Genomic DNA, 72,089 nt, shown 5'->3' on the forward strand with positions numbered 1-72,089 from the left:
CTTTATAAAGCAAACTAAACTTTGAGCATATTCTTAATAGGATTTTGCATCTCTGATGCACCACTGGGCTCTATTTCGATAAATAAGTATAAGGAATAAAATCAAACTAAGGAAGGATGATTAAATAATTACCCAAACTCTATATATCTGTGTACTAGGAACTGATTTAAATAAATTAATTATAAGAATGGTACATAGCTTATTGGGTCAGAACCCCAAAAAATAAGATTAAAAAAAACAATACTTGGGAGGGGTGTCTTCATTTTTTTTTTATGGACAAAATGTACAATCTCTTTCTATAATCTAAGTGAAAATAAAGCAGGAAGGCATAGCCTCTAAAGCTTTCAGATGTTAAACACCATCTCAGTGTGACAAGCATGAGCCGGTCACCCTTCCCACTCACTAGTGTCCCCTCTTCAAAACCATACCACCCTCGTCTCAACCCTGGAAAGCAGAGTCCACTCTCTCCCACTCATGTGAGCTTTACTTTGCTATTTTTTTCTTTTTGGTCCCTTTTCAGGTCTTTGGATTTAGCTTTAGTTATGAGAGATCTGGAATAAAGCTATTCAACCGAAGTCATCAAGCATTAGGTGTTATTCTAACGCAGATGATTAAATAATATTCAAGGTTCCTTTAGCAAGTTGAGTTCATCTTGGATGTGCCCAAATGAAAGTAATTCCAGGTGTACACAATGAAGATGCTGTGATGATATATATATATATACATACATATATACATATATATATATGCATATATTCCTGCACTTTGGTTTTCAATGTTACAATAAATAATAATGAAAACAATGTACCTTGTAAAAGTACCACATACGTCATGTGACAAGATGATTTAAAGTTTATTCATTGTAACAGATTACAGTATATATGTATGAAGCATGTCTGTACACACTTGCATGTACACAGTCTAGACACCTGTGGGCAAGGTGTGCTGACACAAAGACAACTGTGAGAACCCATGGTGAAATCTGTATCTAAATCTGTATACATCCAAGCCGACAGGCTGTAGCGCCTTAGGCCAACTTACCTACTAAGGTCGATGCTACGTGAAATGCCTGCTGCTAACAATGGACCCAAGTGGAAGACTTTCATGGGATGAGCAAATCGGTAGTAATGTGTTTTTTCTTATATACATTTCTCCACTCAAAATGTATTAGCTTGTTAATTCCAATCAACTTAACTCCAAACCTGTGAGGGAAAGCTTGGGCCCCGCTCTCCCTTGCCCCAGGCTGCCATCACTTAAGGTCCTGGTATTCACATTCCACCCCATCTGCCTTAATGATAAGTTTTGCATTTATCTATTTGAGGTCTTATGTCATTTTAATAATTGTTTTTATATTTCATAAGTATCTGGGGACTTTCTAACCCCCCCCCCCGTCCCACATTGGAAAGAGGCAAATCACTGATAGAAAACATTGGGACATCCATAAAATAAAGCCAATGTCATTATCTTATGAAAATTGTGCAACCAATGGGGATGCTATTTTTTTCTTCAATAGGATTTCTGTGATGTTATTTTAGATCTGGAATCTCCTGTTGTTTCAGAGGTGACTTGGTCTTAGCTAAGGGAACATTATTAAGCAACTGAGTTTTGCAGATAAATACCAGAAAGCCATAGATACGTCAGCTCTATCCCTTCATCCTCCACCACTTTCCACTGTGGCTAAAAAGTCCAAATCAGGACATCAGCTAAATCAGCAGCGAAAAGTCAATTGTGATTGGTTATACATCAAAATCTTTTTGTTTGGGTTTTGGGTCAACCTTAAAGGTATCATCTCCTTTTCTCCAGCTTTCTAGAATCTATGATTCTTTGAAATCAGTTTGTTCTTGGGTTTTGAAAAATTCCAATTCCATACAAAACCTCCTGAAGATCCAGGCTGTCTGCAAAGGCACACTGTCACAACACTTTGATAATGATGTGACAGTCAAACAGATATGTTGATAATCCTATCGACATTTTCAAAAGTGAGGAAGTGTCTCCCTGTATCTAAGTAAGTAGCAGTGATTATTTTTTTTTCAAAAATCTGCTCAACTTTAATGTATTGGCTCTAATCAGTGGATGCCCACCACAAACAAGGTAAAATGGTTGATTTTTTTTAAAAAAAGAAATTTATATTTGGCTTTGAAATTCATTGATTGGCTTAGAAAATGTGTGTATGCGTGTGTATGTGCTTATTAAACTTACTTTTCTAATTTTGATTTTATTGTAGCTTGAAGTGAAAATGAACTTGAATTCCATAAAACCACAATAGCCAAAAGCCTGGGGGAAAAAAAAAGTTGCTATGTTTTTCTAGAGAAAGCATCACACTAAATCCTTCCTGGTTCATGCTAGCCTGTGCCTACATGTGGCACAACCTAAACCACTCTTTTATTTTTTGGGAGAAAGTATGTATTTATTTTTGCAGTACTTAGGATTGAACCCAGGGGTATTCCACCTCTGAGCTATACCTCAGCCCTACTTTTTAAAAATTCTTTATTTTGAAACAGGGTCTCACTGAGTTGCAGAGGGCCTCACTAAGTACCTGAGGCTGTCCACAAACCTGTGATCCTCCCGTCTCAGCCTCCCAAGTACTGGGATTATAAGTGTGTGTCACCAGACCCAGTTGGAAAAAAAAAAGCTTTTAAATACTGGTGTTGAGTTTTTATTGTTGTGTGTGTATACACACACATATATGTATGTATACGCACACATATATGTTTTGCTTCTTTTTCAATTTTCTTAAGTGAAAGAATTACATCCCCAATGCCAAAATCACACTGAAAAAATGATAAAATCTAACTATGCAAAAGCATAAACAAAAAGATCTCTCCAATCAATCGCTGTGAGCATTTGATTTCCTGTCCTTGGGGACGTGGACTCTGGTTGGAGCCATCTCTTCACACTGTCCCTTTTGCTGCTGATGGCTGAGGCATCCTGGCATTGTTTGGTGGGGAGGGGGGAGTTGAGAAAATGTATTCTAAATGATAGCCAAGTCCAAATAGTTCTTTTTTTCTCTTTCTAAAGTTATTAAAGATTTAAAAATCCTTGAAGAAATTCAGTTAAATTCCACAACCTTTCAACCTAACAATTTTTTTTTTGTTTCTGATTTTGAATTAAAATTCTACAGGACCTAAAGTCTGAATACATAAATGTACAAGATGCCCATATGTTTTCACATATGTATGTAATTTTTATTTAAAAAAAAGCAAGCATTTCTCTCTGACATTATCTGGTATGAGACATTTATCCAGAGTCTTTGAAGGGAAATTTGTGTCTTTTTAAAAAAATCTATCTGACATCTTCCTCTGATGGCCAGAGCACTGGTTTGACCAGTGTGGAGATGTCAGACCACCCAGGCAGCCTCCTTTGGCCTATACACCTTCAGAGAATGCCAGAAACCCTGATGTCTATGTCAAAGAATCACTAATCAAAATAAGAGACCTCAACCGGTTCTCAAGAACAACCATTTCTGTTGACCGCAAGTCACGGGTCTCATTTAGAATCACCTAAGGCAAAGCTCCTTTATCAGTCTATGCGGGAACAATCTCCTGATGAAAGACACTCTTTTCTTGGTCCTCCAACCAAGGACACAAGGACTATGATCAAGGGACCAAGGGACTCAGGGAAAAAGTCAAGGAACAATCCCCTCTAGAGGGTGAATAGCAAAAAGCACAATATATACTGGGGCTTTGTGGGGAAGGGCTCTGGGACGTTCCCCGACAACTGCTGTCTGTTCCCTCTCCAGGACTGAGACCCCACCCCCCAACACCACCACTGTCCCACCCCAGTGCCAGCTGTGGGTGCACACAGGCTTGTCAATGCAAATTGGTAATTACCACCCTGAGGAAACCTGATCAAGCCATTGCAACGGGGGCTGTACTTTCCCAAGAGAAGTCTCCGGTGGATCTACTCACTAAGGGGGATCCGGAACACCCTGACGGGCGGGGACTCTCCTAGAGAACGGATTTCTGGGAAGGCTTCATATTCCGTTGCTGGTGGGAAGGGACCACAGGGCCTTCCCAGCAGTGACAGAAGATGAACACGCCACTGTCAGCAGCTGGATCTGGTGGTCGGACCTCACTCACCACCTTGATCACGGTTGAAGCTTAGAGCAGAGATGACTCTACATCCGAGTACAACTCATGTGCACCTCACTTCCATCCACTCATCAACAGGTTAAATGTTAAAATGCTTCCACTTTTTCCCCCCAGGAATTTTCATAAAAATCGGAATACTCCAAATCACCCGTGGTGGCAAATAAACTCTGGAATGGCATGAAAAAAAATGAGCGAGAATGCTGAGCTGCATAATTAGCAAACTAAGCACGTGACAAAATCAAGACATGAATCTGGACAGCAAAAATTTGGGGTTATCACCAATGTCAAGTTGATCTATATATGTATTCATATATTATATATATCTTTCTTTAGAAATGCAACTTTACAGCTGATTTTTTTTAAAAAGCTAATAGAAAAGTAGAAACTGGCAATTATTTTTACATGTTCCCCCCCACCCCCAAAATGAAGCCCCGTTAAGATGTAGCAATCATATGAGGATGAGGCTCTAAATTCCACTATAAACTCTTTGGTTCTGTGGCTAGGGAGAGGATGTGTCACGGAGACCCCTACCCCCGGCCCTCACTCCACTTCCCTCCCCTGACGATGAGACTCTGAACATAGAAGGAACCAAGTCTAAGGGTTAAGCAAAAAACATTCAAGTGACAGTATGATTCCCTACTCTCTGCTGAGCAGAGAGAAGAGCATCGCTCAGTATCCCGACATCTTAAACTTGGAGTCCATGGAACCTTTTGAGAGATTCCATGTTGCGGTAAAAAGCCATACAACGAACTTAAAGAAAGACAATAAAATCAAATGAATGACCCTTTCCTTTCATTGCTCAGAGAAACAAAATTGATTACCTTTGTACACATCAATGGCGCGATTAGTTTTTTTTTTTTTTTTTTGGTTTTTGTTTTGTTTTTTGTTTTTTTTTTAGCCAGGCAAAAGGAGATCATGAACTGAAACAAAAGGTGTGAGAAATCCTCATCTTTGGTATTGTAGCTGTTGAGGTTTCTGTTGCTCTGTTCCGTGTTCTTTTTGAAAAAACTGCATAGGCACAAATTAAAGACAATCTTCAACTTTAAGATTACCGCGTGAGTTGTCAAATGAAGCAGCAGCCACGGAGGCTCTTCACTATTTTGGTTCTTGTTTCAACCCTTTCTTTTCAAATCTGCTTCCAAAAAATGTCCCAAGAGGTCTGTTTGAACACAGTGTGTCTCGCTGTTTGTTGTGGGTTTCTTTCTTTCTTTTTTTTGTGGGCTTTTTTTCCTTCTTTCTTTCTTTTTCTTTTCTGGCATACTTCCTTCTTCTTGGTGGTGATTTCCATTGATTTATGGATTTATTTCTTCACTTAATGGAACAGTTTTGTTGGTTGCAGAAGTAGGTGCAGAAAAAGTTTCTTTGGTTTCGATTAAGTAATTCATAAAAAAAAAGTCAGTCTCAAGTGTCTGTAAGGAATCACTGCAGCGTTTGGCTTGCTTTTGAACACCCCACGGTGCCCCCCTGGGGCCGTTCACTGGTAAAATATGCACATCATGACCTTCGCACTCTCCCAGGGTTCTGTGGGCGACTATCGCAATCTCCCAGAGTTCTGTGGGCGACCATCGCAATCTCCCAGAGTTCTGTGGGCGACCTTCGCAATCTCCCAGCGTTCTGTGGGCGCTCTTCTGCTTGCTGTTGGAAGGTGGCAGCCAGGAACCAGAGCTGGCGTGGTAAAGCCACTGCTGGGGTGGCTTGGCTAACGTCCTTGGGCGTAGCTGGTCCGCTCAGCTCGATGGTGAGCTAAATGCAAGGGCTGAATGCCGTTTGGAGTTGCAGAGGTTTTCTGATTTCTAAAAGTAATCACAGTCTTTTTAGGCTAGAAAATGGCAAGTAATAGTTGTCTTTGGTTTGCAGTATTCTGCTTCTTTGGTGTGCTGCGTTTTCTCCAGATTTATTCAGCTGTTTTGCAAGGATGAGTCAACAATGAAGGAGTTAGGACTAGGTGACAGTTGTGAGCAACATGTATGGTGGTTTATTAATATTATTATTTTCTTTCTAGAAAACACTGGAAACTTCCCTACTAACCGGGATGGACAAGGGAGCAACACAAATCCAAAAGAAGAAGAATGAATTACGGGGTGGTCATAATGCTCGGTAGGAGAAAGCAGATAATTAATAAACGAAGAAAGATATATTAATGATCTAAAAAAATCTAGATCTTTTAAAATGCTGCATTTGCTCCGTGTACCGTAACAGTTAAGTTGGCCTCCTGAGTGTGCGTCTGCGTTATGTACAAACGAAATTTGTAGCAAACTGCAAAATGTGCTTGAAGCCATATTCCCAACAATTTCCTAATGACTTCACAACAGGTGTCTTGAAAATCCAGATGCAGTGGATCCAGAACTTTCCTTCCTTCTGTTTATCTTCGTTGTGCTTGATACTTTGAGCTCAAGTGAACTGATTGTTTTTATTTTTTGACGGATCCAAGACCATGTGGAGATTTCCAGGAGGTAAGACAAAGAAAACTATAAACTGGATCAACTTAAAGCTTTCTAAACCATTCAACGAAAAGATGCCTGAGTTGGAAAAGCAGGTCCTTGGATTTTTATTTCCTTAAACTTCCATATTTAAAACTTGTGCTCAGTAATTACCATTTTGATGGTTTTTTGTTTGTTTGTTTGTTTTTAATGTTATGGCTGCGAACTTTGGTGTACTGGGATACGATGAGGCTAAGCACTTGGAAAGCAAATGAGGTCATTCTTGTCGCTAGATTCTTCTTTTGCTGTAGTGTCTTGGAAGCCTAAACTCAGAGTCCTTTACACCCAAGGCAAATTCCCACAGTTACCCATGGGAAATCTGACCACGAGAGGTTGGTAGGACCCAAGGTGGGACTGTAGACTAGTGAAAGCAGTCAATCCTGAGCTTGGTGGACACCCTAACTGGAATGATCTTGCTCCAGGAAGGCCCCATTTGGGTTTCTGGGATGCTTAGCTTGCTCAGAGGACAGAGTCTGGTTCAAAGAGATTAATTTTCAGCTTGCACTTGGATTCCATAGCCACGAAAAAGAAACAAAAAGAAAGGACACCTGGCCTATGATTCCAGCTAGAATAGAAGTTTCTTTTCAAGAGAATTTGTGCTTTCGAGTCACCAGTGAAAGGCCCCAGCTAAGATCTGGTGTCTTTTTCTCCTTTGCATTTTCTTTGGGTGTCTGTTGTCCTCGTGTGGAGGCGACTTGTGCCCAGGTGAGAGTCCTTCCATCATGCTTTGGTACAAGTGCTGGAGGTGGACGAGGAGCCCCCAGTGCTCAGGTCGTCCTGCCACTTCTCCAGGCTGCGGCGCCGGGCGTTCATGAAGAAGTTGCTGACGGTGGTGAGCTCCAGGCCCAGCTGCTGGGAAATGGTGATCTGCATCTCCTTCGACGGGCGCTTGTTCTCTTTGAAGATGGCGAAGAGCGTTCTGCGCTGGAGGTCGGTGAACACCAGGCGGGATTTCTTCTGCGAATTGTTCCTATCTTTGTTTGGTTCTTGCTCCTTGCGTTTGCATGCTTGAAGGGAAAGAAAAGAAGGAGAGGAGTCAGTGGCAGCGTGAGGACCCAGGCAAGGTGAGCCATTGAAAACATCTACAGTCATACCAGGGGATGCAAATTGACAAGGTTTATTGTGCAGACGGCCTGGCTGTCAATCACTAGCCTTTCTCCCTGCTGCTCCTTGCTCCCTGCGTTGATGGAATGCTAACAGGTGGGGGATGGGAGGAAGGGCTGCTTTATGCTTTACACCCTTGGCTTTGGAACCCACTGAGGTTGTCTTCCTCTTTTAGTCTCTCCCCCTCCCTCCCCCAGCACACTCTTTAACATTCTTACTCTGAAATAAGTGGAGAAAGGTTCCAGAGGAACCCTGGTGAGGCCGTCCCTCCTTTGTGGTCACCTCTATAGCTGTTTTCAGCTGAGCTGAAATCATCTTCTGGAATTGACACTTAAGAGTGCAGTTTTTTTTCTCTTTTCAATATTGAGGTTTCTAGCCGGGCGTGGTGGCGCACGCTTGTAATCCCCGCGCTTGGGAGGCTGAGACAGGAGGATCGTACAGGATCGAAGCCAGCCTCAGCTGCTTAGTGAGGCCCTCTGCAACTCAGTGAGACCCTGTTTCAAATAAAGAATAAAAAATCGAGCTGGAGGTGTAGCTTGGAGGCAGAATGCCCCTGGGTTCCATCCCCGGTACCACGGAACGGGGCGGGGAGAAAAAAAAGAAAAGTGTAAGGGTTAAATAACAGTACACACAAATGATAAACTTAACAATGAGAACATGGTTAAATATACTTTAAAGGAGTCCCAGCAAGCCGGGCGTGGTGGCGCATGCTTGTAATCCCAGCATTCGGGAGCCTGAGACCAGAGGATCGCAGTTCGCGGACAGCCTCAGCGACTTAGTGAGGCCCTCTGCAACTCAGTGAGACCCGGTTTCAAAATAAAGAATAAAAAATAGGGCAGGAGGAGTAGCTCAGAGGTTGAATGCCCTGGGTTCCATCCCCAGACCCACACACAATAAAATAAAATAAAATAAAAATAAATAAATAAATAAATAAAGGAGTCCCAGCTTCCCCTGGGGTTTTGTGCAGCCTCAACAGAGCTAAATGGGGGAGGTCTGGAAGGAAACTGAGGGTCAAATCAGCCAGCTTCTGCGGTATCACATCCCACTGGGCTGGGAGTCTCTGCAACTGGACAGACAGGCATTCCCCATGGCCGGCCTTCCAGGTGATGAGCTGATGCATCTCCGTCCACCTCAGAGCCCCAGCGTGCAGGTGTGGCTTCCCAGCCCAGGCATTTCCTACCCCTCGGATTCTGCAAGGAGCATCGTGTGCAGAAGGCCCCTTCAGTGTATCAAATGAATACCCTCCAGACTTAGGGCTTAGATTTGCTATGTTTTGAATGTCTGTATCCTCCCGAGTCTTGTATGTTGAAATCCTTGCCCCAGGGTGATAATATTAGGATGTAGGTCTTTGGGAAGTGATGGGGTTACAGAGGCAGAGACCTCATGCATGGGATTAGTGTCCTTATAAAAGGGTCCTGAGAAGGACCTCTTGCCCTGCCTACCCTGTGAGGACAGATCAAGCAGGTGATGTCTATGAACCAGAAAGCAGGCTCTGGCCACACACTGAATTTGCCAGCATCTTGATTTTCAACGGGAGTTCAGACAGCAGGGTCTGAAACCTCTTCCTGCCCCCCCCACCCCGGCCTTTGAAGTTTCCCGCCAAGCGCTTCTTTGCTCATCCTGAGAGGTTACTGCACTTTGTTGGGTTATGATGATTTACACATGATTGCTCTAACCTCCGATTGGGACTCTCTTGCCTCATCCCCGGTCTTCTGAACTTGAGGAGAGGGGGGCATCCTCTGGTGAGCTCATTAATAGCAGATATGGATGCAGTCAGTCTGGCCTGAGATTCTGTATTTCTCATGAGCTCCCAGGGGATGCTGCTGTCACTGGTCCATGTGCCTCATTCTGAACAGCAAGGGATGCCCGTTTTCTCAGATCTCAGAGGAGCACCTGCTACAGTGGGAAGCCCTGGAGCCAGACATACTTGGGTTCAAATCTGGGCTTCTCCACCTACAACTACAGAGACTCTGCACAGTACTTGACCTCTCAGGACCCGTCTTCCCCAGCTGAATAAAGAAATTGTAATGCTCGCCTCCAGAGGAGGCTGATGGAGGTAACACACGTAAATGTTCACGTCCAGCTCTCCCTCTTATTGGATGATCCTAGCAACCCAGCTAGGTAAATCAGAAAGGATGATCTTCATTTCGAAAGGAAATAAAAGAGCTGAGCGTGATCGTGCATACTTGTAAACCCAGTACTTAGGAGACTGAGACAGGAGGACTGCAGGTTTGAGACCAACCTCCGCAACTTGGCAAGATTCTCAGTTACCTAGCAGACCCTGTTTCTTTTTTTTTAATTTGTAAAGTTTTTTTCATATTTTTATTTATTTTTAATACAAAATTTTTATTGAACATAAATGGTACATTTAAACTGTACTTGGTGCCCTCTCCCCCCTTGCCCCTGTTTTCCCTTCCCCCCTCCCACCAATGATTGTCCAGGGTAACCATGCCATATTCATACTTTTACACATATTCGGATGTAGACCCTCAATGATCAAGTTCAGCCTTCCTCCTCTCCTATCTTTCCATTCAAACTTTGCCGATATTTCCCCTCCATTATCTGGAGTCCCACTGGTATCCGCTATGTTTCCTAGTTTGGGCATATTAGAGGACCCTGTTTCAAATAAATAAGCCGAGTGTGGTGGTGCACACTTCTAATTCCAGCATTTGGAAGGCTGAGATGGGAGGTTCGTGGTTCACGGACAGCTTCAGCTACTTAATGAGGCCCTTTGCAACTCAGTGAGACCCTGTTTTAAATAAAGAATAAAATAGCTGTGTGTGGTGGTGCACACTTGTAATCCCAGTACTTGGGAGGCGGAGACAGGAGAATTGCACAATTTCAAAGCCAGACTCAGCTACTTAGTGAGGCTCTCAGCAACTTAGATCCTGTTTCTTTTTCTTTTGTGGTACTAGGGATGGAACCAAGGGACTTCCTACCTCCGGGCTATACTCCCAGACCCATTTTATATTTAATTTGGAAACAGGGTCTCACTAAGTTGCTGAGAGCCTCACTAAGTAGCTGAGGCTGGCTTCGAACCTGCATGATCCTCCTGTCTCAGCCTCCCAAGTACTGGGATTACAAGCATGCGCCATCACGCTGGGCTAACCCTGTTTCTAAATAAAACATAAAATAGGTCTGGGAGTATATCCTGGAGATAGAAAGCCCCTGGGTTCCACATCCACTACCACACAAAAAAGAATAAAAAAATAGGGCTGGGGGGGTGTAGCTCAGTTAGAATGCCCCTGGGTTCAATCCCCAGTACCACACACAGACACAAAAAAAATTATAAATAAATAAAATAGAGCTAGGGGTATAGCTTGGAGGTTAAATGCCCCTAGGTTCAGTTCTCAGTAACACACACACACACACACACACACACACACACACACTAAATAGAGTGAAAGTGATAGCCCAGGAACGTTCTGTAGGCTCGTGGCTGACCAGGGAGATGCCCCATCCTTTATCCCAACAGAGCAGCGCTGTGCCATCCACATAGCTGAGGGCTCACCATGCAGGCCAGCGCCTGGGTTCACTCCAGGGATTCTGTGGGCTGCTGTGTGGGGCCAGATTCTGGGGTCTGTGCATTTACAACACCTCCTCATGTCCTTCAGATATGTGGGAACCAGCGCGCTAGACAGCACTGCCGATTCAGGTCCCTAGACCACCATCCCTGTCCCAGACAACTGTGATGCTGCCTGGAGCCAAGCCTTCATCGGCAGGATTCTGAGTAAACAGTGGTGCATGATCATCTCCTGATAACAAGATCCAAGCAAATACCTTCAGCAAACATTGGCCGAGGTCCCCGGTCAATTCACACTTCTTTGGATTAACCATGTAGCCCTCAATTTTCTGACCAATATTGATTATTCTTCAGATAATGCTGTATTTATGCTTTTAATAGGGTGATTAAACAGTGTTGGCACAGGTCCACGTTGGTTTGTCGGATTATATTTGGCAAGGTATAGATAGATAAGGAGATGTTAGCTGTGTCTATTTAATTTAAAAGGAAATTTTTAAAGACTTAAGATGTCTAACAAACTAAAGAGAAAAGACAGATCAATAATTCTGCCTGTCTCCCCAACAGTTTCCTGACGCCACCAGATTGCCCGCCAACAAATGCAGAGGTGTGGCCTGGAGTCTGCAAATGCACAGCAAGTTGAGAAGTCCCAAATAATGAGAAAGTAGGTCCATACCTTGATCCGAGGCCTGAGAGCTGGCAGTTGCCAGCCCTTGATTCTTACTTACAAAAGCAGCTGGTCAGGAGCAGAAACAAAATCCCCCCCCCTTTATTTTTGTGGTACTAGAGGTGGAAACCAGGGGCTTTCTACCTCCAGGCTACACTCCCAGACCTCTTTTTATATTTTATTTGGAAACAGGGTCTCACTAAGTTGCTGAGAGCCTCACTAAGTAGCGGAGGCTGGCTTCGAACCTGCGCGATCCTCCTGTCTCGGCCTCCCAAGCGCGGGGATTACAAGCGTGCGCCACCACGCCTGGCAAAATTCCTCTTGCATTGAAAGTCCAACAGGTCATGGATGGACCAAATGATGAATTCTCAGAACCAAGCTGTAAAGCCAGCTGTATCCATAGGCGTAAGCAGAGTGTCAGTCGTTTGGGTATTGTTGAGATATTGAATTCTGTAGTCAATATATACCCTTTTCTGAATGCCCCAGAACATGCCAGGAGGCTCCCTACAACCTAGGAATGAGTTTGAAACCCAGCAAAACAGCAGGTGTCTGCCGGCAGCGTTGTACTGAGGATGCCCACAGCCTTATGCCCTCGAGTCTGTCTCAGGTCCCAGCCACTCTAAGGCAATTCTGCCCTGGAAGGTGTAAGTTGAGTCCAACATCCTCTAAACCCTTGGGCCTGCTGCTCCTCTCTCTTTTCTCTCTTCTAGGAGAAAAACAGGGAGGGCATGCCAAGGTGGATGTGTGTACTGTGTGTGGGTGAGGGGGGATGTGGGTGCTGAGATGGCTCGTCCATTCCTAAACCCTCTCCTCTCGCTGGGAGGTAGGGAGTTCCCACGTGGGACCATCAGGAAGACTCAGAACTCCTTTCTCTTTCAAAGAGTTGACTTCCCTACAATGAGGCAACTTACCCAGGCTTTGGGAAGGAGTAAGATTGCCTCAGCTGCATACAGATTTGCATATAATCTGTGATTAATAGCAAACGTGACAGTCAGCTGCTATTTGCAAATGCAGCTTCTTTGGCACACTACTTTTTCAAACCACTTGCTTCCTGGGGCAAAATAAAAAGAAGGGAGCCAAGCATGGTGGTGTATGCCTGAAATCCTTGTATTTGGGAGGCTAAGAAAGGAGGAGCACAGGTTTGAAGCCAACCTTACCAACTTAGAAAGCCCCTCAGCAACCTTGTAAGACCCTGTTTCATAAAAAGATAAAAAGGTCTGGAGGTATATATCAGAGATAGAATGCCCTTGGGTTCAATGCCCAGTAGCGATAGATGGATGGATGGGTGGATGGAAAGCTCTAGTTTCAGGCACAAGCATCCTCTGAGATCTTCAAATGTCAGCTTGCCTTGTACCTGACAGCCTCTGTATTTTTCTCCCTCAGAGGGCCTGTTTCCAAATAAAAATATAAAATAGGTCTCGGAGTGTAGTAGCCTAGAGGTAGAAGGGTTTCCAGGACTACCAAAAAAAAAATAAATAAATAAATAAAGAAGAAAAGAAACAGGATGAAGAAAATACATCTGGAAGGACGTGTACTTCCCCGTGATTGATCTTTCTTAATGAGGAGAAAGGGATTCTCTCTCCACTGATCCTTTGCCACACACACCTCCCTAACCCAAGCTCCCCTTACATCTAGGTTCCCTTTGTCTCGAAGGGGGTATTCCTGGCATTCTGAGGACTCAGCTCTTGTCTGATGCCCAGGCTAGCTGGCCTTTAGCTCTGTCCACCAGCCATTATGGATAGCACATAGGTATGTTAGAGATCTGAGGCAAGGTTTATCTAGCCTGAGATGATTCACAGCCCCAGGAGCACCTCAGGGATGTGTGCTTGTGTGTGTGCTTGTGCGTGTGTGTGGTGTGGAGGGTAAGGGGGCAGGATCTGGTTGATTCTGGAGGCTGTTACAGGTGAAGGCTGGTCCTCTTGGCACCCACTTTACCTGACATCTGTCTCTTCCCAGCTTCAGTGGCTTTAGCTCTTCCAGGCACCTGGACATCTTTCACCTCCACAACTTGGTCCTCATCACAGTCATATAGACCTCTAGGGTTCTTGGCTGGGCTGTCAGCTTTGCCTGGGAGGTGAGACCTAGCTCAGTCAGGGTCTGGATGCTCCATTGGGACTTCCTTTCCGTATTTTTGAGAGGAAGACAAGGCAGAGGTGCAGATCCCCGTTTTATAGGTGGTGAAAGTTTATGGACACAGCTTTGTTTACGTTGATACTATTAGTGTCTGACTCTGGATTTGGAAAACCTCTTTCTAGCTTCCTTCGTCCCTGGGGGGCCTCGAAGTAAGAGTGTCCGACAGCAGGTCAGAATTGCCTGGTCCTTTCTCTCATACCACTGGATTGTACACCATGAATTCAGATGCCCACTGAGCACCCTTTCCTGTATTGGGCTAGGAACCTCCTGTTTGTTTTTGGATTAGTAACCCTGATGACTTGGAACGGAATTATTAGTATGGAACTATTAGGGCTCCTGCCAGATGGCCTTGTCAAACCGGAGGAGACAGATTTTCTTCCCTCTTAAACTGGAGGCTTCAGGGTATGGGGAATAGCATCTCTAACCACTGTGACTATAAAGGTTTGGTTTTACTGTGATCAGGTTGGCTAAAGGCTTAACCCCTGCCAGGCCGAAATAAACCCCTTCCCCTTGGGAAAAGAGCCATTTTAACCCCGGTGCATTTGTTCTTCCCTGAATGTGAGTTAGAAGGAGGCTCCTGGAGCAGGCTTTGGGAAGAGGGAGCTGGAGAAATTCAAGCATCTGGGAAGCAGGTGCCATTCGCGGAGCAGAGCAGCTCTGCAGAGGAGCCGGGGCAGACTGACCTCACAAACAGCCCAATATCTACACCTTGTGCAATATGACTGCGGCTCCTCCAGCCAGAGGCGAGTGAGTTCCTCTTCCTTCTGGATCTGGGCTGGCCTAATGACTTGTAGTGAGTGTGGTAAGTGGAAGGCCAGGCCTCAAGGAGCCATGGGCTCTGTCTGTGCTCTTGGGACCCTGTGTGGCTGTGGCATGCACAAGCCCAGGCCAGCCTGCTGGAGGACACAGGCTGCCCCAGCCCCAGCCTTCCAGGGTCACTGGCTCCAGCTGACCCAGCAGGTGACAGCAGATGCTCCAGTGAGTCTAGCTGAGATCAGCCAAGCATGGCAGGATCAGCAGAACTGCCCTGTCGGTCTACAGGCTCCTCAGCAAAAATAAATGCTGCCTTATGCCTTCCATGTTGTTGCTCTTTGTTCTGTAGCACAGTTGTTTTTGTTTTTTTTGTGGGTTTTGTTTGTTTGTTTTGGGTACTGGGGATTGAATCTGGAGCATTCTACCTCTGAGCAATAACTCCATCTCTAATTTTTTTTTTATTCTTTATTTCGAAACAGGTTCCACTAAATTGGCGGAGGGCCTCACTAAGTAGCTGAGGCTGGCCGGGAACCTGTGATCCTCCTGTCTCAGCCTCCCAAGTCCTGGGATTATAAGCATGCACCACCACGACTGTGGTGATAGATAACCGACAAAAACCAAAAACGACCTTTGCCTCCCTGTCCAGGGGGTGAGCCACCCATAAGGAAGAAGCTTCAGCTCAGGGTCAAGATCTGGATTCCAGGTCTACAATGGCCACTTATCAGCTACATGACCTAAAGCCCCGTGCATAAGTCAGGGATTCTAGGACATTAAGAGCTTGCACATAGTAGGTGTTCAGTAAATGTGTCTATTCCTTCTTCCTTCACAGAAAAAAAATAAGATATTAGAAGGTGAGGTTAAGATTCATAAAATGAGCCAGGTGTGGTGACACACACTTGTAATCTCAGTATTTGTGAGGCAGAGATGGGAAGGTCGCAGGGTTGAGGCCAGCTTCAGCAATCTAATGAGGCTGTCAGCATCTTGGTAAGACAGTTTCCAAATAAAAAATGAAATAGGGCTAGGGGTGTAGCTCAGAGGTAGGATGCCTCTGGGCATGCTAATCCCCAGCACCATACACACACAAAAAAAATCATAAAATGATTTTCTAAGCCTTACTTAATGGTAGATGAACTGCTCAGATGACTGATGGAAAATACAGGGTTAAAGATTTTTGTTTTCCTTGTGACATTTTCTCATAGCCAATTCTTAGCCTTGTCCAAGAGGCACGAGCATGATGTGTTTTTACATACATGTCAGCAATCCTAATAAGGTCTGGACCACTGGTGTTCCATAACAGCACTAATTGATGTCCAGATACATTCTACATATGATGGGTATTGTTGGCCTGTGATAAATAATGCAGAGGCGCTCCTTTCTCCTTGCAGTCAGTAAATACGTTCCCTGAATAGTTCACTCTGCTCTTGCCAGGGTATAAAGTGGGAGTGGGGAAGGAAATCATCCAGGGTGAGCATTTGTCAGCAGACACTCACTTCTAAGTATGAGAGTTGAAAACCACGCCTACAGGAGAATCCTTTTCATCTTGCGGCTGGAGGGCCTGAAGCTGCCCCTCTTACAGGGGCTCATGCCAAGAGCATGAACAGTGACCTTCTCCAGCAAGGAGGGCGTGTTCAGAGAAAACAGAGGGGCTGCAGTCGTGTTGGGAAGACCATCAACTGAGACTGTGTTGAAAATAATCAATGACAAAAGTAAGATCACATTACCACCATTGTACTCTGCAAAATCTATGGGTTTTTGAGGAAAGAAGAAAGGAAATAAACTCCACTACTTCTTAACTCTGAAGAGGTGATCCTTTGGTGCGGAAGGAACAGCAAGCCCATGGGCCCGGTGGTGGTGCATAGACAGTGCTCAACCTCTGAACAAAGTGGCATGTTCAAGGTCCTCTATAAAAGCTGGCCATGGTGACACAGGCCTGTAATCTCAGTACTTGGGAGGCTGAGACTGGAGGATCTCTGTCCTTGAACCTGTCCTCAGGTTGGAAGACAGCCTCAGCAAGTAGTGAGACTCTCACCAACCTAGGGAGACCCTGTTTCAAAATAAAAATAAAAGAGTGGGGGATGTAGCTTAGATTTACAGTGCCCCTGGGTCAAATCCCCAGTACTATGAAACCTTTTGCATTCAATCAAGGAAGCCAGCAAGTAGAAGAATTGTACTCTGACAATACATATTTGACATTTGGTAAGCCTGATGCTCCTGAATCTTAGTCGTGCAGGCTTCTTGGGCCGGCAGAGGGACAGGCGCCAGCACACTGGTACAGGGACTTGGGGAGGAGAAGCCAACGCACAGGACCCGGCCGCTCAGGGCCAGCTGGAATTGAGCACTGGCCACCACTCAGGGGAAGGGGGCTTGCTGGAGGGGAAGGGGGATATTAAAGCCGTCACTGGATGATTTTGTGCTCTCTAAATTTAGAAAACTATAAATAGTTTGCAGTTCAATGCCCTGTGGTTTTCCCTGCCTCTCTGATTGATGGTTTATCACCAAAGTCCATCTTGGGCCAGGTTACCACGGAGCTTGGCTCCTGTGAGCTAAACTCTGACTTCACCCTCGTTTCTCCAAATGTCTCTGGCCCAAGTCAGATGGGAAACTTAATGGTGTTGAGCCAGCTTTCCTCAGAAACCGCTCCACAGACAGGATTCCAACCCACTCAGGCGGCAGAGCCAGCCACATCCAGACTGACACCCATTTGCGAAGCAAAGAACAGAGACGTGTGTGTGTGTGTGTGTGTGTGTGTGTGTGTGTGTGTTCATGCACGCGTGCCCACCTTTGAGCTAAACTCCTAGCCTCTTTTATTTTTTTAATTTGAAACAGGGTCTTGCTGAGTTGTTGGGAGTCTTGTTAAGTTGCTGAGGCTGGCCTCGAACCTGTGACCTTCCTGTCTTAGCCTCCCAAGTACTAGGATTACAGGTATGCACCACCATGCCTGGCTGCTCTCTGCTATTTCCTCACCCCCACTCCTGAGCCCAGAGCTCTTCTTTTCCCTTGAGTGCTCCATGGGTTATAAGTAAGTAGGTCTTGACAAGTGTCATAGCAGCTACACAGTGTCTCTTGCCCAGTGGAGGGCTGATGGCCCAGTGACTGACCTCAGTTCCACGCCTCAGAGACTTCCTGTCCTTATTTGTACTTTCTGTACAAAGTCCTTGGCAGTCCAGGACTCAGGAAACGAGGATTCTTGGAGTCTGGCAGCTTATTTTTTTTTGTAGAAGCAGACCTACAAAGTCCTAGGATGGCCATGGGCAAATCTCCCAGTGGAAGGGGAAGACCTCTGTGCTCAGTAATGGAGCACTCCTCCAGCTGGCCCCACCACAGGCAGGAAGCACCTGGGGCTTGCATGCCTAGTTGGGGGACATACCCCCTGCCCGTGCTTCTCTCTTAGCAGAACTCTGAGGGTAAAATCAAGGAGCCCCTTGCAGGGCGTGGTAGCGCATGTCTGTAATCCCAGTACTTGGGAGACTGAGACAGGATTGCAGATTCAAGGACAGCCCCAGCAAGTAGTGAGACCTCATCTATTTAGTGAGACCCTGTTTTAAAAGCAAAAAATAAAAAGGGTTTGGGTGTAGCTCAGAGCTAGAAGGCCCCTGGGTTCAATTTGTAGTCCAAAAACAAAAAAGGAAAGAAAGAAAAGAGCTAGGAGCCCTAAGAGTAGTTTCTTAAAAGCAGATGTTCCAGGTCAGCTGGTAAAATTCCAGAATCCCAGAATGGCAGAACTTAGAGGCCATGTGGTCCAATTCCATTTTACTGATAAGGAGACTAGAGCTCCTAGAGGTGATAACCCTGGCCCTACACTGACCACAGGTAGGTAGTGCGGAGCCTTGATAACCCAGGCGCCCTCCATTGGCATCTTACTTCCCACCTGCCTGTTAGAATACAGCTTTATGCACAAATCCTGGTCTTCTCTTAGGCAGCGCTGCATTCCTGCAAGCTGTCTAGCTGTCAGTGAGCTGATAAAACAAACATTTAATTCCAGATAGGAATATCTGACTTCAAATGCCTGGAAGAGCCTGGGGAAGTAATTTCCTACTAAAATCATCTCAAAGACCTAGAACAAAAGAAAACACACTGAGCCGGGTGTGGTGGCGCATGCTTGTAATCCCAGCATTTGGGAGGCTGAGACAGGAGGACTGCAGATGGAGGATAATAGCCTTGGCTACTTAGTGAGGCCCTTTGCAATGCAGTGAGACCCTGTTTCAAAATAAAGAACAAAAATAGGGCTGGGGGTGTAGCTCAGAGGTAGAAAACCCCTGGATCCCGTCCCCGGTAGTGAAAAAAAAGAAGATAAATGACAACAATGTACCAACAAAAATAACTTCACTATCAATCTTTTTAATTTTTATGTGACATAGTAGGAACAAAAGAAATTTCTTTGAAAGAGTATCTCTTAACCAGGTGTGGTGGTGCACACTTGTAATCTTAGTATTTGGGAGGCTGAGACGGAAGGATCACACGTTCTCACTTAGCCTCAGCAATTTAGTGAGGCTCTCAGCAACTGAGTGAGACCCTGTTTCCAAATAAAAAATAGGTCTGGGCACATAGCCTGGAGGTAAAAGCCCCGTTGATTCCATCCCTCTCTCTTTCTCTCTGTCTCTGTCTCTGTCTCTCTCTTTCTCTGTCTCTCTCTCTCTCTCTCTCTCTCTCTCTCTCTCTCTCTCTCTCTCTCACACACACACACACACACACACACACACACACACACTTACACACATACACTCTTTCTCAAAATTTAACACCAACTCATAAGTCCAGTTAAAGATGATTTCAGGTATGTCAAACATGAAAAACAAACAAAAAACTATATCTATAATGAGACTTGAAGGAAATGTTTTAGAATGTTCAAGTTGCAGATGAGGCCTGCAAGCACTGCTACTATTCAATATTATGTTGGAAAAACAGCCAATACAACAAAATAAGAAAACTCAAATAAGATGTGAACATTTTGAGAATAGTGAAACTGATGAAATGCCAAAAGTCATATAAGATTTAAGCCTATTCTTTGACAGGCTCTGCTCTAACTTAGGAACTCATTTAATTTCATTTAATTCTTACAACCCCCCTAAGAGGTTCTTTATAGTTAATGATTCCGAAGTACAGAGGACTAAGCAAATCACTTGGGGCTACACAGTATGTCCTGAAGTCGAAGCTGAATCCAAGTCAGGGCGGTCTGACTCTACACTCTCGGCACCTAACAGCTACTCTATACTATTTCTCCAGATAGAAACAGAACCTTCATAATTATGCATTAATCTGATTTTTTTAAACCTAGAAAACCCAAGAGCTTCCAAGACAAATTATTAGAACTAATAAGGAAGTTCAGTAAGGTGGCCAGTTACCACTCAAACATAGAAAATCAATATTGATTATGTGTACATAAAAGAATCCAGGAGAACAGAAAGATAAACTATTAGAATTAATATGAGAATTTAGCATGGTTACAGGACTCATAATCAGTGCACAAAAATCAATTCTATTTCAAAATAGTATATGACAATCAATTCTATTTCAACAAACAGAAGACAAAAAAATATACCATTTATATGTAGCAAGCTCAGAATGTGGAGAACATAAACAACCTCTAACAATAAGTATGCAAATCTTTAAAACTTTTTGGGAAAAAACTTCAGAACACTTAAAGAAATGGACAGGAAGACTCCGTGGTGTGAAGACCTTGGTTCTTTCCATGCTGACCTCTAGCTGCACTGTAATTTCCGAGTCCCAGCGGATTTCGCTCCCTCCCTTCTTTCCTTCTTTCCTTTTAGTCCTTGGAATTTAACAAACGAATTCTGAAATTAATATGCAAAAAATTCAATACTAAAAAAAAAATCACAGAACAGTTAAGCTATTTTTGATGAAAATCAAGATGGGAGGCTTTCCTGTATCAAAACCTTTGATCACAACCAGGAAAACTTAGTGAGACTCTGTTTCAAAATAATAAAAAAAAAATAGGGCTGGGGGTGTAGACGGTAGAAGGTCACTGGGTTCAATCCCCAGTACCAACAAAACAAAACAAAACAACCATACCAACCAACCAACCAACCAACAAGTAACAACAGCAAATTTCACTAAGGCTATGGTGGTGTTTTACTGGGACAGAGAGCTCACACTCAAACGGGCACTTGATTTTCTGACAAGATTAGCAACACAGAACATGATAAATATGTACTCTGTCTAATAGTAGAGCTGGGGTAATTGGCTAGGCATAGTTCTTGACCTCTACTTCATGTTATACACAGAAAATAGGTTATGCAGAAACCACAGATCGTGGTATGAATGGCCACATAACCAAGTGTTCAGAAAAACAACCCTGGAGCCCATCATGGTGGTACATGCTTGTAATCCCAGCACTTGGGAAGCTAAGACAAGAGGATTGTAGGTTCAAGGCCAGCCTCAGCAACTTAGTGAGACCTTTTTAAAATAAAAAAATAATTAGGAGGATCGTAGGTTCAAGGCCAGCCTCAGCAACTTAGTGAGACCTTTTTAAAATAAAAAAAATAATTAGGAGGATCGTGGTTCAAGGGCAGCCTCAGCTACTTAGTGCGGCCATTTACAACTCAATGAGACCCTGTTTCAAAAATAAAGAATAAAAAAAGTAGGGCTGTTGCTCAGAGGTAGAATGCCCCTGGGTTCCATCCCCAGTACCACAATAAATAAATAAATAAATAAATAAATAAATAAATAAATAAATAAAGCAGAGCTGGGAGTATAGCTCAGAGGTAGCATGCCCCTGGATTCAATACCCAGTACCAAATAAATGAATGAATAATAAAATAAAAATAAATATAAATAGGGTAATTTCTTCATAACCCAGGGAAAGACCTCTTAAAAACCAGAAAACACTAATAAAAAAGATTTATATATTAGAGCCTGTTAAAATTCAGAATTACTGGAAGATAGTAAGAGGAGTGTAAAGGAAAGCCATGGATATTTGCCACATACATGATAGGCAAATGGATAACGCCAGAATACATAAAATCCATTAGAAATCAGTAAGAAAAACTCAGACATCTTAATGTGAAAGAAGACAGAAGACTGGACCAGGTACTTAGAAGAAGAAATTTAAATTTCTAATAAGTACATAAAAGAGGCTCAGTATGATTAGTAATCCAGGAATTACAAATAAAAACAACATTGTCCACCCAGCGAAATGACATGAACACAGAAGTCTTCCAAGCCCCAGGGCTGGCAGGAATGTGGCCCATGAGCCCTCTGGGCTGCATGAGAATATCACTGGGTGCGGCAGGTCGGACACTGGCCCGCAGGCCCTGCATTGGTCCAATGTACCTGCGCCCTCTGCCCAAGACTGCCTGGCGTGGATGCCCTTGAACCAGACTGCCATGTGCCGGAGCGCCCCCTAGGCCCTCACTCCTGTGGTGCACACCAGTCCAACGTCTCTGCCCGCCCGACCCTGCCCTGAACCTCAGGCTAGGCACAGAGTACCCCTCCCAGGCGGCTTCTCCCATCAGGGAGTAATTGGTGCTGCAGATAAATCCCCCAGTACCCTGGATCTTCAGCTGGGACCGTCCTGGGGCCTGTTTCCTATGGAGTTTCACAGCCTTGCTGGGCAGGATTAAGTTCACTTGCCTACCTGGGAGTATGCTTGATAATGCAGCTCTTATTGGCCTTTGTCTTGCTTTTCCACGCTTCTATTCGTGTATTCTGGAATCACCTTTCAAATAAACCACTTAAGTCTTTGTTTCAGGGTCTACTTGAGGGGACCCAAACTAACTAACTAACTAACTAACTAACTCACTCCCATAGAGATGCCTACATATATTAGGATATATGTATAAGAAGTCTAGAGTAGTTCTGTTTGTAAGAAAATGGGAAACAACCCAAGTGTCCATTAACAAGATGAATTAATTGTAGCACACTGACTTCATGGAATATTATGGAGCTATCAGAAAGGGAGCTACTATCCTTCTTCCATTAAAAAAAAAATGTAACAGCATGAACATAATGTAGAGAAAAACAATCCAGGGACAAAGGATTATATACTGAATCGATTTATATGATGTTAAGAAAACACCAAAATTAAACCAAATATTTAATACTTGAGTTTTAAGAACCACGAAACAAAGCCAGGAAGTGATAATCATAAAAGACAAGATAGGTAAGTTATTGCTTATCTCAATGGTTGAGGGATGATTTTTATAGAAAAATTTGATGAGGAATATTGTTAATTCCTTTTAGAATGATGGCAATATTTAATTTTCTTTAGAATAATTTATTCAGATATACATTTATGTCCTATGCTCCTTAAACATATGCTTTATATTACAATGACCTATTTAAAAGCTTCCCAGTATACCAGGAATAACCTATTCAAAAATGCCAAATCCCTATACAGTAGCAACAAGTAACTAGAAATAGTTTTAACCAAAAATGGAAAGGCAAAATTACAAAGTTTTCTTTCTTTACTAAGGACATAAAGATTTGAATAAATCAAACTCTGTTCCCTATTTGCAATTGAGAAGATCATAATAATATACATCTTTAAGTTGATTCCGTAATTTCTCTGGAAGACTGAAAGTATAAGGAAGGCCAGGAAAGTATAGACACAAAGATGAAGAGGAAAAGCCCTGCCAGAGCTCAAGACAAATTATAACGCAACCATGATTTAACTAGCGTGATATTTACATGGAAATAATACAGTCATAAAATAGAGTGGAGTCCAAATACAGACCCAAGTGTACAAGGGAATTTCATATATGATAAAAAGCTATTTCAAATGATAAAAAAGGAGTGAACTGTTCAGAAAATAGTGTTGGATTAAGCGGCTATCCACTGAGAAAAACATGGTTTGATCTCAATGTCATATCATTTACCAAAAGAAATTACAGACGGATTCAAGATCCAAGTGTTTAAAAGTGATCCAAGAAGCAAAACACATAACGTGAAATGACAAACTTAATCTGAGCATTAAAGTTAAAATAAGCCTTATTAAGTTCCAAAAAGTTAACATGGGAGAAATAGAGCGCCTCCCACATTGCGGATGGGGAGTCAATGCGGAAGACAGCTTGGTCATATCTTTAAAAATGAAAGCCTGTGCATCTTGATGATCCAGCGCCCCACCTCTCCATGCCTGCGTCAGGGAGCATCTTCACAGGTGCATGGGGAAGGATGCGTAAGGAGGGTCAGTCAACACTGCTTAGCGAGTGAGGCACACCGCCAAAGGGTAAAGTGTCTAATTACTTGTCGACACAGGAACGACTAAATAGATGATCATACCCATGCCATGGGATGCTATGCAACAGATTCAGGTTGGAGGAGTCTTATTACATGTTGCAGTTGGCAGGCATGCTTCCAAATGAAGGAAGAGAGCTTTGGAGTACACGTGTTGAGTAAAGCCATTTCTGTTAAAATACTGCACATACATGCAACACACACACCCTCTTATATTTAATTTCTGTGAGTACATAGGCAGGCAAATAAATGCATGCTTGATTGGCAGACACCTTTGTAGCCAGAAGAGTGGTTATCACTTGGGAAGAAGTGAAGAGGACCAGTGTTAACGGAGATGAACACAAGGGGCGGTGTCCTGCTGGGAGTGGCAACGCACATCTGCAACCCCAGAACTTGGGAGGCTCAGAAAGGAGGATCACAGGTTTGAGCACAGCCTCAGCAACTTAGTGAGGCTCTTGGCAACCTAGGGAAACCTGGTTTCAAAATAAGAAATAAAGCCAGGCATGGTGATGCATGCTTATAGTCCCAGGACTTGGGAGGCTGAGACAGGAGGATTGGGGGTCTGTGGCCAGCCTCAGCTACTTAGTGAGGCCCTCTGCAATTAAGACCCTGTTTCAAAATAAAGAATAAAAAACCGGGCTGGAGGTGTAGCTCAGAGGTAGAATGCCCCTGCAGAGGTTCAACCTGCAGCTGTAAAATGAATGAATGAATGAATGAATAAATAAATAAATAAATAAATAAATAATAAAGGTGGAGATGTAGACCAGAAGTAGAAGGCCTCTGGGCTCAATCCCTAGTTCTAAAGACAAACAAACAAAAAAGGACAAAAGGAACTTTATCCTCATTGTTAATACTTTGATTTTTTTAGGAGAATGTTTTAATGCATCACTCAAGTACATAAAAACAACTTTTTTTTTCTTGTGGTACTGGGGATGGAACCCAGGGGCATTCTACCATCGAGCTATACCCCCAGCCCTATTTTTTATTCTTTATTTTATTTGTGGTACTGGGGCATGGAACCCAGGGGCTTTCTACCTCTGGGATACACCTCCCAGCCCTATTTTATAATTTATTTGGAAACAGGGTCTCACTAAGTTGCTGAGAGCCCCACTAAGTAGCTGAGGCTGGCTTTGAACCTGTGTGATCCTCCTGTCTCAGCCTCCCAAGCACAGGGATTACAAGCGTGCGCCACCACGCCCGGCTTTTATTCTTTATTTTTGAAACAGAGTCTCATTGAGTTTTAAAGGTCCTCACTAAGTAGCTGAGGCTGTCCACAAACTGTGATCCTTCTGTCTCTGCCTCCCAAATGCTGGGATTACAAGTGTGTGCCACCACCACGCCCAGCTTAAAAATGATTTTAATAAAATAACTCTTTTTAAATTTTGCAATTTTAAATGGAGCAATAATTATAATATAAATGGTCATTTTTTAAAATCATGGTAAAATACACACAACTTAAATACTACCATCTTAACCATTTTTAAACATATAGTGCTAAGTATTTAAGTATGCTCACATTGTGCAAACTCCAGAATTTTTTCTTCTTGCAAAACTAAAATTCTACAGACCCAACAAATAACATCTCTACCCTTTCCTCTCTCCCTGGTCTCTGGCAATCACCATTTTACTCTATTCCTTTGAGGCTGACTATCCTCTATTCCTCATTTAAGTGAAATCATACAGTATTTGTCTCTTAGTGACTGGCTTATTCCACTTTGCAAATATCTTCACAGCTCAGCCATATTCTAGCATGTATCAGAATGTCCTTCCTTTTGAACACTGAATAATATGCCAGAATACATTTGTAACATGATCTGTTTATCCACTTGTCTGTTGATGGACATTTCCATTGTCTCCACTTTTAGCTGCTGTGAATAAAAACGGGGATGTACAAATATCTTTTGGGGATCTTGCTTTCAGTCCTTTTGGCATAGGTAGTGAAAAGTGGTATTTTTAGGTCAAATAGTCATTTGACTTTTACATTTCTGAAGAACTACCATACTGATTCTATAGCAGTGTCAATATTTTACAGTCCTATCAACAATGCCCAAGGTTGCACATCCTCACCAACACATTTTTTTTTTTGGTAGCAACCATCCTAATGAGTCAAATAAACTTTTAATTAAAAAAATTGGGGCCTGTGGATGTAGCCCAGTGGTAGAGCACTTAGCATGTGTGAGGCCCTGGATTCAATACCCAGTGCTGGGGGAAAAATAAAGAGAGAACTGAATGTCAGAGCTCTGTGAAGGAACCAGGTTTGCAAAATCTAGCTCCGTGCCCAGCCATGCACCTGCTGAAATGGAAGATAATTCACCTTCCTTATTCTCTCCTATTTACAAGTCATCAGGGCAGATTTTGCTCCATCGTCATCTCACCCAGATTACAGAAGACACTAACGTGATGGTCACATCCTAAAGCTCCTCCCTGCTCCCTGGCTTCCTTCTAAGACATTGCTTCTCTTTGCTAGTCACGAACTTGGGGACCAGTCCTTGTGCCTGCGTTCACAGGGCCGGGATGAGGGTGCAGCTGTAACCAGACCTCATCAGAGCCACCCGAGATGTGCCTGTGGATCAGAACTAATGGCCTGAGGGCAGTGCTCGCGGGATAGAGCTGCAATTACCACTGGATGCTTTCTCCAGGATGACCACATGCAGAGTGCCATGAGGGGAGAGAGTGATGAATCGCCAGTGAATTAACTGGAAGCAGTTCTAATTAGTGTTATAATTTTTCATAAAAACACTAATGAATATGAAATAATGTGGCATGAAACCACTAGGACAATTAATGCTTGGGAGTAATTTGGGGTCAGGAAAGGAGACTGGAGACTGTTTAAATAGACCGGCATGTTGATAACACCAGGGCCCATGACATTGAAATCTCACATCAGCAAATATGTCACTGTTTCAGAAAAAGCAACAGCTGGGTGCTAGTGAGTTTTATTTCTTATTGAGGTTCCCAACTTGGAAATAAAGAACAGTATGAGCCAAAACAGGTGTCCACTGAGAACCCAGCTGAATGTATTTAGGGAACTTGATGAAGAAGAGGGGTCCAGATACGCTGAAACCAGTAGAGACATTGCAGAGTGTGTAATCTGGTTCCAGAATGTCCCCCAAAGCTCATGTGTTAGAGGCACAGTACCCAAAGCAGCAAGGTTCAGAGGTGGAGCTCTTAGGAAATAAATGATTGGGTTGTGAGGACTGCAACTCGTCAGAGGATCAACCTGTTTGATATATTAATAATTCGAATGGACCACTCACTGCGTGGTGACTCTGGGCAGGTAGGGCTTGGAGAGAGGAATCATGTCACTTGAGGCCATCCTGGGAGGGATGACCTCCTCCCCAGCCCTTTCTGCCCGTTTCCTGACTGTCATGAGCTGATCAACTCTCCTCTGCCATGTTCTTCTTTCTTTGGGGGAGTGGAGGTGGGGGTATTGGAGATTGAATCCAGTGGCATTCCATTCAGAGTTACACCCACAGCCCTTTTTTTATTTATTTTTAAACTTTAAAACAGGGTCCTAGCCAGGTGTGCTGATACACGCTTGTAATCCCAGCCCTTGGGCGGCTGAGACAGGAGGATTACAGTTTGCAGCCAGCCTCAGCTAATTAGTGAGGTCCTTTGCAACTTAGTGAGACCCTGTTTCAAAATAAAGAATAAAGCCAGGCATGGTGGCACATGCTTGTAATCCCCGCACTTGGGAGGCCAAGATAGGAGGATTGCACAGGTTCAAAGCCAGCCTCAGCTACTTAGTGAGGCTCTCAGCAACTTAGTGAGACCCTAAGTTTCCAAATAAAATATAAAATAGATCTGGGAGCATAGCCCAGAGGTCGAAAGCCCCTGGGTTACACCCCCAGTACCACACACACACACAAAAAAGAATAAAAAATAGGGCTGGGGGTGTAGCTCAGAGGTAGAATGCCACTGGGTTACACCCCCAGTACTGCAAAAAAAATTCCAACACATTATGCTGAAGAACAGATGTGACCCTGTGTAATGGGTGTCACCTTGAGTACTGAGAAGATGAGAGGTGAAGGAGCCGTGTGATGCGTCCTTGTGGTATCTAATTAAATCTGCACACCTACCAGATGGTTTGACACCAACTTCACCCTCCTGCAAAGAAGGGAACTGATGCCCTCCAAAGTTTCTCCTTTACCTCAGGTTACAGAACTAGTCAGTGGTGACTTGGACACAAACTGGATCTGTCTGACTCCAATGTTCAAGCTCTCTGACAATGCCAAGCAATGTCTTAAGTATATAAAAACTATGGGACAGTCCCTGGCTGGGGTCAAACCTAAGAAGCTATGAAAGGTAATGAATCAATCAACTAATAGCAGTAGTAAGATGGGCATGGTGGCACCCAACTGTAATCCCAGTACTTGGGAGGCTGAGACAGGAGGATCGCGGGTTTGAAGACAGCCTCAGCAATGTAGCAGGACTCTCAGCAATTCTACTGAGAATCTGTCTCAAAACAAAAAATGATAAAGGGGCTGGGGGGTGTAGTTCAAAGGTAGAATGCCCCTCGGTTCAATCTCAAATAAGACACACACACACACACACACACACACACACACACACACACACACACACACATTAAATAGAAGCTAAATTAGCAAGGACTTACTATATACTAGCTGTTCTTAGCATCTATATGCAGTCACTTGTTTATGGGTCAGAGTAATCTTATGATTAACAGTGTAACCCAAAGCAGTTCTTTGGGGCTATGTTTTAAAAAATATTAAAGCAGCCGGGCATGGTGGCACATGCTTGTAATTCTAGTACTTTAGAGGCTGCGACAGGAGGATCCGGGTTTGTGGCCAACCTCAGCTACTTAGCGAGGCCCTCCGCAGCTCAGGGAGACCCTGTTTCAAAATAAAGAATAAAATCAGGCTGGGGATGTAGCTCAGAGGTTATATGGCCCTGGGTTCAATCTTTAGTACTGAAAAAAAAAATAAAAAAAATATTAAAGCAATGCTTATGGGATGTCAGCTCTCCAATTATCTCTCTCTCACTACAGGGTTTCTTGCTATAGAATTAACAGAATGAGCCGGGCGTGGCGGCGCACACTTGTAATCCCAGGACTTGGGAGGCTGAGACAGGAGGATCGCAGGTTCGTGGGCAGCCTCAGCTACTTAGTGAGGTCCTCTGCAACTGAGTGAGACCCTGTTTAAAAATAAAGAATAAAACAGAGCTGGGGGTATAACTTGGAGGTATAATGCCTCTGGGTTCAACCCCCAGTACCAAAAAAAACAAAACAAAAGAATGAACAGAATGGTTGTCTCAGGACAGCCCAAATGAAAAAAAACACACACAAAAAAAGAGGAGGGGCTGGTTTTGTTCTTGGCAGTGAGTAGTGAGGTGGACAGAGTGGAGAGGTTAAGTCTTTGCTCTCGTTTTCCTTCCAAAAATGCAAAACGTTGGGACTCAGACTCTTCTGTTGGGGAATAAACCTTCAGACAACTTATCCTACTTGCTTTCAAAGCCAAGCTGGAATTCTACTCCCATTGGCTGTGCAAATAAGACTTCTTGTGCACCCCAAAGGAAGCCAGTTTCCGTGAGCTGGACTGTGAGCTTGTCAGCAGGAGCGTTGGAGCTCCAGAATTTTGTTCATAATGCTAAGCATTTGAGGAAAAAAAAAAATATCAGCCTGCCAAACTGCCGACACAACATCACAAGAATTTTGTGGAATTACAGGGCAAACGGACTGAATAACCAGGGACTGCTTGTTATGAATTGTGGGAGACCACATCTGCCTGCTAAGGGTGGTATTTCTTCACATCATGAGAAGCATAAGCTCTGGGTATCGATTCGTAAGATACCATTTCATACGTATGCAGAACAAATCCAGCTGAACAAAGTTATCTGCCCAATAGAACTCAAAATATTTCTCAATTTAATTTTAAACAGACCTCGAAGTGAAGGAAATTTAATTAGGCAAGTAATATAGAACACAATGAAATGTCCATCAGAATTGCTTCCAAAGGTTTAAAATGTTTTCCCTTGCAGACAGTGTCGTCAGAGCAGCTGAGATGTCTGTGTTAGCACCATGTCCTGGGAAGCAGGGCTTGGAAATCAATGTGATCACCTCTCTGAGTTAAGTATGCACAAATGAGAGCAACTGAGATCCATATAAATCAGCTTGAGTAGCCCTCTGTGTACCAGACCATTAGGAGACAGGCAGAGAAGAAGGAAGACGCAAATAAACACATTATCTGGGGCATGTTCGCTAGTGGAAGGTATCCCTTAACACCCGCATCGAGAATCAAGACAAAGCTGTCAAGTATTTTTTTTAACACTGCTTATGATTAAAAAAAAAAAAAGAAGCATTCCCTAGATGTAGAGGCTTAAAAACAACAACAACAAAAACAAAAACAAAAGCTTAGACACTGTTAGAGTTCTGATATCGGCCTGTTTCCATTTTCAAACTGTTTCACATTCATTGGAAAAGCTCTATATAATGCCAGCACTGTTTGAATGTTGTTGACACAGAGTCACTGCCGGACTTGGACTTCTGTTCCTCAGATATTGGGTGATTATTGCAATGGGGGAAAAAATTAAGAAGTTTAAAATGAAGCCTTGCTTTAGCTGGGCATGGTGGCATGCACACATGTAATCCTTGTACTTGGGAGGCTGAGACAGGAGGATCGTAGGTTCAAGGACAGCCTCAGGGAGTAGTGGGACTCTCATCAACCTAGTGAGATACTGTTTCCAAATAAGAAATAAAATCAGGCTGGGAGGTGTAGCTCAAAGACAGAACGCCTCTGGTTTCAATCTCCAGTACTAAAAAAAACAAAACAAAACAAAACAAAACAAAAAAAAACCACAAAACCTTACTTTAAAATCCATGTTAATGGCCGGGCATAGTGTCACATGCTTGTAATTCCAGCACTTGGGAGGCTGAGACAGGAAGATCGCAGGTTCTAGGCCACCCTCAGGTACTTAGTGAGAAACTTCTGCAACTTAGTAGTACCCTGTTTCAAAATAAAGAATAAAATAGGGCTGGGGGTGTAACTTGGAGGTAGAATACCCCTGGGTTCAACTCCCAGTACCACCCCAAAACAAACAAATAAAATAAAATCCATGTTGATTCCATGCACCCTGCGGTAGGCCTGGGAGGGACCTCTGTCCACAAGAGAGCTGTGTGACCCTGGGGGCCCTTCTGCCCTGTGCGTTCACTGAGCCCGGGTCAGGCACGGAGGCGGGCGGTGTGGAAGATGACTGGGAGCAAGGCTCAGGGGACCTGACTGCTATGACCCAGCAGAGCAGGTCAGGCACGCCACAAATCGTTGCAGCACAGAGAGATACGGCTTCGGTCCAGATGGGTGTAGGTTTGTTATTAAGAAGGTGAAGTTCTTCCACATTTATCTTCTCTTTATTGCCCAAATTAGTCCTACCCTATTACACATTCTTTGATGTTTATGTATCACCAAGGGAGTGTCTTCCTGCAATAATCAATAAGCCAGAGTATGTGACATGCGATAGAGTTAAAAAAAAAAGACCAAAAAAAAAAAAAAACCCAAAGTCCATTCCTTACCTTTTCTGAACCCTGCCCTTGCCATGGGACTCAGCAGTGCCCGCCCCCCTCCCTCGGGGCTCAGTGATGTGACTTGCTTTCACCAGCGGGATGTTAGAGTGAGTAAGTCATTGCTTGAGCTCTTATCTCGGCCGTCACCATGAGAAGGATGTGCCCAGGCTCACCCAGTGGTCCCAGGAGAGGACCCCTCCCTTCCTTCCTTCCTTCCTTCCTTCCTTCCTTCCTTCCTTCCTTCCTCCTTCCTTCCTTCCTCCTTCCTTCCTCCTTCCTTCCTTCCTCCTTCCTTCCTTCCTCCTTCCTTCCTTCCTTCCTTCCTCCTTCCTTCCTTCCTTCCTTCCTTCCTCCTTCCTTCCTTCCTCCCTCCCTCCTTCCTTCCTTCCTCCTTCCTTCCTTCCTCCTTCCTTCCTTCCTCCTTCCTTCCTCCTTCCTTCCTTCCTTCCTCCCTCCTTCCTTCCTTCCTTCCTCCTTCCTTCCTCCTTCCTCCTTCCTTCCTTCTTTCCTCCTTCCTTCCTTCCTTCCTTCCTCCTTCCTTCCTCCTTCCTTCCTTCCTCCTTCCTCCTTCCTTCCTTCCTTCTTCCTTCCTTCCTTCCTTCCTTCCTTCCTTCCTTCCTTTCTTTCCCTGCTTAGACTCTTCATCTTAGCTTGAGGCTCCCCCACCATCTCAGTAAGGGATGCTCCTACCCAGGGATCCTTTCCTTTCCTTTCCTTTCCTTTCCCTTCCCCTCCCTTCCCCCTCTCTTTCTTTCTTTCTTTCTTTCTTTCTTTCTTTCTTTCTAATGGGGATTAAACTCAGAGGCATTCACTCACCTCTTAGTTATACCCATTCCCCCCCAGCCCTATTTTATTTTTATTTTGAAACAGCCTCTTGCTAGGTTGATGCAAGTCTGATTACTTGTTGAGGCTGTCCTTGAACTTGCAATCCTCCCAAGTCCTGGGACTACAGGCATGAGGTGCCACATCCAGCTCATACCCAGGGATTGCTGGAGCTCGGAGGAGGCTGAATGCTTTGGTTTCTGAGTTGGCGTAGCTTATGGACGCCAAGCCCACCGATCTGTGCCGACGCTTTTCCTCCTTTCTCCCTCCAGCTCAATCTCTACCACTCCACACCCTGCCCTTTAACGGACTTCCCAGACTCTGCCCGTGGAAAGCTGGGTCTGAAGCTCTTGATGGAGAACTAACTGCTCAGGGAGGTTGGTCCCAGTAGCGCCGAATCCTCTTGGTCCTTCCCATCTCCTTTGGCAGGGTGGCAGAGGAGAAGGACAGGGCACCAGGGAGAAGAGAAAAAAGGAAGTCTGTGGCCTTGGGTGGCCAGCCACGTTCTGGTTATGATGTTCCCGTGAGAAGAGAACAGGCTCGGTAGCGCCCCCAGGTGGAGTCTGTGGCCCTTCACACAGGCCTCCGTCATGCTCCTTCCCTTTCTTCACAACCCTATCTCTGCTTTGGTATCAAAGAAAACTTGGTTTGGCTACTCAGGGCACACAGGTGACAGTCACTTAAGTCAACTAAGGATAATTAAGCATGCTTAATTATCACGCAGCAAGACCAATGTGCTCGATTCAGGGAATAAAAAATTAAAGTCTGGAATGTTTTAATTTTTTTTTTTTTTTTGGTGGTATTGAGGATGGAACCCAGAGGCTTTCTACCTCCGGGCTATACTCCAAAACCTATTTTCTATTTTACTTGGAAACAGGGTCTCACTAAGTTGTCGAGAGCCTCACTAAGTAGCTAAGGCTGGTTTCGAACCTGTGCGATCCTCCTGTCTCAGCCTCCCAAGCGCGGGGATTGTGCCACCACGCCCGGCTGGGAATGTTTTAATTTTAATAGGGTCATCTATTCACCTATGTGTGTTCTCTGTTTGTTACTCCTGAGATATGAATGTCAAATCACAACTGTAAAAAAAAAAATTAGTAAAGTATCCCAAGGCAACATATTAGCTTGTCAGGTGTGCGGCTAATAAAAGAGCTTTGTTGCAGTTTTTCACTAAAGTAGAAACAATAAAATCTATCAATTCCATACAGATACTATAAATGCAAATGATAATTTGTCCACTTAAATATTTAGAATTCAGCAAAATCAAAGGAGGGAAAGCTAGTTAATATTTCCCTCACTCCTGTTTAGGCAGAACTGAATTCAACCCTAACATGTTTGACCACAGCATCTTAAAGATCTCAATAACTTTATTCATATCTTTGTTTGCCACAACATGTAGAAATGAAGGAAGAGGGTCAACTTGTAAAAATGCAACCTCTGGCTTTTTTCTTTTCTGGTAAATTCAGATCATTAACAATCCAAGAATTTGCAGAATATCAAGTAAGGGACATTAAAATGCAAATTTAATTTACTTAATTAAAATGACTTGAAAAGAGAAAACCTCTGACGTGCCTATCTGATTGCCGGCTTAGTTGCTCTGAGTGGGGGGGGCAATTTCAACTTTGTACGGTGGAGGAACAGCCTTTGGTATTAATGAGATCTTCACAGGAACTGTCTCCATATAAACGTATGTCTCATTTCAAGTTAATAGAGAAATTTAGTTTTGATTATGTAAGCAGATATTTCTGTCAAGGCCCAAACCATTTCCAGAAAGAATACCCATTTTTTAATTTTATTTATTTTATTGGTACTGAAGATTGAACCAAAAGACATTTTACCTCTGCGCTACAACTCCAGTCCATTTTATTTTTTTATCTTTTTGAAACAGAGTCTTACTATGTTGTGAGAGGATCTTGCTACTTTGCTGAGGCTGTCCTCGAACCTGTGAGCCTCCTTTCTCAGCCTCCCACATTCTAGGATTACGGGCATGTGGCACCACACCCATCCTGAGAGCATCCATTTAAAAAGAGAAATTAGAAAACAATGATAGGTATAAGTAAACATATACAGCCTATTCCTTGCAGAGTGACCGCAATGAGGAGATTCCATAGGCAGGGGCCAACTCACTTGGCAAAAAAAAAAAAAAAATTCTTACTATGCGTTCAGTTATGGGCCAATGGCTAAGGGAAGAACCAGGCTATGCCATCTTCCCTCCAGAGCCACAGAAAAAGTAGGCACAGAAAAGACCTAGAGAAAACTATAAGAGCTGAGAAGCTGGGTTATATAGTTTAGAACACAGATGATTATAGCTGCAGGTCAGGAAACAGAGAGAAAAGACTGGGCTAGATTTCAGAAGAAGACATGAATCAGGGGTGGTCAGGAAAGATAGAGAGGCCCCAGAGAGAGAAGGAAGAGAGGCGATATTCCTGGCAGAAGGAAGAGAGATGCAAATATGGGAATATGACAAAGGGGACATCGTGTAAAGACCAGCAAGGAAAGCTGCCACATTAGAGCGGTTACCAGAGTAGAGGGACAAGAGCCAGCAGGGAAAACCGGTCCCTTTTCTACTGTCCAGCATTGTCACTTCATACCCCTTTCCTCAGTGGTGATAATCTGCAGCTTTGGCACAAATTTAATTCCATTTTAAAGCTAATCCATGGCTGGACTCTCTTGGAGAAAAAATGATAAGGACCTGTGATGGTTTGTATTTAGAATGCCCCCCCTAGTTCTCATGGGAAACAAGGTAGCCAGGTTGGAAGAGGGGCTCGGTTGCTGAGGAGGGGTCCCTGGGGGTGTGGCCGGGGGGACTAGATAGCCTTCTTCCTCCCCGCTGGTTCTCTGCTTCTGGCCTGCCTCCGTCATGTGAGAGCAGAGCTGTGTGTGCTCTCTTTCCGCTTGCACCATCACGCCCTGAGCTTTGGATGGTGGCCCTACGTAACCTGAACGCAGAATCTCAAAAAAAAAAAAAAATGTGAGCAAATAAATCTTTCCTTTTCTAAGTTGTGTGGTCAGTCATTTTGAATTAGAACAATGAGAATGTTGACCAAGACAGGAGGAAAGCTTGATACTATGAAATATAAAATACCTCTGATACCCCCCTAAGGAGGTTATTCCTTTTTCAAATACCAACTACTACAATGGACAATTGTGTAAAGGAAAGGCACCTGTTAACTTCTTCACAACTATTTACGGGCTGCCTACTGAGTGCTCTGTCCAACCTCTGCTCTCGTGGCACTTAGCCTACTAGAGCAACACTAAGAAGTCAGCGGGTGATGCCCATGGGTTCTTTGCACAGTGGGAAGGGCAGCCGGGGGAGATCCCAGTTTAGGAAACTTCTTAGAGCCAAGACCTGAAGTTGACTTCAAGTTAGTTGAGTGAGGGGCAAAATTCTCTAGGCCAAAGCAATGGCCCGATGTGTCTGTGCATCAACAAGAGAGCTCGTGGGGGGCCCAGAGCAAAGGGGTGGGTTGGGTGACATGAGGGGAGCAGGGTCAGGGCATGGGCAGCGCGACCTGCTCAGAGGTCTGGACCTCATATCAAGGGCCACAGAGAGCTAATGAAGAGTTTTAAACAGGGATGTGCTATGCTCGGCTTTGAATTCCAGGAAAAATCACTCTAGCTTAAGCATGAAAAATGGACGGGAGAGGGTGAGACTGGAGACAGTGAGACAAGTCAGGAGGCTGATGAAGCTGACGATGGCCTCAATTAGGGCAGCGCAGGGAGCCAGAAGCAGATATTTTTAGGAGGTAAAATCCACCTGACTAATAGAGCTGACCCAGGGGAAAGAAGAAAGCAAAGAGTCTAAATGGACTTTCTGACCTTAGATTGAAAAATCTGTATACGTGCTGGTGTCATTCAAAGAGAGGTTCATGTCTAGTGGTGAAGATGGTATGAATCAGGAGAAGAGATTCTTACTCGGTGGTGGTAAGGAGGGGGGAGGGTAAGGAAACGAGTCCACTCTGAGATAGTCTGAGTTGGAGGACATTCAGGCAAAGATGTCGAGATGCAGAAGGAAATGGGACCTGGGGTTTTGTTATTTATTTATTTATTTATTTATTTATTTATTTATTTATTTATGTGGTACTAGGGGTGGAACCCAGGGGCTTTCTACCTCCGGGCTATACTCCCAGACCTATTTTATACTTTATTTGGAAACAGGGTCTCACTAAGTTGCTGAGAGCCTCACTAAGTAGCTGAGGCTGGCTTCGAACCTGTGCGATCCTCCTGTCTCAGCCTCCCAAGCACGGGGATTATAAGCGTGCGCCACCACGCCCAGCCAGAGCGATGTCATGGCTGGACAGACATGGAGAAGTCCTTGGCACAGAAAGATACTAACCGCATGGATAAGATCTCCCAGGGGAGTATGTTGAGTGGAAACTAGACAATATTATTTTGGAAATCAAGGGGAGAGGGTCTTAGAGAAGAGGGCGGTCAACAGTGTGTCAAATGCTGCAGCGTCCAAGCTAAGATAAGAACTTAAAAGTGCTCACTGGATCTGGCTCTCGAGGCCTCAGTGGTGACCTTGGCTGGACCAGCTTTGCTACACAAGAGTGGCTGGAGCCAGCCTACAGAGCTGAGGCCGAGCAGGCTGCTAAGAGACAGGCGCTGAGTTGGAGCAACACTTTCTAGTCATGAATGGAGGAAAGAGAAGAAGCTGGGTCACATATTGGGGAGCACCGTTTAAAAAGACAGGGGAGACTGAGGACAGAAATGCTATGGGAAGAAGCCAGTGGAGAGGAAGAGGTGATGATTCCAGGAAAGGATGGGATCCTGGGAAGCCAGGAGCGGCAGGGAACCAGAACCATGTAGAAGATTTGCCTTCAGTAGAAAGACCACCTCTTCCTCTTCAGAAAAGTGGAAGAAAGTTCTAGGGGGTCAGCCATTGAGAATGCATAAAGAATCTACTCTTGCCTTGCGTGTGACCTGATGTGAACCTGTATGCACACAGAGGCAGCTGCATCCAGGAGGATTTCTTCTTTATCTCTTAGATTTGAGGATGTATGGTACTTATTATTATTATTATTATTATTATTAATTATTATTATTATTATTATTATTATTATTTATTTTTGCAGGTCTGAGGATGGAACCCAGGGGCATTCAACCTCGGAGCTACACCCCCTGCTCTATTTTTTATTCTTTATTTTGAAACAGGGTCTTACTAAGCCGCAGAGGGCCTCACTAAGTAGCTGAGGCTGGCCACGAACTATGATCCTCCTGCCTCAGCCTCCCGAATGCTGGGATTACAAGCCTGGGCCACCACACCCGGCTGAGGATGTATGGTACAATTACATCATTTTCAGGGAAATGGATGGAACTGGAGGCCATTATGCTAAGTGAGATTAGTCAGTCACAAAAAATAAGAAATCAGATGCTTTCCCTAATATGTGAGAGTTAGGGAGAATTAGGTCATAGGAGGAACTCTAGATAAAAAAGAAAATCCTATGGAGGAGCAAACAAGACAACCTAAAGGAGGAGAAAGGAGGGGGAAGAGGAAAATCTCTAAAACACACAATGTACTTAAACATATGGAAGTCAACCACTAAGCCGAGCAAGGGAGGGAGGGAAGGGGAGGGAATGGGGTGGGAATTGGGTAGGGGTTAAATCAGTGATGTGTGCATGTCTGTACACACAAGTTTTTTACCCCAATATGATGTATGGATATAATGCACCAATAAAAAAAGAAGAAAAAAGAAAAAAGAAAAAAAATAGAAACAAAACATAAAGTTATTTTGTTACATACTTTTTTGTGTGATGCCGGGGATTGAAGCCAGGGACATTCTACCTCTGAGCTATACCCCAGCCTGATTATTTGTTCTTTAATTTGAAACAGGGTCTTAATAAATTGAGAAGAGTCTCACTAAGTAGCTGAGAATGTCTGAGAACCCGGATCCTCCTGTCTCAGCCTCCCAAGTACTGAGATTATAAGCATGTGCCGCCATGACCAGCTTGTTACACATGTTGAAAAAATATTTGGAGTCACACTATAGAAAAGGTTCTGTTTCCATTTGTCTTTTTTTTTTATCTTTTAAAAACCAAATTGAAACCAGGCATGATGGTATACACTGTAATCCCAGTCCTTGAGAGGCTAAGATAGGAGGATTTGAGGTTTGAGGCCAGCCTCAGCAACTTAGAAAGACCCTCAGAAACTTAGTGAGGATGGTTTAAAAAGTCAACAAAAAATAGGTCAGCATGGTGGTATATGCCTGTAATGTTAGACTTGGGAGGCTGAGAGGGGAGGATTGCAGGACTGAGTCCAGTCTTGGTAACTTAGTGAAACTCTCAACAACCTAGCAAAATTCTTTTTCAGAAAAAAAACCACAAAAAGACAGGAGGTGTAGATTGAACCTAGAATAACCCTAGGTTCTATCTCGAGTACCACAAAAGAGATGGGGGGGGGGCTGAGGCTGTAGCCCAGATGCAGAATGTCCCAGGTTCAATCCCCAGTACTAAATAAAAAATAAACAAAAATCTCCACCAAATTGAATTCTTTACGGAGAAAATATGTTCAATACATATCCTTGCAGAATGTAACTACTTCTTCTTCTTCTTCTTCTTCTTCTTCTTCTTCTTCTTCTTATTATTATTATTATTATTATTATTATTTGGTGGTACTGGGGTTCCTGGAAACCCTTCTACCTCCGGGCTACACTCCCAGACCTATTTTATACTTTTTATTTGGAAACAGGGTCTCTTAAGCCAGAGTGGCTGGTTTCAAACCTGCGCGATCCTCCTGTTTCTGCCTCCCAAGCATGGGGATTACAAGCATGCACCACCACGCCTAGCCTTAATATCTTATTTTAATAAGATTAAATGATGTATATAAAACAGACTTTTAGAAAAAGGCTACATCACTGTCAAATCCATATTTTACTGGAAGAGGTTTTAATAGCATAATCCAACAACTACTTAGAAAGGCATGTCTGCAAATTCAAAGATTATACAGCTTTTTAAAAAATCCACATTGAGCCTGGCGTGATGGCACACGCTTGTAACCCAGCATTCGGGAGGCTGAGACAGGAATATCTGGATTTGCAGCCAGCTTCAGCTATTTGGTGAGGCCCTTTGCAACTCAGTGAGACCCTGTTTCAAAATAATAAATAACAAATAGGGATAGGGGTGTAGCTTGGAGGTCGAATGCCCCTGGCTTCCATTCCCAGCACTCCCCACCTGAAATCCACATTGGCCAAAACTTACCAAATACATTTAACACCAATTTTTGGATCTGATTCAGATATGCTCCCACCCATTTTTTTTTTTTAGCAGAATTTTAGGTGTTTAGGCATACAGAAAAAAAAATCTTCTAATACTGAGTTGAATGTTCTACCAAATTTGTTTTGTTTGGGGCTAGATTGTCCCTTTTCATATAAGAGCCACTTAGAATTTAAGGATGAATTGTCCCAGGGAAGAAAATCTCATTTATCATACTCTTGACTTTCTTTATAAAAAGACACACTTGTCTGTTCTCAGGCTCCACCTCCCTGAGAACCACTTTAGCAAAGATTAGGCCTAAATTGAAGTTCTTTGAAATAATGGAAAAGTCCTACATTTTAATTAGCTTTGAGAAGTCAAGGGCTATTTCACTAGAACCCCAAAGAGATGTGAGTTGTGCCCTATCACTGGCCAAAAGGACCCACCTGCCCCTTTTCTCTGGAATAAAAACACAAATAAAGCAGAGGCGCTGACGACAAAGGCCAGAGTCAGGGGTCAGAGTGTAAAACCTGCGTTCCTCCTGGCCGGGGTCGTATCACTGTATTGTGTGGCCTGGAGGATGTGACTCCTGGCTCTTTGGGGGCGGTTGGGGGTGAGGGGCAGTGATGAGTTTCTTCTTAAAGACAGCCCATCATTAATGGCTATCAAGAAATCAAACCTAGTTTCTTGATTTATAGCAATGTTTCATAGTTGGGTCTCCCTGAGGCATTCTTGCAGATTTAATGTGAGAATATTGTTTCATATAATGAAGACTAGGGTGTGTGTGTGTGTGTAACCCAGAGGCATTCTACGTCTCAGCTACACTCCCAGCTCTATTTTATTTTTATTTTGAAACAGGGGCTCGCTAGATTGGTGAGAGTCTCACTACTTGCTGAGACTGTCCCCGAGTCTTCAATCTTCTCATCTCAGCCTCCCAAGCACTGGGATTATAGGTGTGCACGGCCATGCCCTGGGAAGATCGGATTTTCAATAATTAGAAGCATGCAGGAAGAGAAACAGAAATGTCCACTTGTAGCTGGGTGTGGTGGTGCACGCTTGTAATCCCAGGATGTGGGAAGCTGAGACAGGAGGCTCGCAGGTTTGAGGACAGCCTCAGCTACTTAGTGAGGCCCTGTGTGACTTAGTGAAAAACCCTGTTTCAAAATAAACAATAAAAAGTAGGCCTGGGGGTTTAGCTCAGAGGTAGAATGCCCCTGGGTACCACACACACACACACACACACACACACACACACACACACACACACACAGAGAGAGAGAGAAAGAGAGAGAGAGAGAGAGAGAGAGAGAGAGAGAGAGAGAGAGAGAGAGAAATGTCCACTTGTATATACTGGTGTGTGTGGGTGATCAGGCAAGAAACCTTGAAAGGAAAGCCTAAATCTGAAATACAGTACTGAGGGTGGCAATCTCTGTGCTAGCAGAAGGCAAAATGGCAAAAAAGGGGGTGGGGTGGGGGTTCATCCCTCTACCACCTCTGCTACAGAGATTCAGCTCTTCATCCTTAAAGACCAGGGTCCTTTCGAGTGTGTCTTCTCCCACCTGGTGCCTCCTTTTTAAAATTATTTTTTAATAGCTGACCTCACACAGAGAAATCAAGAAGCCACGAGCACAAGAGGAAAGCCCGACGTCCTGCTCTATCTGAAGCGCTGCCCGGATTTAGTCCTGGTAGCGGGCCGCCTGCCATCTCCGGGCTGAGATGGAAACCCGCTCAGCTGTGGTCCTGGCGCCCTGGCGCTCCGAGGCGCTGTTCGTGGTGCTGAAACCCGCTCCAGGCGCGGAGGCAGCGACCCACCCGCAGGCCCTGGGGCTGCCGGGGGCTTGGGCTTCGGGCGGGGATCGATGCAGGGCGCCTATGAAAACCACTACCGCCCACGGAGCTACAGCCAGCCCCACAGTTTGGCTCCAGGTCTAGCTCACTGGCTCACATCTTAACTGCAAAACAGCTGGCTCATTTCCCCCCCCTCTTCCCAGGAGATCCCGCCGAGTCCTCGTTGAGCTTGCTGATTAGGCATATCCGGCTCTCCAGCCCTGCCGGCCGATGCTAATTTTCGCCCATCCTCTCTACAATATTTCACCTTTGCAGAGGACCTTCCATTTGGAAGGTTCATCAACTGAACCATTCCTCCTCCACGCAGCCAGTCCTCTTCCCTCTTGCACAGATGTTTTGTTTCTCCTCCTTCTCTTCCCCTCCAGAACCTCAACCTGCAAGGCCGGCGAATCTCAGTTCTGCCAGAATTCTGGACTGGTTTCTTTTTGGCAAGGAATTGGAAGGGGCAGCGGTTAGCGTCCCCAAGGACCAGGAAGAAAACTTCTTTAAAATACTTTGAGGAAGGTCATGTTGGCATGGGTGACAATCTGGAGGGTGGGGAAGACTAAGAAGGAAGGTTGGATGGGACTTGGACCTTGTGAGGCAGGCTGGCTGCAGTTCCAAGACTCCCAGCAGGTGGCACTCCAGTTCCCAGTGCCAGCACCATGCAGCAGCTGCAGCTGCCTCCTCTTGTCCTCCTCCTCCTCCTCCTCCTCCTCCTCCTCCTCCTCCTCCTCCTCCTCCTCCTCTTCCTCCTCCTCATCATCATCATCATTACTTGAAATCAAGAGGATAATTTTACTTCCAAGCTACACCCCAGCCCTTTTTATTTTTTGTTTTGAAACAGGGTCTTGCTAGGTTGCTGAATGTCTTGCTACACTGCTGAGGCTGGCCTCAAAACCTGCCATCTTCTTGTCTCAGCCTCCCAAGCATTGGTATTACTTGATCCGGGTTCTTTATCCAGACTATATTCCTGCTAAAAGCACTGTGTGTGCACTTCTATTTATTGTAATGCACAGTAATGAAGGAAACATAAATAGAAAAGAAAGGGTCAGTGGAAAGCTTTTTTTTGGTGTGATTGATAGTGCTCAGATCAAAACTGTTTAATCATCAATACTATGATTCAGCAGTTGGGAAATGTAAACAAGATGTGCAACTGCTGGCTTTGGTCAGAGCCCTGGGGGGGGCAGAGAACGGGGTGGGGGGCAAGCCCCAAGGAGGGCAGTGCCAGCAGAATGCCTCCTCCCTCCCACGGGGCAGAGCTGGCTGCACCTACAGACTGGCTGGCGTGCCCTTTGACTTTTGCAGCACACGCGCAGTTAGGCTGAGGTTAATGGCACTTTGCAGGGAGCTCCAATTGAGTAAACAAAACATGCCTTGCCCTGTTCTAATGGAGCACATTATTCCGAGGCCTAAGCCTTCATCCCGGCCCCTGCAGCTGCTCTGCAGGTCAGTGATACCAATAAAGCAATTAGCCAATGAGAAAACTCTTCTTCCCCGAGGGGACTCCAGGGTTTTGTTGCAGTGGCTGTGCTGTGCGTTGGGTTTTTTAAACAGGCAATCCAAGTTGATCCGAGCCTCTTTACATCTGACTCCAGGATAAGGATGGTGAAATGAAATGGGGTGTTTGCCGAGTGTGATATTTTAAGGGACCGGTCCCTTGTTCAACACAGCCTGGAGAGCTTGCTGGTTCCTGTTCAATTAACCTGAACCATAGCTGAACTCTGCCCTTTGAACTCACCCAGCAGATAAATACATTAGCTCACCTAAGGAATCATTAATATTTTTCAATCACATAAAACAAACAGAAATGTCCAAAACAGCCCCAGAGATAAGCAATTAGGAATAGCTCATGGACGGTGTTGAAGAAGAAAAAATCACGAATGAGTGTTATTGAGAGACCGAAAAAGGGGTCAGGGAAGGAATGAAGCAGCTCATGCCAACAGTTCTAAAGACAAAGGAGACTTTCATTTTCCTATCTGAGAGCAAGAGGAACACTGAGCGATATTAGCACCTCCTAGTCCACCCACACTGCTCTCCAACAGAAGAGGAACCCCATCCTAGTACCATAGCCCCCTTCCATCTGGACACAGCCCCAAGCCCCCTCTCAAGTGACTTCAAGGCCCACTTTCATATGAAAGGCATGACTAATACATTTCTAGAAACAATTCTATTTCTGATTTCTTACAAATGAACCTAACTAATTACTGTCACAAAAATGCTGCAATAATAGAGAACCAGCTTAAATGACCCAAACCAGTGGCCTGATTGAAATAATTCTGCAGTTGAAATGAATGTCCCTAAGACATTGTTACTCTTTACATATAAACAGTTTTCCCCCCCTGTGGTGTGAGGAGAGAAGAGGGGAGATGCTAGGTGCACCTATTTTGTCTTTATCCCTGCATGTCATCTTAGAAGAAGGAGAGAAACATCCCCGACTGGGTCATTACACATTTCAGTTTGATTTAATTTCGCTTCCCACAATTCTGCTTCCTGACCCCCTCCTCTCCCAGCCCCTTTCCATTTTTGTTTGGTTTGGAGTGTGGGCTTAATGCCCAGCTATCCTGGATGAGAACACTTAAAGGAATATCACAAGCACGAAGGGTAAATCTATTGAATGAGGGTCTTTAACTATGTGGTTTCCTTAAAGGGAAAGGTTGGATCAATAGCATCAATACGAAAGGTTTCCCTGGCCCTGCATAAAAGGGTAAGGGCTTCTCTTTTCACTGGTTTAACTTTACTCTCTGACAAATGCAAATCAATGAATCTGTGTTTACAGCAGATTCCCTAACAGACTCAACCTGGGCAAAGCCCAGAGCCTTGCTCAGGGGCCGGGGAGCCCAAGCTTGCTCCAGGGGGATGCTTTAGGGTAGGGACTCTTGCTCAAGACTCTGGGGCAGAGAGGAGAGCAGGCTGGCGATGAATACCAAGCACAGTTAAGAGAAGTGGTGTACTGCTCATCCAGATCCTGGTGCCCACGACCTCTCCAGGAAGTAGCAAAATGGGAAACAAACAGGTTCACTTAAGGATGTGTGTGCAATATAAACACAAATATAATACAAACATAAGTCCCACATTTTCAGATCTGGTGAGCCAGCCGACCTGGCTTCCTATCAATATAGATCTTGAAGGCTGTCTGCAAGAAGCAAAAAATCTGCAGCTGGCGCAGGATGAGTATTTGAGCTCTAGGACTTTCTGCTTTTTTCCTAGGTGGTAACTAGCTCTTCTTAGGACTGACAAGGAAAACCACTAAAACTGTGAGTTCTTTTCCCTTTAATTTTGCCCTTCCCTTTAAAAATGTGATGCTTTCCAGAGATTACAGGACTTCAAGTCAATACCAGTTACAGAGAAATTATTTTTCTTCCTGCAGGAGAAAGTATATGTATATTTGATTACACGAGCCAAAGTCCAATGCTGATTAAATTACGTTGGAGGTGTGCTTCCAACCCAAACAAAGTCTGCTTTCTACTGAAAGAGTAATGGATCCTCAAATGGCGAGCGAGGCGCCAAGGTGGAATGAAGATCCTCCCCGCCCTCTGGGACAATTTGTGTGGGACAGTTTTTCATAATAAATGTCCACAGCTTCTAGGAATCCTACTCCCCGAGTGAGGATATCTCTATCTCCACAGCCCACAGCCTGTCTCCGTGCCTGACCCACTCTCCTGTGTCAAGCATCAGATGTGTTACCCAATCAACTACCCGATCTCCTCTCTCCCTCTCCCTGAAACACATTTCACATGTTTTTTAGTGACTGTCTTGTATGAGACTTGGAAATCAAAAAGCCTTCTCAAAAGCACTGAGGTGGTGGTGGTGAGAACAGGTGAAGAGGGTAATGGTGCTCTCCATTGCTCTGCATCTGGTAGAAGAGGACTTCCTAGCAATGGATGCTCCCCACCAAGAAAAGACCCCCCTGGAAGGAGGCAACTTTCCTAAGGTCAGGAAAAAAAGAGGGTAGACATAGCCCTGTCTGCAGAGGAAGTTCAAGGCCCAGGGTACCTCCATCTATGCCCTTTTCCCCAGGGCCATTTATCCAGGCAATTATTTCTATTTATGCCCTCCTCATTTCCCTTCACTGGCAAGAATCCAAAAACTAAATCTCTCTGCTTCTCCTTTGAGGTTTTCATTCCTCCAGGGATCCCCACACATGCTACCACTTTTCATGGAGACAATTTCTGCCAACTCCGGCCACCAGTCATGGTATGGGGCCTGGTACTTTCTCCCAAGAGCTCTCCCACCCTGTTTCTTTGGTCTTCCTTTAAAAATGATTGCTTAGAGGCCAGAGAACCTGGCAGGGGGCTTTAAGGTGAGAGGTGACCTTAAAATCAAGTCCTGGAAAGCTGGCCCAGGATCCAGGCTCAAGAAGAGAGTAAAACAGCTGTTACGGTCTTACAGGGATACAGGAAGAATCTGAGCTCACCAGGAATTCTGCTCTTAAGATTCTAAGATGAAGGTGAGGGCAATCTAAGACCCAGCTCTCCCGGAGTGAGTGTATCTCCCAGGATGCATTCACCTCTCCCAGAGTGCCCTGTCTGTATAGGATTTAGGACGAGTCCAGCACTACCTGTTTAGGACACCAAGGTGATGTGTGGAAGCTCTCTTAAGGAAGGTCCCTGGTGGGAAGATGAGAAAGAAATGCCCACACACTTCTGCCTCATCTCAAAGCAGAACCGGAGTTATTATTGCTCTTGTTTTCCCCACCTCTTTTTCCCCCACGAGTGTAGGAAAACACCCCTTGCCCTCCAGAATGAAACCTCTTGAGGAAGGCTTAGTTTTTTTCAAACCGAAGGATTTATAACGTCAAAAAAAAAAAAAACAACAACAACAAAAAACCAAACCCATAACGGTTTACTTCTCACCCAACTACAGTCCCAGTTCTTTCATCCCCCCCCCCATAAAATTCACCTCGATGTCCCTACTAGAAGAATGAGCTGCCACTTTGCAAGGAGAGAGGTTGATAAGGGGTGGTAGGGTCCGCCACAGGTGAGAAGGAAGAGGCCAGAAGTTTCTTCTTTTCCCCAGACAATGGGGGCGTCTCAGAAAAAATCCACCTTCCCAGGATAGACCTAAGACCCTTGCCTCAAAGCTGAGGGGAGGGGGGGGCATTCTCCTACCGGCTGCTTTTCCTGTGGCCGGGCCTCAGCCAGGGTAGGAGACAGGATGCTTCCCCGGTTGACCCAATTAGCCCAGAGTGGGGCTGACCATTCTGAGCGATGAAGCCTAGGCTTTTTGTTACTGGGCTCTCATTTAATTGCCTAGTCAATGCATCTGTGTCAACAGTCGGCAAGTGAGACTTTCAGTACGTGCAGTAAAGGACCAAAGGATGGAGTGGATCCCGACAGGAGCTGTTAGCCGGCAGCTGTAGCCACGTTATTTCCAACCCGGTTGTTCGCGAGCAAGTCGGGTTTTGAAATCACCGGGGCTTTCCAGGAAAGTTTCAGTAGGGTGGGGGGAACGGTTGCCCTGAGTTAGACCAGGTGCCGGGACAGCCAAAAACTGGGGAGATCGGAGGATTCAGACGCCATTCTGCGCGGCCCTTCTCTAGATGCCGCCAGAAGCCTGGGTGCATTTTGTGCGCGCCGGGGCTCGGGGAGAGGCCCGGGAGCCCCGTGAGAAGAAAAAACCCAGGCGGGGCAGGCTGGGCTTCCTAGGGGATGGCGATGCTGTCAGACCCAAGGACCTGCTCGGCCGGGACGCGGCGCGGGCGCGGGCGGCTGGAGCGTCGGGAGCCTGGGCGCTGGCGAGCGCTCTGCTGGGAAGAGCGCTCTCTCAGGCTTACTGGAAATGCGCCGGATCAGGTTCCAGATCAATGAAATCTGGGTCCACACGTTTACGTTATTGTTGCCAGCATTAATGCTCTTTTAATCTTCTAAACATTATCAGCATCGATCTCTCTCCATATACACATTTGTTTGAGAAAGTGACATAACCACACAGAGGAAAGCCTGAAATAAAAATAAATGCGGGGGCCTCCAGCGTCGGGGCGCCCGGCGGCCTGGGAGAGTTCTGGCGCTCGGGCCCACGCCCCTCCCTCGCGTCCCGCCTCCCTGGCCCGCTCCCGCCCACCCTAACGTGGGTTAGAAGAGCGTTCTCCCGGCGCTTCCGACTTGACCAGCAAGGACGGGTATTGAGCTTTTCAATTATTAATCCGACCAGCCAGCAGGTCTGGTTCCGCACTGGTGTGGGTGGGCTTCGATCAGCCTCTCCCGCAAGGACCCAGAGCTAAATCCCCTCTGGAGAGGTGGACTGAGCCTGGTGCCCAAGAAGCGGGAGGTGGGGGTAGGCAGGGATGGGAGAGTGCTATAAATGAGTCCCCCCCCCCCAGCCCGCTGGTCCCTCATTCCCCAAAGCCCTGCACTATGCTCACGCAGCAGTAGGGCGAACACACTCGGTGCACCTGTCGGAAGCTGCTGCCACTGCCCCCGCTGTGGCTGAGCCGCAGGTGGGTCAGGAGACGTCTTGAGTTGGTTAAGGGCCTTCAGCCTTCGGAACTGGGTCGCTTTGGCCTAGCTGTTGGGAGCTGCTTCCTGGAGAAGGCGGAGTGTGCCACTGCCGGCAGTGGGGACTGGACAGTCACTGGGCAGGCCACCCGGGGAGCCGGGCTAACAGCAGGCGGCAGACACCTCTTCTGGGAATGTAATCGGGCTCCACTGTTTACCAGTGTTGCACCACGAGGTTCTTACCTGGGTTCTCAGTCCCTTCCTGCTGGTGCTTGGCTTGGTGCTGAGGCCTCCAGGGCTCAAAGCCCAAGGGCTTGGGTGCTCAAACCCATGAAAATTTGCCCTTGCTCCCTCTGGCCAGGTTAACAAAAACCAGCCGCGGGGAAGGGTGAGGTTCGCCCTGGAACCCCAAGAAGACCCTCCCAGGCCAGGTTGCTGCCCTTGACACCCCTTATCAACAAAACTACATTTGGAGTCCATTTCTCTCAAGTTTAATAATTGGGGCCATTGACAATCTACATCATGCTGGTATCTTCCCCTTGGCCTTTTAAAAAGTGCCCCCCTCCGTTGGTGGGCTAGGCCAAAGCCTGAGAATCACAGGAAGGGTCTCCTTCCTAGGGACCAGATGCACTGGCCCAAAGTTGAGGTTTGCCAGGTAATCAGAGGTCTCCGCTCCAACGCCCCTCACCCTTTGTCTGATAGGGCCTCCAAGCAGGTCCCAGAGGGATCCAAAATTTAATAAGAGAAGAAAGCCAAATTGGGGAGGAAGAGAGAGGGAGCCAGGTTTGGGCAGAATGGGGTCCCATGCCTTGAGGGTTCAGGCAGGACTCTGCCCATCCACCAGGGAAAGCCCCGGGTTTGTTTAACCCCCAGGGCCAAAGGCTTGGGCCCTGTGGGGATTCCGATCAATACTCCTGGCTGGGAAAAACCCTCTGCTTTTCTTCCCCATTTGCTCCTGTTCACCAGTGCTCAGAAGCACACAACACCTACTCACCAGTTCCTGCTTCTGCTTTTGGTGTCTGAAGAGACTGATCTACTGACCCCAACTGAAAAGCCTCCTATGTAATAATAACCACTCAACACACTTGTAGTTGCTGATAAAATGGCCAGATAAAAAGGCTAAAGCTCTTGTCCCTTTTCAACCCAGGGCAATAAAACAGACACGCGTTTGAATGCTTGAGCAAAGCCGGGTCCTCATCGGCATTTCCCGCTGGCGGAAGAGGCCTTTGGTCTCCTGCCGGGCGGCTCCAACTCTCGCCTGTGCCAAAAAGCCAGCGGAGTGTGCCCGGCTCTCCCAGGCTTCCCGGGGCCTGGCAAGGTCAGCGTGGGGCTGAGGATGCCAGGCGCCAGGTTGTCAGCATCCCGGCAGTGCTCTGGGGGCACTGTAAAAGCGGAGGGGTGCTAATAGGTGAAGCCCTTTTCCTGTAGCTTTCAGACCCACACAAGCAGAAGGCGCGTGTTTTCAAAAAGCTCTGTCCTTTGCGTTACTGGCGTGAGGGGGCGGCAGCGCTCCGAGATGGACGGTCATCCTGCCTTTAACCCCCAAGAGCAGCTGGAAGTTCCTCTGGCCCAGAGGGCCGGGAAGCCAGCCGGTCGCTGGGGCCCGGCTAGGAGGGCCTGTGCGTTTTAGTTGGGGGGGGGGATCTAAAACTAAAGAATACTACAACTTGGGCCTTCTCCCCACTGTGGGGAACCAAGTGGACACTTGAGACAACTTGTAAACTTGAGAGAAAAAACAGGAACTAGAATTCTGGATCCACTCAAGAGTATCCGGAGCCCACGATCTGGGGGATGCGCCTTTTGAAGGAAACTGATTTTCCCCAACCACGGGCCAAAGAGGCAGCTGTCAGAGCGGGGACGCCCCTTCCCCCAGCCCGGGTGCTGCTGCCACGTCGCCTGTCACCTCCCAGCCTTGACCCGGGTCAGTAGAGTGTACCCCGCAAGTTGGGTTCAGAGGTGCAAGAAAAGCCCCGGGCAGCGGGGGTCGGGAGCTGATCCCGCAGGTCCCGAAGCTCCCGAGTGCAGCTGTCTGGGACCTGCGCCCGCCCCGCGCCGACGCTATGCACATCAGTGCCCCAGGAATTGCCCCCCGCGCGCGCCAGCCGATTCGGAGAGGTCCTGCCCGCCGACTCGAAGAGACTCGCCCTCCCCCAGCCCGGAGAGGCCGCCCCACGCTGGGCTCGCGGCGGGGTATTGTGTGTCTTCCTCAGTGGGAGGTCTGGCCACTGCGCCCCGCGGCGCCCGAGGCTCCGTCCAGGGGGCAGAGCGGTCGCCACGCGCTGGGCGCCGGGGTCTGCGCGCACAAAAGCGCACAACTGCGTGCGGGTCGCGGCCAGCGCTGCGCACCCGCCGCCCACACGGGAGGTTTCTGTGCTCCTAGAACAATAGAGGGCTGTACCTCGCGGCTCGGCCGCTAGAGGAGGCACCAGGAGCTAAGCCCGCTCCAGAACAATGTAGCCGGCGCCTCGACCCGTCCCCTCTTCCCGGGCGCCAGCGGTCCCCGCGGCTCCGCCGGCGCGCGGTCGGCGTCCGCCTAATACCCAGGCGGGGCTTCCAGCCCGCGGCCGAGAGGCATCGACTAACCTGCGTCTTCCTTTCTCAGCACCTCGTCCCTCGAGCGCCTCGCCTCTCCCGAGTCCTGGCAAACGCTGGGAGCAAAGCCGGGGCGGTTCGGAGAGTCAGGCAAGGTGCTCTGCTCCCCGTCAGGCCTCGCTTGTCTCTCCCAAGCAGTGGACGTGGCAGCCCCAACCTTCGCCCTGGCACTCTCCCCTCCCCGCGGGCGGAGACGCCGGGGCTGGCCGGAGCCCGCTCCTACAATCACGACCGATCAGAAAGTCCCCGCGCCAACAAGGGCCAGCCAGGCTGGAGATGGGCGAAGGGAGCGGCGCAGCGTCCTCTTGACTGACTGCACCTCCTTCCAAAGACCAAAGAAGTTTGATACATCCTGGGCATAGGCGATAGCAGAGCTTACCCCCCCCCCCCCCGCAAAGAGCACAGCTCCTCAACTATCTCCACGAAGGGAGACTAGGCAGCCTGGAAAATGTCAATGTGTTGTCTAGGCAGAGTTCAAGTACACAAGGTTTTAAACAAGGGCCCTCCCACTTTCTGTGTGTTCTGGGAAGAGAAGGACCCTGGCGGGCACCCGGTGCCCCCGTACTGCTTCCCACTGCTGGGAAAGGTCGGAAAGTGAGGGCAAAGACTGGCACAGTGAGAGGGAGCCGGGGAGATGGGGGGGGGGCAATGGACGCTCAGGGATTTGGCGGAAGAGAAGGGGAAAGAAAAGAGAGGAGGAAATAAAGAGAAAGTAAAAGAAAAAGAGGAACAAAAGGAGATGCATGGGGGAGAGGAGGAAAGGACCAAAAGGAGTGGCGAAGTGACTCGGGCCGGGGCAAGCCGGGACCCCGCAGGCACCGGGGAGCTGGCTCCCCAGCAGCCTGGCCCCTGGGCTTACCTGCCAGGCGTAAGGCGGACATGCGCTGGAACTCGGGCTCCTGCAGCCACTTCCACATCCTGCGGAAGGTCTCCCTGCCAGATTTCAGTTTACTCCAAGGTTTTGGATTCCGGAGTAGGTCGGAGAGCGTCCCCTGAGACCGGCATAGCACCCTCTGCGCGAAAATGGCCTGCGGGATGCTGTAGCGCTTCAGCTCGGCGGTGATGCGCTGCGCCACCTCTTTGGTGTTGATCTCCTCCAGCTGGCCCGACGTGGCCACCTGCGAGCCCGACGAGGACGACGGGGGCCGCTCGCGGCTGGGAGCTAGCACCGGCCCGTGAGACTGAGCGTGGCCCGGGTGGTGCAGGCCGTTGAGGTGCGACATCATGGCCGCGGGCGGGGTGCCCAGGCCTCGGGACAGGTGCTGCTCGCCGCGGGTCAGCATGGCAGTGTGGTGCGCGTCGAAGTTGGGGCTGAGCATCTTGTCGTGGCCCGGGGGGCCGTAGTTGGGCAGGCTCTGCTGGGCGTTGTGGAGTCCGCCCAGCCCGTTGCCCAGCGGCGTGGCGGCCAGCGGCGACAGGCTCTGGCTCATGCCGGGCATCTCCTTGTAGGGGCTGTAAAGGTTATTCATGGCCGGGAGCCCGCGCTCGTCGCGCATGAGGGTGAAGCTCCCGCTGACGTTGCCGGACAGACGCTGGTGGTGGTGGTGGTGGTGGTGGTGCGCGTGGTGGTGCGGGTGCGGGTGGTGGAACTTGTCCGAGACCGTGGAGATGGGCGGCAGCGGCTGGAGCGGCGTCAGCGTGGTGTAGGTGTTGCTCATGCCCATGCCGGGCGGGGACGAGTCGCAGGACATGCTCATGGCGTGGTGCAGCGGGATGGAGAGCTCGGGCCGGTAGTCGCCGCCGTCCAGGATCGAGGCCATGCTAGTGACCATGGCCGAGCGCGAAGCCGCCGCCGCCGCCGCCGCCGCCGCGGTGCCCAGCTCCTGGTGCGCGGCCGGGGGCGGCGGGCCCCGCAGCGAGCCGGCGGCGCCGCGGCCCGCGTGGTGGGGGCTGGGGCTGGCCAGCAGCTCCTGCTCATGGCCGGGGCCCCCGCCGCCGCCCCCGCCGCCCCCGCCGCCGCCCCCGCCGCTGCCGCCGCCGGCCGGCCCGTGCAAAGTGCCCAGACTTTCCATTGTCAGCTCCGGGTTCATGGCGCAGCCTTCTAGGTCTTTGGTGAGGCATCGATAGGCGGTGTAGGCAGCCTTCATTCAGTCCATCGGGGCCCGGGGGCGGCGGGGGCGGCGGGGGCGGCCGGCGGGCTGGCGCGGCGCGCGTGGCGGGGCTCGGCCGCGGGCGCAGGGGCGGGCGCGGGAGTGCGCGAGTGTGTGCGGGGGAGCGTGCGTGCGGGTGTGTGCCCCGGGCTGCGGGGCGGCGGGCGCGCCCGGGGTGGGGGCGGGGTGGGGGCGTGCGTGCGGGAGAGGGGAGGGGCGGGAGGGAGGGGGGATCACCGGGCCCCGCCGCTCCGGCCGGCGCGCTGCCTCGCCATGTCCGAGCCCGCTCCGGCGCCGACGTCTTCTGTTTGGGTGAGCGGGAGCTGTCCAGAAGGGCTCTGCCGCTCGCTCGGGCAGCCAACCTACCCTCCCGGGCCCGGGGCGGGGCCGCGCCCGACGGGCGCCGCGAGCAGCCACTCGGAGGCCGCGGCTGCCTCGGAGGGCGGGCCTTGCGCACGCAACTACCAATAGGCGTGGAGGGGGCGGGGCAGCGCGTTTCATGTTTGGCTGACGGCTCGGTGCCTTTTTTCCTCCTTTGCTACTGGAATCAAACGTCAAGGAGAGGGAGGGAGGAAAAGGGAGGGTGATGGGAGAGAGAGAGAGAGAGAGAGGCTGGAGTGCGAGCGAGGGCGATTATGTGAAAGACGCCGAGCTGTCCCTCTCGGGCAGCTGCGATCTGGGGGCAGGGGCATTGCTTCAGTCCCCTTCGCTTCACCTCCAAGCTTTTCTCGAGGCTAGCAAGCCGGGAGGAAGGGACTCCGCTCCGTGCCGATGTAAAAACAAACGCGCGTCTCCTAGCTAGCAAGACACTTCCCGAGGCTCCCTAGCTGGGAGCCAGTGAGTTGAGCCTTTTAAAAATGCAGGCGCTAGTGTATTCTAATGCACAGTAAATTCCGGAGACGGGGGCGTGCATAATCTACCGCGGGAAAGGAACTCCAACGCCGGGCTGCTGGCGAGCCGCGGGCGGCCGGCGGCCCACGGGCGCGCGGAGAGCCGGAATGCATGCAAACTTAACACAATAACATCATTTAATTACTCGGCGAGCCCATAAATCTCCCGGTTATGAGGCTTCAAAGGCGCCCCGCTAGATTGCTAGAGAAAATTCCCGTTCTGGGAGCTACGGGTTTAAGAATCAAGTGCTGGCTACATCAGCCAAGGGGAAAGACGGGGAAGCCCGTACAACTGGGGGTGGGGTGGGGTGGGGTGGAGACCGCTGTCCGCGCCTGTAGTAAGCAAACTTCTCCTGGGGACCTGGAATAAGTATGCAAACTAGCTGAGACAACGGCCGCAGACCTTTAACACGACACGGACACGTGCACACACACGCACCCCGCTTCTCTCGAATCCTGGGAGGCGAGCGTCCGGGCTTCGGGCGGCGGGCTGGGGAGCCGGAGCTTAGGTTGACATCTTCATATTCAAATTATGTTTTCGAAAGACCCGAGCTTCCGCTGGCTGGCGGGCTGGAGAGTGCTCGCTAGTCCCAGCTTTAAAAAGTGCACCTCCAGGTCTTTCTAGCATTTCCGTCGTTTGCAACCCCTGGTCGGGAGGTAGGAGTGGAGCTGGGGGAGGGAGAGGTGGTGATTTCAGCGGCCTGTGTGGGGGTGGAAGGGTAGTGGCAGACAGCTAGGGAGGCCAACACCCGGCCCCGAAAGCTTTCAAAGTAACAGATTCTTCCAAAGCAGGTTGCGGCTCTGTTTGCCTCCGAAGATTCAAGCTAGCTGAGGTTGCGCAGATGTTGCCTTTGTTTAAAGAGACAGTAATTAAGGACAGGGTGGACATAAGTTTGAGAAGCGTGACCTATTTTCTTTTGATCAGCTGTCAAAAGAAGAGCAGGGGGTCTCCTTAAGACAGCCCCCTCCAACCACTTCCAGCTGTTAGAAAAAACTTGATAAGGAAACAGGGACAGCCTGGAATACTGTATGTGTGTCTTGACGCTGGAGAAACATTCATTTGAAAAACAGTTCTTAGTCGCAGTGACCTTTTCTGCGGCCCTTTTCTCTCTTCTAGCTACAGAGACACCCCCCAACACACACACACACACACACACACACACACACACTATCCTATCACGTGGATGTACAGTGACATTATTCATAGATCAACTTTATTGAGTTCGAGCCAATACGTTGCCAATTATTCTTTCAAATAGAGTCTTCTCTGTGATTTCAAAGCCGGAGTAAGAAAGCAGTACTTCCTGGGCTTTGCCAGATACCGTATTATTCCCCTCCACCACCACCACCACCAGGCTATTCACATCTTTAGTGTCACAACAGAAAGCAGGTAAAATAACTCAGTTTTCTGTTTCTCCATTTTCTTCTCCTTTCTCCTATACCTGTTTTACTCCTAACCTTATATCTGGTGGCTAGAGGCTTAGGATAATTTGAACCAGTGAGTGTTGGAAATACACACCCAATGGAACAAACGTTCACAAGCATAGGACCTGCTGTTGGCCCCGGAGTAACTGAAATAAAGCCCAAGAGTAGGGCTGGGAAGGTGGTCTGGTGGGCCCCAGAGCTATAGGTATCCTTCGCTGCCCTGCCTTTAGGCTCAAGGAGCAGACAGTGACTCCTGACTGCTGTTGCCTCTGCTCAGAAACCTAAGTGTATGAATTGCCATTTAAATAATTTTTCAAAATAATAAACTCCAGTTTACAGGCCACCAGGGTAAATCTGCTCTGGGGAATTGCATTTCGATGCGCCTGGGAGCAGAAAGGTGAGCTGAATTTCCTCGCAGCCCAGCGTCCTTCCTGCCTTCCCTCTCTCCCTCCTGCCTCTCTCCCACCATCCCTCCCCCTTCCCTCGATCAATATTGGCGATCTCGGGGAAATCATGAAATCGTATTGGCTTCTTTGTATATAATTTCATTGGGCTAGATTAAAGCAGATTTTTCACGTTGTTTTCCTAATGGTGGTTTGAGGTTTTCTGTTTCAACTCAAAACCCATTTAAAAGGAAAATGAAAGTGCTTATTTAGTCAGCGCCCTCACTTTTACTGATTTTAGTTTAGATGTCCTTTTTCTCTTTCTAAAATAAGGGAAAATATTTTATATTTTGAGATAATTTGAAAAATATCAATACTAATAAGATTTTTCAAATATGTGTTGAGATACCTTCGACGTGTCTTCCTGTGTCTTTCTTTAAGGAAATAAAGATTTCTTTTCTAATTGCCTCTTGTTTGGTACCCATACTCAGATCTTCACAAGTTCTGTAACTTAGAATTTTGTCTTTTAAAATTTGAAATTATACTCTGGCTCTCCTCTTTCTTCCTCCACTATTTGATTCACAAACGGACTGAACAGAAACGGGGTGTCAGCAAGCGCCAGTTCACGACTATTAGAATCCAGACAATTGTACCAAGCATTGTATCAGGACCAGGATAGCCACTTCTTAGTATTAACACATCTGCAGGTCAGATTTTCTCCAAGAGCAGACACTTAAATGTGTCAAAAGGAGCGAGTAAATACCACGCAGCCTGAACAATAGATACCGGCTATTGCACCGGAAAAAGGGGGGGAAATCTGAACTCTCAGCAATTGCAGGAGAAGGCTGAAAATGTTTACTGTCAGAGGTTTTTTACGTGTATTTTTTCATTAAAATTATTTTAATGAGAGAGGGGGAGAGAGATGAATATTCAACTAAAACAGAAACTATAAATTATTCACACACACACACACACACACACACACACACATGCACACGCACACCACAAGTAAACCCAATCTGGATGAGAGGATCAACAGCTTTGTTTTTACTAAACAACTGTAAGCAAAGCCCAAATGGAGGGGAGAGGAGGGCTGTTGATTTCTACCCAAGTGCTTTAAATCTCTTGATGTTTTGTGTTGGCCCAGAACACATTTGTGCTACAACTAGGTTTCTCAGAGCAACACAAAAAGACATAATGGTGGGTTGATTTGGACTATTTTATTTTTGTCCTTCCCCAAACCATCTGGCGTGTGAGTGTAGGGGTATTGATCAAGATCTGCGAGCTGCAGACCCCATGCCAATCCATAGCGTTTCTGGCAATCAGTGTCGCCCATGAACTGCAGCTGTCCGTGCAGCTCCGGAACAGAAATCTTCAAAAAAAAAAAAAGTCCCCCCTTATCAAACACATCATCCATTCGGGGGTAAGTCAATATCATTTCTTTGTCATTCTGAGAGCAAGGATTATGCATGAGAGAAAGTTTTTGTTGTGTGTGTAGCTGCTGCTGCTGTTGCTGCTAAGCCAGCTTTTTTTTTTTTTTTTTTAAAGGAAGGAGAGCAATTTTCTAGCCATTGAATGGTAATGGTTTTCCAGAAAGGCCTCAAGCGTTTGTATGAATCGGACCACAAATGCTGTTTCAATATTGTGGGGGAATTTTAAGAGGAGAGAGAAATTCTTATGTTGCTATACACAAGTAATAGTACTGATAATAGAGGGTTCCTTTTAACGATGGAGAATTTTCTCCTCTTTTCTCTCAGCCCCTAGTAATGAAGACCCCGCAAGTCTCCGTGATTACACGTGCAGATGGATGGTGGGTGTTTGTGGTGGAAAAGGAGTGTCCGGAATTGTGGCTCTGTCTGATATCTCCATTAGCTTTAATTTTCTTCTGTCTGGTAGCTCAGACTGGTGGAACACAGGCAGAAGAAAACTACCCCGAAGCCCGGCTAGCCTAACTCCTTTTGGCCTCTCTGCTCAGAAATTCGCCAACACGTTTCATATTTCCTGTAGGATCTAGAGACTTTTTTTTTTTTTTTTTAAGTTTTCTGGGCTTTGAGGCTGAACCTGCTCTTCTTTATCTCCTTTCTCTGTTCTTGTTAAAATCCCAAACCAGGTTAGCAGAACTTACAGGGGACTGCCCCCAACTTTTCAGTTGACAAGACACACTTCATACAGGGTAGGAGAGAGAGAGAGAGAGAGAGAGAGAGAGAGAGAGAGAGAGAGAGAGAGAGAGAGAGAGAGAAGAGAAGAGGAGAGGAGAGGGAGAGGGAGAGGGAGAGATTGGGTAGTCTTCCTCACCCTCTTCGGATCTCTTAGGGGAAATGTGAAGGTACAAGAACCCTGCTCATCAGGGAAAGATTCTCTGGAAACTCCGAACCCGGATCCTGCATCTTGCAGTAGAAGGTGGGGAGTTGGGCTGTGGAGGAGAGCTTAAATCTACTATTTCCTCTATAGTTTGACCCAGGGAGTAAGTGGGCTGGGGGGTAGGGAAGAGCCCGCACCCCAAGAAGCCTGGGCATCTGTGTTGGGATGCCACAGCCCAAAGCCCCAGTTATGCCAAAATGGGGTAATAGGTGTCCACCTGCCTGATTTTAAAGAAAGCCAGGAACCCGGTGGGCAGACCTTGACCATTTTCCTGTAGCCCTACAGATAAAGGGACTGCTGGTTTGGGGATCTGCCTGTCTCTCTCTCTCTCTCTCTCTCTCTCTCTCTCTCTCTCTCTCACACACACACACACACACACACACACGCACACACACACACAACACACACACACAACACACGCACACGAGTGTTTCTTCCCTTTCCCCCACGCTCTCTGGGCTCTGGGTCTCCATTTGGATAGGAGTGGGGGCCCAGGCGTCTCATCTGGAAAGACCGTAGTTCTCCCCGAGACTGAAAGTAGTTTCTGGGGACCCTGCATTCAGTCCCGGAGCCAGGCCCACTTTTGCCCACACCCACTTCCTGTCTCATTTTTAGCACTCCAAACACTGCAGAAACTGCTGGAAGAATCCTCTCTCTCTCTCTCTCTCTCTCTCTCTCTCTCTGGGGAAAACGTAAAACGTAATTTTAAAAAAAGTGAAAGGGGAGGTTGAAGATTTCAATCTGTGAATACCGGAGGGCTTCTTTTGGGACAGAAGGGAACACGGTATTTTCAGAGAACGTGTCTTTTTCTTTTTTATCCTAAAAGAACGTTGCGCTTTTAAATAAGCAACTCATTAGCAGAATAACGAAGATGAATATTCAGTTTCCTTCCTGCTATTATTTGCCCGCTCTCCCCCCAAAGATTGATCGTCTTGATTTTAAATTGTGTAAATCTGTCCGATGGATCTTCTCTTTAAGGGTTTCCCAAAGTACACCTCAAGTGTGCTTAAAATAAAGTTTTCCTCTCTTCCAGTTGTCACCCCACAAAAGAAGAACTGGCGTGCGGCCCCTTTGTTCAGGTTAAGTTGTGCGTGAAATCTTTTTGTTGTCTTTTCCAAAGGAAGGCAAAAGTTGCAGTTGATTGTAAAAAGGACAAATTTAACTCCCTGAAAGTGGAGCTGTTTTCAAGTTGCCGGAGACACGAAGCACAGGCGTCACTTTTTAATTTATTATCTTCTAAAAACGATCATTTATTTGCTCTGGAAGTAACACTTTTTGATTGAGAATTCAATATCGTTTAGGCATTACTACGAATACCTAGGACTTCCCCCTCCCGAAGAAAATGGTAGAGCTTAAAAATCTTTGTGCATAATTTAAATCGTCTCCCATGGAAAACATTTTTTTAAAAAAATACAGAATATATTTTTAAAAAAGAGCCGGCCACATTTTAAACTTGAGAAATGTTATTTTCGATTTAGAAATGAACATATCTCGTTAACAAAACAAACGCGGATGGGGTTTAAAATACTTACCCGAATCAAGTCACTCTCTCTTCTCTTTTTAAAATCACGTATTTTATTTTATTTTATATTTTGATTCTTCGCGTTTCATCTCCCAAAGAAATAAAAGAACCGAGGGAATCCGAGTTGATCTTTCAGGGTAACACAATCAAAAGTCAGATGGCATAGTGTGATTATTTTAGGGGCATTTTATTACTGGAAAGCCACTAGGCTGTCATTTTTAGGAATCCCGGATGGTTTAGCCGGCACACGTGTAGGAGAAAGCAGCTCGGGTGGCTTGCGGGGTTCGGAGGTGGCCTTGGGGCGGAGGAGCGGGACTCGGTCCCCGCCGACCTTGCCAAGCCATGCGGGCCGGGCACGTTGGGCTGGGTTTGCTCGAAGGAACGCGGGCTCCGAGGGCGTCCCAACCCGGGCTGGCACAGCCCTTGGGGCCGGAGACCTGTTGGCCTGGGGGGAAGCAGGCGTGCGGTGGCCGGCGGGGATCGGGGTGCGGGGCTGCGGGGGGCTCCCCTGGCGCGGGAGTGGCCCTGCCCCGGCGGCGCGGGAGATGGAGGGGTCTGGCCAGGATTGATGTGTAAATCAATGCCGTTTCTAGGCGCTTCTCTGGTCTCCTCTCCAGCTTCCACCGAGGCAAATCGCCTCCCGAGGGTGGGTTTCCTCTCCCTTGGAGAAGTCAGCGCCGAGGAGGGTGTCTGCACCAAACGCCCCCCGTGGGCGCCCTGGCGCGGTGGGTGACTTCGGGGCTCCGCGCTCAAGTCGGAGCCGGGCCTTTGCTGGGCGCCCCGCTGTCGGGTCCTCGCCCTCCTCTGCCCAGCGCCCGGGTCACCCCCAACACCTGGGCTTCTGGCTTGGATCTCACACTCAGGATGGCGCCCGGGCCTGGCCGCCCTCCCAGCCTGGGCGCAGGGCGAGGCCTGTCCCCCCAATCCACCCTTTCCAGTTTTTCACTGGCCTCTCAATTTGATGGGACCTGGGAGGGGACCCCCCACCCTCAGTCTTCGAAGCTAGGCAGGCCTTGGCTGTCTCTGATTTAATTATTCACTGATGAATTAGACAGCTGCAATTGTCGTGAAAAATCAGCGGCCACTATTGATTGCAGGGCCGAGTGGGGGTGGGGAGGCAGGGGGTCGGCCGGGCCCTCGGGTGCCCTCCCGCGCAGGCTTTGGGGACCCCCGGGCGCTCTTTCTCTCCGGCTCCCCTCGGGCCTGCGCTCCCACGCAGCCGCGGAGGCCTAGGGGCGACTGCAGCAGGGGGGCAGGATGTCACCCCAACTCCAGCCCGCGGGTCAGGGCGGCCGGGGGTGGGTGGGAGAGCCCCAGAGTGGTGCCCCCCGGACTCGCCTAGACCCAGCCGCTCCGGGGAGTCGAATCGAAGGGCCCGAGGGCGGCGGGTGCCAGTGGCCCGGGCGGAGAGGGAGTTAGCAACCCTGCAACAGGTCCTGGGGCTGGGGAGTCCCGAGGATGGGGGTTTCCTCTCCTCCGCCCCGCGCCTGAGTCAGGGGTGTTTGTCCTGAGGAGGTCTGTCTGTGAGTCCTCGGGAGGAGGACAGGGTCGTTGTGCGGAGAATAGGTACTAAAGAACCTAGCATAGGTAGATACTGAAAGCAAAAGGAGGAAGTTAGCATTCGATGTATTTATTATTCAGCGTAGCCAGAGCCTTTTTTTTTTTTTAACTATATCAGAAAAGCACCAGAAAGCCAGGATATACATTTTATGTTCATCGGTCGACTTAAAGCCATATGGGGTTTTCATCACAATTTGAAATTACACTACATTTTATAGGAATCATAAATATGCAGGAAATAAACAGACTGTACAGAGAAAAACAATCTCCGAGATTTAAGTACCTCCGAGCCAGAGTTTTAAGTTTCTTTTTTTTCCTCTCTTTTTAAAACTACTCTTAAGTATCCACTGTTCTTTTGCCTTGGGAAATGGTGTTCTTAAGACTTTTTTTTGTTTTGTTGTTGTTTTTCTGGGAAGAGTTCAGCATGGCTCCCCTGGAGAGCTATATGGAGAATAAAAAGGGACTTCATCACTGCCTCGCCTGCTGCTTAATCCACGGGTCACTGCAGACAATATGGCTTTTCCTCTCTGGCTTACTGAGATGGCTTAATGGATTTTGTAACTGGCTTCCAGTTTGGGGAAGCCCGATTTGGGGGGCTGTGTGGTCACATAAACCAAACCGGATGCATCATGTTAAACTCTGCTTTACCAGCATATATTGGTAACAAGATAGTGCTATTTTTTAGAGTGATTCTGAAACATTCAGTTTTGAAACACCATTTGTAATTATTAATCTGGAAAGTCCATAAAATTTCCTATATATTTAAGTTTTTTGGGGAGGGAGGGAGGGAGTTATGGTTGACTTCAACTTCTGGTAAAGGCAGAGGTGGGCGTCAACATTTTCAAGGATTCACAGATCAAGTAACCCTTCTTGGTTAGCTAGGGCCATAGGATTACAACAAAGACTTTTGTGTCTTGAAAAGCCATATTTTTGCCTCTGTAGTGGGTGTTCTCTCAGTGCCTGAATCACTTCTACCTCCAGAGTAACTGGGGAATGTCAGCTCATATGGAAAGTTTCCATTGTCATTTCTAAATTTCTTTTTTTGTATTGGGTATTGAATCCAAGGGCTTGTTACAGGTAGCTACTCATGAGCTCTATCACTAACTCACACCTCCAGCCCCTGGACTTCTTTCTTTTTCTTTTTCTTTTTTTTTTAGTTATGTGCATATCTAATTTCCTTTGAAAATTTTCAAACTTTCTTTCATACGTCGTGTTTTCTGGCTTTGACTTCCCCAGCTTGCACTTTAAATTCTTTTTTTTAGGGTTTCCTTATGACTTACAGGATACCACCCGCAATGCTAGTTAGAGTGAGATCTCATGTCATACATTGGGAAATAAGACTAAATCTAGTTTTGATTTGACAAAACCTTCTTTTTCCCTTTTGCTTGACTCATATCAAGAAGAACTAACCCTTGTTAAATACTGACACTTAGCTGGAACGTAAATGAGGCAGTAACCTTGCGCAAAAATTAGGATAGAGGGGAGCAGACATTCTAAAATGTTATTTTAAAAAATTGTAATAGTTAGCGATAGAAGGACAGTGGGGCCGGGCGTGGTGGCGCACGCTTGTAATCCCCGCGCTTGGGAGGCGGAGACAGGAGGATCGCGCAGGGAAGCCAGCCGCGCTGGCTTAGGAGACCCTGTTTCCAAAAATGAAAATGTAAAAATAGGTCTGGGAGTGTAGCCCGGAGGTAGAAGGGCTTCCAGGAACCCCAGTACCACCAAAAAAAAAAAAAAAAAAAAGAAGAAGGACAGTGGGTTGGAATGCAGCCTCAGCAACTTAGGCCCTGGTTCAAAAATGAAAAATACAATAAGGCTCGGGGTGTAGCTCAGAGGTAGAACGCTCCTGGGTACAATCCTCAGTAACCACGAAGACCAAAATTGTAATAGTTAACCGATTCACTTATTTGTTCATTTAAGAACGATTTCAGCACCTATTAGAGTTCTGGGTTGCAAGCAACAGAAACTAAACTACTTTAGATTAAGAGGAAAACGGCTTCCATGGAAGAAACCAGATAGCTCACAGAGGAGAGTAAACACGGGGACAGAGCCAAGGTCATGCCTCAGGCAGCTGGGTAGGAGCCTTTGTTGACCTACTTGCCCCTTTTGCTGCTGCCAAGAGTAAACTTCTATAAGAGCTGGTTGAGTGTGTGTGGTGGCTCTCCAAGTGTGGATATACCAGGGTCCTAGCTACCAGGGAGTGGAAAGGGTGGGCAATGCATTCCCCCTATAATAGATACTTGAGGGAATTGCTTCAAATTAGAAAGGGTGTTTGGATAACCAGCAGTAAAACAACAGACAAAAAGATTCCTGAAATATGTTTCCACACAAGTGTGGTGCATGGAACAAGTCAGATGTGATCCCTGTCTTCGTGGCCCTTACAGTTCAGTAAGGTGATGCTGACGGCTACTTACGTTTTGTATGAAGAGAAGAAACAATAAAACAAAGAATTCAGATTTCATTTTAAAGCAATGGGTGGAGTTCCTCTCTGACTTTATCTTCATTCTCTTTTGGTATGGTTGGATGTTGGTCAAGGAAAGTTAAAAATTACTAGGTTAGGGGCCCCTGGGTCTGGCACACCACCCTGAATCTAAGGAGACAAGAACCATTATTTTAATCTGGGTTCTATTATTGTCTAATTGGGTGGAGAAAGGGTCTCTATTCCCCCCTGAAGGTAGTCTTTAAGGTCCCATGAATTCCCTTTTATCAAAATTGGATCTTTATGATGATTGGGTTAGTTTCTATGGAAAGTTCCTCCTCCTCCTCCTCCTCCTCCTCCTCCTCCTCCTCCTCCTCCTCCTTCTCCTCCTTCTTGTACTGGGGATTAAACCCAGGGGTGTTCTACCTGGGAGTTATATCCCAGCCCTTTTAATTTTTAATTAATTAATTAATTAATTAATTTTGTTGTTGTTTTGTGGCACTGGGGGTGGAACCCAGAGGCTTCTACCTCCGGGCTATACTCCCAGACCTATTTTATATTTTATTTGGAAACAGGGTCTCACTAAGTTGCTGAGAGCCTCACTAAGTAGCTGAGGCCGGTTTCGAACCTGCGCGATCCTCCTGTCTCATCCTCCCAAGCGCAGGGATTACAAGCGTGCGCCACCACGCCCGGCTAATTTTTTATTTTGAAACAAGTTGCTGAGGCTTTCCTTCAACCTGTAGTCCTCCTGGTTCACATTCCCAAGTCCTGGGATGACAGGCTTGTACCACCATGCCTGGCCTGTGAATTCTTCACATATCCTAAATCTGAACCACAGAAGTTTGGGAATATATAGCCTTAAGCTATTTCTGATGAACACCTTTGTAATAATTGACTTCCGGTTCAGAAAAGCCTTCAGGATTCTTTTTTTTTTTTCCCCCAAAGATGAAGTTTTGTTTATTTCTAACTCCAAACGATTTATAGCAGCGAGTCAGTTTGTTGCTTTCAATTTCAAATTATGCGACTTTCCTACTCCTACCTGTAGCCAATTTTCAGACCAAAAAAAAAAAAAAAAAAAAGCGGGGGGGGGGACAGGAGAAATAAAGGACAAAGAAAGAAAGAACAGAAATTGTAATTTGCTGTGACTGGCGAGACAGAATCGTTTGGGCATTATGCGGCCTCTTGGAATTCACAGGATTTCTGAGCACATGTTTCTTTGGAAGAGGATTTTAAGTTGTATATGAAAAAAATTACTTGCCAGAGTGAAGTCCTTATTTACACTCCGCTTCTTCATTGTGGAGCTATAGTGATATTTACCGTGTCATCAAAGTATCCTGACTGTGGGGAGGGCTTCAAGGGTCATGTTTAACATTAGGTTTGTTACACAAGGTAAGCAAACAGCGGCAGCTCTGGGTATTTTACATTCTTGGTGTTCTACAAAAATTGGGTATCAATGAAACGACTGCACTTTAAACCGGAGTCACACGACTTCTGAGTGAGTCCTCCCGATAACCCATTTTGAGGGGTACTGGGGATTGAACCCAGGGACATTCTACTCCAAGCTACACCCCCAGCCCTTTTTATTTATTTAATTTTATTTTGAAACCGGGTCTTGGTAAGTTGCTGAGGGGCTTTGTAAGTTGCTGAGGCTGGCCTCGAACCTGTGATCCTCCCTCTCAGCCTCTTAAGTACTGAGATTATCGATGTGTGCCACCATGCCAGGTTCCTTTGACTCATTTTTATTCTTTTAATTTTTGTGGCACTAGAGATTGAACCCAGGGGCATTCTACCTCTGAGCTACACCCCCAGCCCTATTATATACAGATATATATTTTTTGAAACAGGATCTCACTAAGTTGCAGAGGGCCCAAGTTGCTGAGGCTAGCCATGAACCTGGGATCCTCCTATCCCAGCTTTTCAAGTACTGGGATTATAAGTGTGCACCACCACGCCTGGCTCTTTGACCCATTATTAAAGTGAATAACTCCTTTATACATCAAACACTCATTAAAGATCCAAATACCTCAAGTATTGATGTCTGCAGGTTAAGGTTGCTTACGGCAGGGGGTGGATAGAGTGGAATGGGTAGACCGGAGCCAGTCGTGGGAGAAGTTATGTCTACAGGAGTTTCTTGCTCCTTAGGGGCCGGAGATTTTTCCTCTCCTTCTCTAAGCCACTTCAGATCCTATTCAGATTCTTAGCATTGCATTTGAAAACTTTCTAGGTGAGAGCCACAGTAGAAAACAGATTTTATGTTGAAATTTTAGTATATATAAACCTGTTCATTTCTTTTTCTTTTCTTTCTTTCTTTCTTTCTTTCTTTCTTTCTTTCTTTCTTTCTTTCTTTCTTTCTTTCTTTCTTTCTTTTTTATGGTACTGGGGTTTCTGGAAGCCCTTCTACCTCCGGGCTACACTCCCAGACCTATTTTATATTTTTTTATTTGGAAACAGGGTCTCTTAAGCCAGAGCGGCTGGCTTCGAACCTGTGTGATCCTCCTGTCTCCGCCTCCCAATCACGGGGATTACAAGCGTGCGCCACCATACCCGGCTAAATTTTATATTTTTTGATCCGCCTCTTCCCTACCTCCACAACTTCTGATTCTACTAATCTGCATCTGTAGGTTTGACCTTAAATTTTAGAGTTCATGAGTAAGTGAGATCATGTACTGTTTGCCTTTCTGTGCCTAATTTATTTTTTCTAATATTCTTCAGGTTCATTCATGTAGCAAAACTGACGGGGTTTTCAGCCGGGCGTGGTGGAGCACGCTTGTAATCCCAGTACTTGGGAGGATAGCGGTTTGAGGATAGCCTCAGCTACTACTTAGCGAGGCCCTTTGCAACTCAGTGAGACCCGGTTTCAAAATAAAGACTAAAAATAGGTCTGGGGGTGTAGCTCAGAGGTAGAATGCCCCTGGGTTCCATCCCCAGCACCACAAAAACAAACAAACAATAACTGATGGGGTTTCCTTCTTTCTAAAGAAGACTGAATGGCATTCCATTGTGTGTATACGTACCGCCTTTGCCGTGCCCGTTCATCTACTGGTGGACGATGTTGATGGCGCCTCTTGGCTCTGGTGAATAGTGCCGTAGTGTGCAGATGTCCCTTCGACACACTGATTTCATTTCTTTCGGATATGCACTCAGTAGTGGGGTTGCTGGATCATACAGTAGTGCTGTTTTTGAGGAAGAAATTGTTTTCCTTGCCTTAGTGCAGCCAAGTTTGTGTATGAGGTTAATCACTGTAGCACAAAGCCTTGTCTCGTGGTTCAGGGGTGTATTTTCTTCCTTTGTTGTTTGTTTCTGTGTTTTTGCGTGGCCGTACCCATCATGAAGCTTGGAACTGTGCTTTGCATTTTGGGTTATTGTGCTTTTGAAGGCCAACACTTGGAGGCTGCCCCTCCGCGGAGAAGCGTTCAGTGTGTGCCACGAGGATCTTGATCAGAACTTGATCTTATCTCGTTCAATACTTCAGTAAAGTCTTTACTGCAGGTTAGAAGGACAGCTCATCAAATTTGTAGGTGACACAGAGCTAATATATTATTCATAGCTAACCTATTGAAAAATGAAATCAGGTTTCACAATGAATAATGAATGCGGAAACTAGAACCAACAGAATGTAATTTAACGAGGAGCAACGCAAAGCCCTGTGTCTAGCCTAAAAAATGTAAACCATAAGGGATTCTGTGACTGTGACTGTAATGCACATGGGAGAGATGGAATATTAATCTATGACAGGCTGAGTATTTCTTATTCCAGAAGTTTGGGACCAGAAGTATGTCACGTTTGGGACTCTTTAGATTTTGAAATATTTGCAAACATAAATGAGGTATCTTGGGGGTGAGACCCATGTAAACATGAAATTCACTTATGTGTGTGTGTATTTATTTATTTATTTATTTATTTATTTATTTATTTATTTAGTGGTACTAGGGATGGAACCCAGGGGCATTCTATCTCTGAGCTCACCCCCAGCCCTGTTTTTTATTCTTTATTTGGAAACAGGGTCTCACTGTGTTTGCTGAGTCTCAGTAAGTAGCTGAGGCTGGTTTCAAACCTATGCGATCCTCCCGTCTCAGCCTCCCAAATACTGGGATTACAGGCGTGCACCACCACACCCAGCTTCACTTATGTTTTATATATACCATGTACATATGGCTTGAGGATAATGTTATACAATATTCTTAGTGCGCCTGAGATTCGACTGTGACCTGTTACGTAAGGCACTTTCCACTTAAAGCATCAAGTTGGTGCTCAGAAAGATTTCAGATTTCAGATCTTCAGATTAAGGATGCTCCATCTATACAACTGCAAAATGAACAGGAAGACGGTGGCACATGCCTGTAATGCAAGTACTTGGGAGGCTGAGACAGAAGGATCGCAGGTTCCAGGCCAGCCTCAGCCACTTAGCTAAGTCCTCTGCAATTCAGTGAGACCCTGTTTCTAAATAAAAGAATAAAATACGCCTTGGGGTGTAGCTCCGAGGTAAAATGTCTCTGGGTTCAATCTCCAGTACCACTAAGAAATAAATACATAATCAAAATAAGTGCAAAATGACCTAAGGGTATTATGTTACATAAAAAATAATTCCAGTTGCTGGGCGTGGTGGCGCACGCTTGTAATCCCCGCGCTTGAGAGGCTGAGAGAGGAGGATCAAAGCCAGCCTCAGCTACTTAGTGAGGCTTTCAGCAACGTATTGAGACCCTGTTTCCAAATAAAATATAAAATAGGTCTGGGAGTATACCCCGGAGGTAGAAAGCCTCTGGGTTCAACCCCAAGTACCATACACACACACAAAAAATCATTCCAGGCTGCATTAGTAGAGATATGGTCTATATCTTACAAGGGAGATAACAGCTTCCTTGTATTTGATGCTAACTCCGGCCATCTCGTTTGAATACTGACATTGGGAAGTTAGCGCTGAGCATGGGCCCTCTGGTTGCAAGGGATGAAGAAATCAGCTTTCATGTTAGCCAGAGGCAGACTGTGTGATGCATGACTGCCACTTCAAATATTTGTCTCCCTGCCACGTGACAAAGTAGTTTTCCCTGCTCTCGGGTCAGCGTTAGGACCAAAGGGTAGAAGTGGCAGAGAAGCTGTTTCGGTTCTGGTAACTAAATCAGGAGTTCAGCATAGTTGCCACATGGGATGAATTCTTCCCCCGTAGAGAAGGCTTATTGGGAGCTCGGTGACAGCCTGGCAAAGCTGCTATTAGTAGAAGCCAGCCGAATATGACACCAGGTGGAAATAGGCAAGCCTCTTTGGTTGACTTCCAGGATTATTTGTAGAACTGATTTTTTTTTTTTTTTTTGGTACTAGGAATTGAACCCCAGGGACATTCTATCTTTGAGCTTCACCCCCAGTCCTATTTTTTTATTCTTTAATTTAAACAGGGTCTCACTAAGTTGCATAGGGTCTCATCAAGTAGCTGCGTCTGGCCGCGAACCTGCAATCCTCCTGTCTCAGTCTCCCAAGTACTGGGATTACAAACGTGTGCTGTCTCTACCAGCTAGAACTGAATATTTGAAAAAAAAAAAGTTATATTTTGAAAGTGATTTGATTTTTTTTGTGGTACTGGGGATTGAACCCAGGAACATTCTAACCCTGAGCTACACCCCCAGCCCTATTTCAGTTTTTAATTTTGAAGCAGGATCTCACTAAATTGCAGAGGACCTTACTAAACTGCTGAGCCTGGCCTACCAAACCCGGATTCTCCTGTCTCAGCCCCCCAAGTACTGGGATTACAAGTGTATGCTTGATGTAATTTTAAGAGACAGATTACTGTTAATATTTAAGCTTGTTGCTGGGTGTGGTGGTGCACACTTGTAATCCCAGTATTTGGAAGACTGAGACAGGAAGATTGCAGGGTTGTGGCCAGCCTCAGCTACTTAGCAAGGCTCTTTACAATTTAGTGAGACCCTATTTCAAAATAAGAAAATAAAAATTGGGCTAGGAGTGTAGCTCAGATGTAGCATTCCCCTGGGTTCAATCCCCAGTAATGCAGAAAAAAAAATCAAGCTATAAAAGCTTTAAATATACATGCTAGAACATTTTTTTTTATCTCTAAGCTTTAAGTATAAAGCCATTCTTTTATAAAAAGTGCAAATTTATTATTTATTGTCTACATTTCTAAAATAAAAACCCTATAAAATCAGGAGCTTTTTGGGTCTCATATGTTGAAGTAACTTTAACCAAACTATTTTATAGCTTTATGCCACTTAGAATTTCATAGAAAACACAAATAGAATGCTTTTATGCTAAAATTTATGATTAATTAAATTAGAACAACAAAGAGTTAACACTCTGATTCCAGGTTACTATTTATTCAAAACGGAATAAAAAATGTGAATAGAAATGACATTGTTAGCTGGGCGTAGTGATGCATGCTTATAATCCCAGCATTTGGGAGGCTGAGATAGGAGGATTGTGGTTCACAGACAGCCTCAGCTACTTAGGCCCTCTGCAACTTAGTGAGCCCCTGTTTCAAAATATAGAATAAAAAATAGGGCAGGGAGTGTAGCTCCGAGGTCAAATGCCTCTGGGTTCTATCCCCAGACCCGCAAAAAAAAAGAAATGACATTATTACTGATTCATCTAATACATTTGGACATGTAATAAATTCAATTAATTATTTACTTTCACGGGGGAAGAAAAGCAGTTCTGAATTCTTGGTGTTTATCAATCTTAATTTTTTGTAAAAAGACAACTAATGTATAGCAGAATAAAAAATATGTAACTGGCTATTTTAATTTGGCTTTCTGATTTTGTATTCATAGGTTTCATTCCTATGTCTATGAGACTGTATTTTTGTGCAACTCAATGAAAACTTTATGAGAACTCATAAAAAAGACACTTAAAATAACTATTTAGCTTTCATATGTATAATATATATTCATAACATATAGAAAATAAATATATGTAAAGATGTAACACACACACACACACAAAAGAATTAATATTTAGAGGTGGGTATGGTAGCTTATGCCTATGCCTGTAATTTCAGTACTTGGGAGTCTGAGACAGAAGGATCACAGATTTAAGGCCAGTGTCAGCAACTTAGTGAGACCCTACTTCGAAATAAAAAATAATAAAATAGGGCTTGAGGCATAGCTCAGGGGTAGAATACCCCTGAGTTCAATTCTAAGTACTAAAAAAATAAATATTCATAGATACTTCTGCAGATATATTGTTGTATTGATGAGAATATACTGCCCCAGGCCCTGTTGTAAGTTATGTAATGTGTAAAGTTATTTACAACTACTGCCACAGATATTTCTCAAGTATCTGAAAAAATTCTCCATTTCAAACTATGTATCTTTAAAGGATTTGGTCAAGGAATTATACCCTTGTACTATTACATATTGTATAATTTGGTAGTTCTTGTTTTTTTTTTTTTTTTTTTCTGAGTAACTTGAATTCTTTGGCCAGAAATCTAGACAATAAACCAGACAGGATTGCTTCTCCATAAAATAGAGTTCTCAAAAACTCTCAATGAGTCCCGAGAACTTGCCACAGAAAGAGTTTGCTCTCTAAGTCAAATTTAGGCTATCTAATGAGCTGTAACTTTCTCTTCCATTTCTTTATTTTATAAAGAGGTCTGTGTGAAGATGATCATTGTTAAGACTCTCCCCCAAGGCCTATTGGAGATCACTAAAGGCTGGCTCTGGGTGGCAAGATCACACAATTTTTGGCCCAGAGAAGGGGGAGGGTTAGTAACACCAATTAATTCATGGTTTTCATTTGGCAGATATTTTCTGTAACTACTCTTTATTCTGTAGACATTTCTGGAACACCTTCCTCTTGGTCCTAAGCTAGGCAAGAAGGTCACAAAGATGAAAAAGACTTCAGATGGTGCCTCAATGCGCCATTAATAACTTGCTTACGGCCATTGGCGCCTCAGAGTCACATGCAAGATAAACGGGGCTGATAGGATTGTTTCCATTTCACAGATGGAAACCTGAATCCCAGGGAATTTATGTGACTTGTTCAGGGCCACACATATAATACATGGTAGAGCAGAACTTGAATCCAAGAATTAAAATCAGAATCTACGCCAGGCGTGATGGCGCAAGCTTGCAATCCCAGCATCGAGGCGGCTGAGACAGGACTGGGGTTTGTGGACAGCCTCAGCTACTGCTTAGTGAGGCCCTTTACAACTCAGTGAGACCCTGTTTCAAAATAAAGAATAAAAAAAAAAATAGGGCTGAGGGTGTAGAATGCTCCTGGGTTCCATTCCCAGTACTGCAAAAACAAAAACAAAAACAAAAACAAAAACAAAAACAAAAAACCAACCCCCCCAAAAAAAAAAACCCAATAAATCAGAGTCAAGTTATGATTTTACCATATCAATACTGTTGTTTGCCATGAACATTTTCTTCTCACCCACTCCTTATTTTTACTTAATTACTCAGAATTTATACTCATGGTTTGCATTTAAAATATGCACTATGAAATGAGTCTTTAATGGGAGGTGGGATTCCTATGACTATGAAAGGCAAAAGCTCAAATCTTCCTTTTCCCCCCTCTCCAGGTAGCTGGGACTCAGAACGTTATCTCATCTCATTCAGTATGCTATTTCTCTTTGGAGGTAAGATGTTCAAGAGACCAGAGAGGAGAGACAGCCTGGAATCCAGGCCGGTGACACGGTGCATTCAGTATTCAGCGGTGGCAGCTCGTCGACCTGTCTGTTTGACTGTGGTTCCTTCTGTCTAAGTTACATTGATCTCCGACCGTTTCCCAACCTCGGTTCTCATCCTCCTGAGTCTATTCTGTGAATTATCTAATTTCCTTTCACTACATTTCTTTGTTACAATTAGGTTAAGACAGTTTCTGTTATTTCCCACCTTGAACTCTTCTTGGGAGCGATCCATTTCATAAATGAAGTATCGGCCAGGTGTGGTGGGCGCACCTGTAATCCCAGTATTTGGGAGGCCAAGACAGGAGGGTCACAAGTTTAAAGACATCCTCAGCGAGTATCTAGACGCTGTTCAAAACAAAAAATAGAAAAGGTTGAAGGTGTTGCTGGAAGGTACAATGCCACTGGGTTCGATTTCCAGTAACACGCGCGCGTGCGTGCACACACACACACACACACACACACACAGAACAGCAACAACA

General features: G+C 46.1%; 1 protein-coding gene across 1 annotated transcript; it reads right to left on the bottom strand.

Annotated features, from left to right (window-relative positions):
• Positions 1-7,291: 7,291 nt before the first annotated feature.
• On the bottom strand, positions 7,292-52,412 carry ONECUT2 (one cut homeobox 2; the record flags this gene model as incomplete). The annotated part of the gene is made up of 2 exons (XM_080714577.1): positions 7,292-7,578; positions 51,185-52,412. The coding sequence occupies 2 exons, from the start codon at positions 52,410-52,412 to the stop codon at positions 7,292-7,294; spliced, it is 1,515 nt and encodes a 504-aa protein (XP_080570703.1).
• Between the last annotated feature and the right edge of the window lie 19,677 nt (positions 52,413-72,089).

This window comes from Muscardinus avellanarius, assembly GCF_963383645.1.
Source record: "Muscardinus avellanarius genome assembly, chromosome: 17".
NCBI classification, from domain to species: Eukaryota; Metazoa; Chordata; class Mammalia; order Rodentia; family Gliridae; genus Muscardinus; species Muscardinus avellanarius.